The sequence below is a fragment of the Helianthus annuus genome, chromosome 5 (assembly GCF_002127325.2).
Source record: "Helianthus annuus cultivar XRQ/B chromosome 5, HanXRQr2.0-SUNRISE, whole genome shotgun sequence".
NCBI classification, from domain to species: domain Eukaryota; kingdom Viridiplantae; phylum Streptophyta; class Magnoliopsida; order Asterales; family Asteraceae; genus Helianthus; species Helianthus annuus.
The window spans coordinates 1,006,345-1,078,433 of NC_035437.2; the positions used below are offsets into that span (position 1 = coordinate 1,006,345).

At 37.0% G+C, this 72,089-nt stretch overlaps 1 long non-coding RNA gene across 1 annotated transcript; it reads left to right on the top strand.

Annotated features, from left to right (window-relative positions):
- Positions 1-31,424: 31,424 nt before the first annotated feature.
- LOC110938400 lies at positions 31,425-57,995 on the top strand. Its single transcript, XR_002591362.1, has 3 exons — positions 31,425-31,541; positions 55,988-56,052; positions 57,818-57,995. It is a non-coding gene; the product is annotated as an uncharacterized LOC110938400 (long non-coding RNA).
- Positions 57,996-72,089: the final 14,094 nt, after the last annotated feature.

Here is a 72,089-nt window from a genome sequence, read left to right on the forward strand (position 1 = left end):
TTTGGTTGTTTAATGGAACCACCATTTTACAACACACCAAACTTATTCTAACCGATATTGGACCCGTTTATTTATCTAGTGATCTTCGTCACTTCGACTAATATCAACTTCATATATTATGCTAATTTTAAAGTCTACTAACGAAATCACATAATCGAACATAACTTAACGAAACCGTAGTTACGTACCTTCAAAGCGTTCCCTTCAAACGCGTATCGCCACTAGCTCGTCCACTTGACGTTCCGATTTCCTTGCCTATAGAGTTCAACCATAGATGTTTAGAACTCTCTTATAGTATATAACGCATAGTTTACCACACTAATCAAATATGCGTTTTTAGTCCAAATTCTCAATACTTATCTTCTCTTAGGCATTATATCAAACACCTAATGAGCATGATTTCATACAATTCAAAAAATCAAGTTCTTGATTAACTATTTAACCAAGATTTAAACATTATTTCACATGTTCATGACAAATTTTCATATCAACCAAATCTGGATTTGCTCCATAGAGCTCAAATACACTAAGTTAACAAAGATAATCCTAGTGTTTAACATAATTCTACAAAACCCACTTATCACCTTCAATGGTGATTATGAATTTTACAAGAAATAGGCGAAATTTCAACAAGTAGTTGTTTAGGGTTTATCCCTAGACACTATTTCATTCCAAACAACTAACATGCAACATCAATTATGAATTTCATGAATTCACTCAGAAATTTAGATGAAGGTTTTCCATGAAAATTACATACCTTATGATCCTTTTTCAGAGGAGATCACTAATTTATGCTTGGAAATCGATTTGGAACAGATTAGAACTTTCAATTTGGAGAAAATTGCATGAACTAGGGTTTGTGAGGGAACCCTGTGTCGCCCTTGTGTTTATTTTGACCAGACACACACATCAGTGTGTGTTTGGTTTTTTTTTTTTTTTTTTATAAAAACCAAGTTTTCAACTTAACACCTTTGGCCCTCCTATTAATATCAAGTTAGATTTTCCATGTTTTCAACCAAGTTTCTTTGTTATGACTAGGTTCATGACTAACTAGGTTATTTATTCCTAGTTAGTTTATTTTTGTTTATTTTATACTTTATAATTTCAATATAAAGTTTTATATTTTCGGGGTGTTACAATCTTTGACTAAGATATTAGATATTAATATCATATTATTATTATAATATTATAAAATTTAGATTGAATCATGGTTGTAAAAGTCCCGCCTAGGCTCCTAGAATTCCCCGAGTACTCGCTACGAGGTAGGCTGCCGAGGCACGAGTACTGGTCTCCCAGGCCAATTACTCCCCGAGTAATCTCCGCCTAAGCCGAGTACTCCCTAACCCGACTAGGGAGCGCCTAGCGACTTTTGCAACCATGGATTGAATTATATTCACATGAATATATGAATATGAAAATATATCATAATATTTGATAAGGCATAACATTACTAATATATCACCTATATATATAATTTAAACATATCATAACTGTGAGTTACAGATAGGGGTAACACATATTGAGAATTCAGAACTCGTGAAATGACATAAAAATCATAATAGACATATTAAGATTTTATGTTCATAGGATAACACATAAGGTATTTATTTCCTAACAGTAACGTTTAAGGTTTAGGTATTAGAAGAACACCCAAATGGCTTAAACAAGTGGCTTAGGTATGATACCACCTTCTGTCACAACCCCGACCCCATCCTGGGAGCGGGAGCCGCGAGCCAGTCAGATGGTATCGGTGTTTATTATTTTTGCAGCGGAAAGTTTCATCAGGACTGCAATTAGGAAATATTTTTATCAGAGTTAAACACCAAGATGTTTAAAATAGATAAATGGGATAATACCCACGTTTTTCTAATAATACATTTATAATAAACAAGTGGGACAAAACCCGATTTTCGTTTGTAACATGTTTATAGGGATGAACCCTAATTATTGAAAACAATTCTCCTTTTTAATTAGGTAACTTTTATAGCCACTTTTCTAAGTCTTCAGTGCTCTTCAGCTGGCTTTTATTGGCTTCATACTAAGTTACCTGAAACACGTGTTTAAAAAATTTTATCAGCAAGAAATACTGGTGAGTGAATCCCAGTTTAATCAAAACAGTTTTAACAGTATTGAGGGCGATCTCGCAATTACATTTGTTTAATTGTTGGGATCTTGGGCCATTATGATTGTGTTTGTTTGCATAAAACGAATAAGTGCAGCGGAAATGAGTAGCAAACTTTGTAAACATAATCAAAGGAAAGTATAGATTGATAAACAATTGCTATTTCATTGAGTCAAAAGATTTACAATAGAAAGCAAATGATTACAGCAAGCTTACAATCTAAACTCCCCCTCAGCCTGATACACCAGAGTTGGTTGCACAAGATGAAAGGATGAATTGAGGAGAAGAACTCACTCAAAACGATCAAATATAACAGTACAGAATACTGTCATATTTATAGGCAAACCAAACTACTGATGAACTTCAGCTGACATCACCATGATAGTGACATCTAACGACCTAACAAACTATAAACACTGTTCTATACAAACTACTGACATGTAACATCTGATAAGTAATAAAATGTAAAGCTAAGGAAAACTACTGCTTCACGTTCCACTGTTGTAGCCTGAGCACAGATGTTGAATCTTCAGTGCATTCTTCAAAGGTGATCAGTCTTTGAGAGAGCAGTGCTTGAGTCTTCAGCAGTACTTAGGAAACAGCAGTAGATAGAGCATCAGTGTTTGTCTTCAGCAGTCTTTGTTTGGTTCATCAGTTGTTGTAGTTGAGCAGCACTTAAGATTCATCAGCTGTTAGAAAACCACTGTCAAGGGGAGAGCATAGGGAAAACTGCTGCTTATTGATGGTCCACTGTTGAGATCCGGTTTTGGCTTTACATTATCTGTTCCTCTGGTAGGGTTCAATCCCAACAATCTCCCCCTGGAACAGATAATGCCAAAACCCTTCCTTATTCAGGACCTTTATTACTCATCAAGAGTGCCTTAGCTAGTTCCTTAAATTCAGCTTCAAATTTGTCACACCCCGATTTCCACGTGTCTCACCGGTGGGCCCGGTGGGGGATTACCGTGACGTAGTTGGCAACAATATAGTCAAACCACACAATATATGAATGCACAGCGGAAGCAAAAGATAAATATATTATATTCCGAATAAAAGTAATATCCAAGTATTACAACGGAAAGTAAGGGATCCACAGGCAGATCTATAAACATTGTTCTACAGACTTTAGACGCCTAGAACTTGCAAGATTCCTTATTAATGTCCTGAGCAGCTCCCAGCCTATTACGTACTTGTACCTGTCACTTAGACTTTTGAAAATACGTCAGTTTTCACTGGTAAATACACTCAACTGACTCATTTGAAAAGAGTGTAGGAAAATTGATTTAGATGCACCAGGCACAAATTATTTTGACACTTTGATTAAAATGCACAGAGGCAAAATTAATCTTTTATAACTTGAGACAATCATATTTATGATCTTGTATACAGATTTACATGTTCGTTGTACGTTCAGGGCCCGATGTAGAAACCGAGTCATGATTAATAGACACATCACAAGTATAGGCCCACTGAGCGTGAGATACCGTTTCCCTTATGCAACTGTCAGGTGTATGCCTACACCCCGTGCATAAGACGTGACCATTTTATAATACAATGATGTCAAGGATATCCGGGACATGGTCATTAACCCCTAAAGGCTTTTATTTCAAACAATACAGATCAAACCGGGTTACCTCAATAATTTAATCACAATCCGATTAAATATTCAATACCCGACCAAGCGGTATTATTATACCGTATCCCAAGCCCGTATAGGGAAAATAAGTTAAGAGTATTTACCTGAGCTAGCTCCTGTCTTAAAATAGCAAGAAAAATAACTCAGCCGTATTCACTTAAGTAAGCGTAGGTACAATTTACCGGAAGGCTCTAGTCTGGAACGATGGTATAAATAACCAATTAGAATGCTAACGGGTCTTTAATTAAGCCTAAGCTTAGACCGGTTAGTCTTAAAGAATTGTTACGGTTTAATCGCGTGAAAGGCGAAAACCGTGAATGGAGTGTGATTTTTGACCCAACAAGTTTGAAGACTTGTTTCATATGGGTATAACAATCATACTCTGGATTTTGGGGCTAAAACAATATAGTTTGACCCGTTTCGGCTAAATTATGTAAACCAGTTACATAAGCCGAACCGTGCGCGCAATAGGCGCAACGGGTAACCGTGAGAGTCTTACGCTTATTTCCTAAGTCAATATGCCTTAAAGAGGTTGTGGTATCAGTAGGATACCTTCCGTGATGCCCGTAACGAGTTTAAGTTAATATTATGCCCCGTAGGGGTGTTTCGGTCATTTTAAAGACTTTTAAAAGGGCTTTTCGAGTTCTACAGGAAATCTGAGTTTCCCGAACAGTTTATAAAGTCTAAAATACTTTAATTATTATTTAAAATCAGTGGCAACTGGAATCGGGTCAAAAGACCTTGTAGAACTCATGTTTTGGCCGAAAAGGGCATATTCGGTATTTACCGAACCGTAGCCATAACCGCAGGTTATGAGCAAGGTAAAAATTATTAAAAATCTTTAAAATTCCCAAAATATTAATTTATAACAGTGGGTAAAAGTTTTGGTGACGAAATCTTGGTTTAGATGGGCGTTATGCTAATTGCGCCGTTTATTACAAAAGTTTATTTTAATTGCGCTAATTAGCATAACTCTCATTCTAGACCTCGGATTGACGTGAAACTTTAAGGACATGCTTATAATTTATTAAGCAAGGTTCTGGTCCGTTCACGTATCCGAAATACTCGTTTTAATTTCAAAAGGCCGTTACGGTCAACTTTTAGGCGAATGACGGGAATGCGCAAAAGACTCGGATAACTCATGAACCGATCACAGAGGTTCATTCCAATATGTGACCTGGTTCTAAGAGAGTCCTAAGGCATATCTATACCTCATTAAAACGGGTCAGGACTGAAGCCAAAACAAAAGTCAAACTTTTGCGACATTCGGCTCCGAACCGGTTCAATATAGCAAATGGTCGATTCAAACGAGCGCAAACAAGTTTATATACATATTATCATGTTTTATGATTATCAAAACAGGTTTCATATCATTTATATCATAGATTATGCAAGAATCGTTAAAATGGAATTCTGTTGACTTTTTATGCATTCGTTTGACTCGATATTTGACATAGTTAGAGTGGTGATCAGGGGGAACCCTTTTAGAGGTTTATTACCCACATAATTACCTACTCAAAACTACTTTTGATCCGTCATAAGACTGAACCATTTGCAAGTTATTGTATTGACAACCGTTAGTTACGACGGTTGTGTTTATAGGCTATAACTATGGCAATGTATGACCAAAATGGTTGTGAACGACTTACAGAAGTGTGTTCTTGCTTATAGAGTAGAGAAGGGTGCTTGGGAGCTCCTTAGAATGATCAGAGGTGTATGTTTGAGTTGTGTGAATGTTATGAGCCAAACTTGGCTATTTATAGTGAAACTAAGCCCTCAAGATCATCACAACTCAGCCTTCATTTGATCATGGATCTTGGGCAGGTGTCCCTAAGGTGTATGGGTCAAGTGTAGGGTGCCCATGCCTCATTTATTGAGGTTTGATCGTTCACAATGCTCAAAAGGCAAGAAACTACAAAGTTTCTGCATCTGGGCACTTTACGCGACCCGCATGGGAGTTCCATGCACCTTTAACGCGGGTCGCCTAGTATTCAAATATCAGGCGTGTAATTTAGGAGGCTCGCGGCCCGCCTACACTTAAGCTTAACCTTCACGCGGGTCGCGAGAGGCCTGTTTTTCAGATTTTTAAAATCTTTTGAAATGATTACGAAATTCTGGTAATTAATAACGAAATCTTTCGTAATGATTTACCTGACCTTTCGGGTTTGAAGGGGTAACTTTGCGGTTTGGCCCTCGGTTATTTACCGATAGGGGCCTCGTGTTATTTACCCGCATTATAAAGTCCCCGGTTAGTTTATTAATTATTTGGAAAGCCTTAACTTTCACTGTTGACGCTTTTAACCCTTCTCATACGAATTCGATCGTAATTTCTCGTTTTAAAGCGGAACTTCGCGGAATTTATACAGTATATTCTAGTGAGTGTATAATACTGTTACAAAGCCTCGGGAGCGTTAAAGGGTCACTCAGAGGTATAATTAAACATGTTGACACGGTTAACCCCTGTAGCTTGTAATCTCTCACTTTCTTCCGCGTTTCGCTTCCGTACGATCCATGATTTATTCGTTTGAAGGTACGAGCATCGTTTAGGGTTACTATACCATATATTTACCCTTCGTTGACATTTATAACCCTCGAATTTACATACTTTCAAGGTTTATCAACTTTAGTCCTTTATTTAATATTTAATGCCACGTGTAAACTTATGACACGTGTTAACACATTATTGGACCCAAGAATTCGAGGTGTTACATCCTCACCCCCTTAAAATAAATCTCGACCCGAGATTTACTCAAATAAATAGGGGTACTTTTCTTTCATTGTGGCTTCGACTTCCCACGTATATTCGGGACCTCTACGAGCATCCCATTTGACCTTTACAATCGGTACGTGCTTTCTTCGAAGCTTTTTCACCTGTCGGTCTTCACTCGACAAAGGTTTTTCTACAAACTTTAAGCTCTCATCTATATGCACATCTGTGTGTGGGATCACCAATGATTCATCGGCGAAGCACTTCTTGAGATTGCAGATGTGGAATACATTGTGAATTCCATTGTGCTCTTCTGGCAAGTTTAACTTATAGGCGACTGATCCGACACGTTCAATGACCTCAAAAGGTCCTATGTATCTCGGACTCAGTTTGCCCTTCTTGCCGAAACGCATCACCCCATTCCAGGGTGATTCTTTAAGCAACACTTTATCACCTACCTCGAAGTGAAAAGCTTTACGCTTTTGGGTCTACGTAATTCTCCTGCCTATTCCGGGAAAACTTTGAGACGGTCACGAATCTGAACAATCTTGTTCATTGCTTCGAACACTATCTCTGGTCCGGATAATTGGACATCTCCGACTTCCGCCCAACAGACAGGCGCTCTACACTTTCTACCGTATAATGCCTCGAAAGGCGCAGCCTTAATGCTGGTATGGTAGCTATTGTTGTAGGAGAATTCGATTAGTGGTAGGTTCTTATCTCAACCACCGCCCAAATCGATAGCACATGTACGTAGCATGTCTTCTAACGTTTGAATAGTACGCTCTCTCTGACCGTCTGCCTGAGGATGGTAAGCCGTACTAAAATTCAAACATGAGCCCAAAGATTTGTTGGAAACTCTTCCAGAAATACGACGTGTTTCTAGTGTCCCGATCAAAGATAATGGACACAGGCATGCCATGCAAGGCTACGATCTTATCAACGTATAACTGGACTAACATGTCGGAGTTATAAGTCTCCTTGATGGGTAAGAAATGAGCTGACCTAGTCAGTCTCTTGACTATAACCCATATCGTGTCATTTTCTTTCCTCGTTTTGGGTAACTTGGTAATAAAATCCATTGTTACACATTTCCACTTCCATTCAGGAAGTTTAGGCTGTTGTAGCATGCCCGACGGCTTTTGATGCTCAGCTTTGACTTGCGTACAAGTCAAGCATTTGGCTACATAAGCGGCTACAGACTTTTTCAGGCCTATCCACCAACAATTTGCCTTTAGATCCTGGGCATCTTATGGCAATTTTTAGTTGTTGTTTAATTGGGGTTGCGGTCATTAATATATAAGCAATATGAACCGTCTTTCTTATTTAATAATATAAAACCTTCAGAATATTTGGGTCAGGCTATATGAGCCTATATCTTAAAACTTACTTAATCAAGGTTTCGATTGTTCTATGGCAATATGGAGTTCTCACAATGCTCCAGCCTACAGCGTAATGTTAAAATTAATTCTACCTGCCTTCCAGGAGGTAAGCAGGGAAAACTTATGAGAAGATAATCTAGATACAGGGAGACTACCGAGATTTTTCATATCTCAGGCTCCAGTTCATTCATTATTGTTTGTGCCAAACAAGTGACACATATAAGTCCACGAATTTCCAATTCGGGAACATTTACTTGGGCAATACCATTCTGGATATCTTCTTTGAATACTACTAGTCGACATTAGGACAATATGACCATTGGGATATCTCAGGGGTTCCATGTATTAAACTTCCATACTGATCAGGCATGGAAATAATCTATGGGACACATTAGGATACGCCAATCCTCATATGGTACTTTTATCAAACATAGTTTGGCATTCGCAGGCGATAGAAAAACAATGAAGGAAGAAAAATAATTAAAATAACATATGTGGTTGCACTCTATGCGAAGGAAGAGTACTTTTAGATTTTTCGGAAGGATTTCTTGCCTATACGAAAAGAATTGGGTACTAAGGTTCCCTTGGTAAATTATACCTTGCGGATAATATAAAAGTTTGCTAAGCTTATGGTTTATGAAGATTTATGATTGCCTGTATTAAATCAGGACACTTAGCGGAAATTATCATTGGAAAAAGGATGATGAACATACTTGATGACATCGTAAACTGCCTTTTGGCGTTCATTAGGTGAGTTTAGGCATTTCTTCCTTTAGCCCTTCCCAGGCTTAGCTGCACCCTCTTGGGCAGCTTTATAGTATCTATCTCTACTACGGTCTTACTTACCACAGCCGTGATAGACTGTATTCCTCAGGTCCCTACATTCCGGGGAAATGATGACTGTTCCTTAGCAGATGTCACACTGCCTGGGTTTTGGTTCTATTCGACACTGCCCCTAATGTCTTTGCTAGCAATTCTTACATACAGGCTCTTACCGAACCTTCGTTGCTTTTTATTAAGCCTGTATTCGCTCTCTTTCTTAGATTTATGGGAGTTATCTTCCTCCTTTGGTTCGTCCTTCATATACGAAGTGTGAACCAAACTCTTTTCATGAGCAATTGGACATGGTCTTGAATGAAATTCAGAGCGAGGAGCATTCGGCCCTTGGATTGTTTCATGAATTTTCCAAGGTCCTTTCAACTGCTGCGTCAACCACAGCCAGGAGATTAACTCCATTAATATTGAGGTTTACGTTTGTAGTTTTTATTAACCTTCGTCGCATTAATAGTATTGCGACTGCCGTCTACCTCATCCGAGTTCCCCATACTCGAAACTTGGTACTAATCACCAAGATTTAACAATTATTAGTCATCATTCTGATGGCCTGACTTAGATTAGCCACGACATTCATAAGCCGTATGGGTCATTCTGTTCTGAACATTCTTAGTGAATGTCGTTTGAATGCATACCTATTATATTTAACTTAGGTCACAAAGGACTATTAATAGCACTCAAGGTTTGGAGCGTGTCCAATACCTGCTTGACAGGGGACCCTAACATCACAACTGTCTTTGCCACAAGGACGATCATGAATAGCTCAAAGGCTATCCCTACATGGCCTTGGCTATATATACGTATATACATAAATGGCACAGGAAACTGTCGCGGGGGACGTAGAAGGATATGGCAATAAGCTCCGTCTTGAAGGACATAAGTAGTCATATGGCGCGAAGGCCTTGTCATAATGACATTTAGATGCGACACAAATGGCCTTGTCTCCAGGACGTCATAGGGTATGGCACTAAGGCCTGTCACCAGTGATGTTAACATTCAGTATGGTTAACTTGTCACGAACAACAATTTATAGTACGGGGCTGGTTATGGTTGACTTGAAATACAACTTGTGGATTTGTCACAAGGACATCAATTCATAGGTTGCAACCTCATTAGATCAAGAGTCTTAAGGCTTGAACACAGTTCTTCACCTTTTGGACAGGGAGTCACAGACTACAACTGTCATCGTTTAGACAGGCGATTCTCTTGACAGGAAGGCAATACCAATTTAACATCACTCGTGGATGTCTATCTATAATTATCGTATCTACCGATATTAGTCATGATCACTTCGATCGCATGGACTATTAGGTTTAGGTATCATTCTACCATTTTGAATAGGGAATCATAAGGATCACCACTATTTTGTCTTATCGAAAATAGAGTAAAGTATAGCCCGTAGGGATTTCATCCCTAGGGATGTCAATATCATGAATTTATGATCATCATATTGATGATACTAGTCAGGATCGCATTGACCATATAGATTATTAGGCTTGAGCGCAGCTCACTACTTTTAACTGGGGATCATAGAGATCTTAATGTTTGTGTCACAAATGGACAATATGATATGGCCCGAAGACGAAACATTATAAATGGATGTTTATAATGGGTTCATCCTATTTGATGTTATAAGTCATGATTGCATTAATCATTTTGACTATTTGGTTTGAGCATGGCTCACCACCTCAGACAGGTAATCATAAAGATAACAACATCAATGTCTCAAATGGACAATATATTATAGCCTGTAGGCAAAACATCACTAAAGGACGTTTAAATAATAAGATCATCGTATTAGATGATGTTAGTCATGATCGCATTGATCATATAGACTATTATGTTTGGACATAGTCCAATATTTTAGGCAGGAGGTCAAAGACCATCACTGTTGTTGTCTTATCGGATGACAAGTTTAGCTTACAGGCATTTCATCACTAACGGATGTTTATAATATGATCATATCATAGGATGATATAAGCCATGATTTCTACATCACTAGGATAGATAAGGGAATTGGAAGAATCCAATATAAGGATGACTGTCGTGATCTTCCTGAATCACATTTGTCAAGAGTGCTAACACGTCCTTAGGTGTTTAACAAGGATCTGAATCCTTTGAGTAGGTTTCACCATCTTGGCCGTGTAGACTAGGTCTCACCTTTAAAATTCTTTTTAAACTGCATACTGGCAGAGAAGGAAGGATATTTATTTTACTCAGGATTTTTATCATAAATCCTAATTTAAAAGTTAATACTAGCACAAATGGCCTAGTTGCGTAGACAAGTTTAATTTATAAGCCATGATTTCGGAGAATCGAGGCATTAAGGTTTGAATCAAAGTTCATTACCTTTTCTTGACAGGGAGTTGTAGGCTACCACTGTCTTTAGTCTCAGAGGACATTAACTATAGCCCGTAGGTACTTCCCTTACAAGGGATGTTTGTTACGGAATTGCCCCATAGGGACATTTACTAACCATGGTAAGCAGAGACCATATTCGGTTAATTTATTAATCATATTTATTTAGGATTTCTATTATAATTTATCCTAATTATAAAACATTAGCAGTTCTATTAGTGGCACCCATTGGCCTGGTCACAAGGACAATTTTAATTTATAAGCCATGATTTCAGAGAATCAAGGCCTTTAAGTATATTAGCACAACAGGCTTAGTCACAAGGACATATATAATTTATAAGCTATGATTTCAGAGAATCACAGCATGAAGGTATTCTGGCACAATAGGCCTAGTCACTCGGACATTTATAATTTATAAGCTAGGATTTCAGAGAATCAAAGCCTTGAGGTTTGAACCTAGTTCATTACCTTCTTCTGACAGGGAGTCATAGACTACCACTGCCTTATATGACAATTAGTATGGCCCGTAGGCACTACATCACTATTGGATGTCTAATAAGTTTGGCCCGTAGGCACTACATCACTAATGAATGTTTAATAAGTTTGGCCCGTAGGCACTACATCACTAATGGATGTTTAATAAGTTTGGCCCGTAGGCACTACATCACTAATGGATGTTTAATAAGTTTGGCCCGTAGGCACTACATCACTAATGGATGTTTAATAAGTTTGGCCCGTAGGCACTACATCACTAATGGATGTTTAATAAGTTTGGCCCGTAGGCACTACATCACTAATGGATGTTTAATAAGTTTGGCCCGTAGGCACTACATCACTAATGGATGTTTAATAAGTTTGGCCCGTAGGCACTACATCACTAATGGATGTTTAATAAGTTTGGCCCGTAGGCACTACATCACTAATGGATGTTTAATAAGTTTGGCCCGTAGGCACTACATCACTAATGGATGTTTAATAAGTTTGGCCCGTAGGCACTACATCACTAATGGATGTCTAATAAGTTTGGCCCGTAGGCACTACACCACTAATGAATGTTTAATAAGTTTGGCCCGTAGGCACTACATCACTAATGGATGTTTTAAAAAAAATGATCATCTTTATTGACGATTTAACCCATGATTTATAAATCACTAATTTGGGTTTTGGAATCCATAGAAGGATTCTCTTATAGGAATGACGCGTGCGATTTTTAACGAATCACATCTGCCATGGATGTTAACATGATCACAGAGGTTAACTGGAATTCTGAATCTTTTAATCAGGTCTTACCATCTTGGCCCGGTCTTATAATTGACCCGAAGGCTAGGTTTCACACTTAAGATTCTTATTTAATAATTATCGCAGATCAATTTTAAATTGAGGTGTTAAATATGGATCTGAATCTAATTATGGAACTACCATCTTGGCCCGATCTTTACAATGACACGTGGCTAGGTCTTGCCCTTTTTAGATTTTGCCATTTTATTATAATGGTAGATCCTACAATAGGAAATATTATTTTCCATTTACTTAATATTCTTGTTTAGAATGAAAGTTTAAATTTAATCATTCCACTATATGAAAATAAAAATATAAGGTTGCCCTAAGCGGGACTCGAAAATAACAATGTTGTCCTCGAAGGGACTGAAAGGTAAATATGTTCTTATAAAGACTTATTAAGGAAACGATCTTCAGCAAGAGGAGTTTCTTCTTCATTCATTTCCTGAATGCTTTCTCCTTGGTTGCACGTTTCATCCTGGTCGCGGTACGAAGCTCAGCAGTTCAAGACTCCGGATGTGGAGACTTCCTATTACAGCTCCTTCGCTTGGCGACGTATAAAAATTTGGAAGCAAAATTTCCAGATCAGAATTTAGAACATTCCTATGTTAAGTCTAGACTCAAGTATGTGCAATTGTGTCATTGAGATTAAACACAAAAGACTAGTGTTCAATTCACTCAATGTTGGCTCTGATACCAACCTGTCACACCCCGATTTCCACGTGTCTCACCGGTGGGCCCGGTGGGGGATTACCGTGACGTAGTTGGCAACAATATAGTCAAACCACACAATATATGAATGCACAGCGGAAGCAAAAGATAAATATATTATATTCCGAATAAAAGTAATATCCAAGTATTACAACGGAAAGTAAGGGATCCACAGGCAGATCTATAAACATTGTTCTACAGACTTTAGACGCCTAGAACTTGCAAGATTCCTTATTAATGTCCTGAGCAGCTCCCAGCCTATTACGTACTTGTACCTGTCACTTAGACTTTTGAAAATACGTCAGTTTTCACTGGTAAATACACTCAACTGACTCATTTGAAAAGAGTGTAGGAAAATTGATTTAGATGCACCAGGCACAAATTATTTTGACACTTTGATTAAAATGCACAGAGGCAAAATTAATCTTTTATAACTTGAGACAATCATATTTATGATCTTGTATACAGATTTACATGTTCGTTGTACGTTCAGGGCCCGATGTAGAAACCGAGTCATGATTAATAGACACATCACAAGTATAGGCCCACTGAGCGTGAGATACCGTTTCCCTTATGCAACTGTCAGGTGTATGCCTACACCCCGTGCATAAGACGTGACCATTTTATAATACAATGATGTCAAGGATATCCGGGACATGGTCATTAACCCCTAAAGGCTTTTATTTCAAACAATACAGATCAAACCGGGTTACCTCAATAATTTAATCACAATCCGATTAAATATTCAATACCCGACCAAGCGGTATTATTATACCGTATCCCAAGCCCGTATAGGGAAAATAAGTTAAGAGTATTTACCTGAGCTAGCTCCTGTCTTAAAATAGCAAGAAAAATAACTCAGCCGTATTCACTTAAGTAAGCGTAGGTACAATTTACCGGAAGGCTCTAGTCTGGAACGATGGTATAAATAACCAATTAGAATGCTAACGGGTCTTTAATTAAGCCTAAGCTTAGACCGGTTAGTCTTAAAGAATTGTTACGGTTTAATCGCGTGAAAGGCGAAAACCGTGAATGGAGTGTGATTTTTGACCCAACAAGTTTGAAGACTTGTTTCATATGGGTATAACAATCATACTCTGGATTTTGGGGTTAAAACAATATAGTTTGACCCGTTTCGGCTAAATTATGTAAACCAGTTACATAAGTCGAACCGTGCGCGCAATAGGCGCAACGGGTAACCGTGAGAGTCTTACGCTTATTTCCTAAGTCAATATGCCTTAAAGAGGTTGTGGTATCAGTAGGATACCTTCCGTGATGCCCGTAACGAGTTTAAGTTAATATTATGCCCCGTAGGGGTGTTTCGGTCATTTTAAAGACTTTTAAAAGGGCTTTTCGAGTTCTACAGGAAATCTGAGTTTCCCGAACAGTTTATAAAGTCTAAAATACTTTAATTATTATTTAAAATCAGTGGCAACTGGAATCGGGTCAAAAGACCTTGTAGAACTCATGTTTTGGCCGAAAAGGGCATATTCGGTATTTACCGAACCGTAGCCATAACCGCAGGTTATGAGCAAGGTAAAAATTATTAAAAATCTTTAAAATTCCCAAAATATTAATTTATAACAGTGGGTAAAAGTTTTGGTGACGAAATCTTGGTTTAGATGGGCGTTATGCTAATTGCGCCGTTTATTACAAAAGTTTATTTTAATTGCGCTAATTAGCATAACTCTCATTCTAGACCTCGGATTGACGTGAAACTTTAAGGACATGCTTATAATTTATTAAGCAAGGTTCTGGTCCGTTCACGTATCCGAAATACTCGTTTTAATTTCAAAAGGCCGTTACGGTCAACTTTTAGGCGAATGACGGGAATGCGCAAAAGACTCGGATAACTCATGAACCGATCACAGAGGTTCATTCCAATATGTGACCTGGTCCTAAGAGAGTCCTAAGGCATATCTATACCTCATTAAAACGGGTCAGGATTGAAGCCAAAACAAAAGTCAAACTTTTGCGACATTCGGCTCCGAACCGGTTCAATATAGCAAATGGTCGATTCAAACGAGCGCAAACAAGTTTATATACTTATTATCATGTTTTATGATTATCAAAACAGGTTTCATATCATTTATATCATAGATTATGCAAGAATCGTTAAAATGGAATTCTGTTGACTTTTTATGCATTCGTTTGACTCGATATTTGACATAGTTAGAGTGGTGATCAGGGGGAACCCTTTTAGAGGTTTATTACCCACATAATTACCTACTCAAAACTACTTTTGATCCGTCATAAGACTGAACCATTTGCAAGTTATTGTATTGACAACCGTTAGTTACGACGGTTGTGTTTATAGGCTATAACTATGGCAATGTATGACCAAAATGGTTGTGAACGACTTACAGAAGTGTGTTCTTGCTTATAGAGTAGAGAAGGGTGCTTGGGAGCTCCTTAGAATGATCAGAGGTGTATGTTTGAGTTGTGTGAATGTTATGAGCCAAACTTGGCTATTTATAGTGAAACTAAGCCCTCAAGATCATCACAACTCAGCCTTCATTTGATCATGGATCATGGGCAGGTGTCCCTAAGGTGTATGGGTCAAGTGTAGGGTGCCCATGCCTCATTTATTGAGGTTTGATCGTTCACAATGCTCAAAAGGCAAGAAACTACAAAGTTTCTGCATCTGGGCACTTTACGCGACCCGCATGGGAGTTCCATGCACCTTTAACGCGGGTCGCCTAGTATTCAAATATCAGGCGTGTAATTTAGGAGGCTCGCGGCCCGCCTACACTTAAGCTTAACCTTCACGCGGGTCGCGAGAGGCCTGTTTTTCAGATTTTTAAAATCTTTTGAAATGATTACGAAATCCTGGTAATTAATAACGAAATCTTTCGTAATGATTTACCTGACCTTTCGGGTTTGAAGGGGTAACTTTGCGGTTTGGCCCTCGGTTATTTACCGATAGGGGCCTCGTGTTATTTACCCGCATTATAAAGTCCCCGGTTAGTTTATTAATTATTTGGAAAGCCTTAACTTTCACTGTTGACGCTTTTAACCCTTCTCATACGAATTCGATCGTAATTTATCGTTTTAAAGCGGAACTTCACGGAATTTATACAGTATATTCTAGTGAGTGTATAATACTGTTACAAAGCCTCGGGAGCGTTAAAGGGTCACTCAGAGGTATAATTAAACATGTTGACACGGTTAACCCCTATAGCTTGTAATCTCTCACTTTCTTCCGCGTTTCGCTTCCGTACGATCCATGATTTATTCGTTTGAAGGTACGAGCATCGTTTAGGGTTACTATACCGTATATTTACCCTTCGTTGACATTTATAACCCTCGAATTTACATACTTTCAAGGTTTATCAACTTTAGTCCTTTATTTAATATTTAATGCCACGTGTAAACTTATGACACGTGTTAACACATTATTGGACCCAAAAATTCGAGGTGTTACAAAATTCTTTGGCACTCTGGTCATCTTCATCCCTGCACAGTGAAAGTTCAAGGAGATCCTGCAAATCTTCAGCACTTAGGCCAAGTGCTTCTTTCCTTGATATATACTTCACCTCACCATTGGCTCTGACCAAGGTCAATACGTGGGTCTTTTGATCAGACATCCACTTTAGTATTTTTAAGCCTAATGGGTTTCTTGGGAGAGATTTATTTTCAGATGAGTTGAGGGATGATGGCCTTGAAAACACATGCAAACTTTCAGACATTCTTTTGAAAGCTTCTTCAATGACTTTGTTTGCTGCAGCTATGTCTTCTGCAGTTTCTTGTCCAGTAAGCTCTTGTTTTTCTTTTTCTATCATGCCTGTTGCAGTGTTTGGGGATGCAGGACTGTTTAATACCTTCTTAAAAAGTTTTGAATTCTTGCTGAGCTATCTTCTTTTAGACCCATTTTCATGATGGTGTCTTTGAGATACTCTGCTTCCTTTTCTTTGACCTCCTTGTCAGACAGTTGTTTACCTTCTTCTTGGTTTGTCACAAGAGTAAGGTTGTCTGCTGATTTTAGCATTGTTTTGAGGCTTTCAATTTGTTGTTCCAGCTTCACCATTTGTTCTCTCTTCTTCCTTTTCTTCAGCCTCTCATAGGCTTCATCAGTTTGCTGCCTAGACCATTTTGATATGGCTTCAGCAGTGTCCACCTTAGCATCCACTAGCTCCTTTTTCTTTCCTTTATATTCAGCGGTGAGGTCAGCAATGAGCCTTTTGTATTTACTCCAGTTTGGAGCATTCTTTTTCTTTGAAGGATCATTTTTGTTTCTTTGGATCCTTTCAGCCTCATGCTTTAAAGCTACTAAAGGCCATTCTTTAAACTGTTGTTCTTCAGCAGGATAGAACTTTTCTTTCATGATGAAGGCTAGAAGTTGTTCTCTCAACTTCTTCTTTTGATCAGCCTTTTCTTTGTCTAGCTCTTGTGCAAATTCTTCCATCTACTTAACCTTTGCAAGGTAGAACTCCAGTCTGTTAGCAATGCCTTCTTCGCTTAGCCTTTCTTTTTCACTGTCAACCTTAGCTTTAACTTTAGCTTGCCTAGTCTTTATCTTGAGATAATCAGTTATATCTTCTAGAGCTATATAGCCTATGAGTGAGGAGAATTTTCTTTTTGATGGATCTGTTTCTGTATAAAACTGCCTCATCTCATTTTTAATGGCTTCAAGCTCCAGTGGATACTTTTCAGCATTCGGATCATGTATCCCTTCATCGGCAGTGATTGGCTTTCTTTTTCTGCTAAAGAGCTTTGGTTGAGATATAGGAAAGGATAGAGCAGTGGTGGATGATTGACTAACAACTATTGAAACAACTGGTGTCTCAACTGCTGTTGTCATTACAACTGCTGATGTGTCAGCAGATGTTTTCTGCTTTTGAGCAGGGGATGGAGGATGTGATGGTGGTGGTGACTCATCATCAGGAATGAGAACCCTTCTCCTTTTTAATGGAGGGGAGGCTGGTGATGTATTGGGTGGATCAGTGGTTTGTGACTGTGACTGACTGACAGTAGTTGAGACAACTGGTGTTTCAACTACTGTTGTCATTACAACAGATGTTGTAACATCTGATGTCTTCTGCTTTATGGCAGGAGGCAGTGGTGGTGATATGATTGTAGATGATGATAGTGGTGGTTTTTGTGTTATAGACACAGATGATGATGGTGGTGGAGCAGTAGTTGTGGTGGTGTGTGTTGAAACAGTAGTTGTGTGTGTTGATGTAATGGCAGCTGTTTGGCTACTGTCATCAGTTTTTGTAACTACTGTTGTATCAGCTGTTGAAGTTTTTGAGGTTTTGGGTTTTTCTGGTTCACTGTATATCCCATCTTCTATACCTTTCTTTTTCAGCTTGGTTTTCTCCCCCTTTTTGGCATTATCTGCCAGGGGTGTATCCATGAAGAAAACGGTAGATGGACCTTTCTCACTTTGAGCATTTTGTTGTATGCTAGCCTTTATAGCTTTGATGTCTGCTTGAGTGTCTTTGAATCGAGATTCCACCATGTTGGTCAGCATTTGTACTTGATTAGCATGCTTATTAGCAGTCATTTGTTGCTGTTGTTCAAGCATGGGCTGGAGGATATTCCAAAGCTCATTTGCAGCAAATGCTTGTGGAGCAGGTGCTTGAGCAGGAGGAACAGTTGATTGGGCTTTTTGAGCTTCTAACAGCTGCTGCACCATATCTTTTATTTCGGCAACAGAAGATTCTAGATTTTCAACTCTGGCCGTCAATTCATTGTATTTTGAATCATCACCTGAATTAACAGGATCATCTGAATCCCCACCAGCAGTGGTTGTATCAATGTGTGACTTAGGAGCTGTGGCCCAAAAGTCATCCATTGATGCCCCTTTTTCTTGGTACTGGGGACTTCTTTCTTCAGCACTCGATAATCCTTTGATGTTACCAGCAGTTAAAGATAACTCACTGGTGGTTACCGATGTTGCCATGGAAGAAATTGCCTTCAAGGAAGTCTTAGTTATGTAACAACTGTCCAACTAAAGATCTGTTGATCCATTAGTTGTAGTTGTTGCTCCACTTGAACTACCACCGAGAGTTACTTGTAACTCAGGGGGTGTAACCTCCTCAGCTGTTGCTGGGTTAGCAGAGGCATGAGCATCAGACCCAGTCACTTGTGGAGGTATGCTCTCAGTAATAGGTGACAGAGAGGAACTGGTTTGTGTCTGTGCCATATCAACTGCATGCAACAGAGGTATTATTGATTGTGGCAATATGATTGGTGAGGGTATGGGTGTTGAAAGAGACATGTCCTTGGGATCAGGACTGTGGAAGATGGATCTGAGTGGATACAGAGCTTCATAATTTGGTGTCCCTGTGCTTACAACCTGATCCTTTTGTGAGGATGCAGGAGGAGTTTTAGGCTGGGGTTGAGATCTTTCTTCCATCTGCTATGAGGAAGTAGCAGCAGTGGTTTCTTGTGACTTTTGTGTTGTCACTGGCATTGACTCTGGGATCTCATCTTCAGAGTTGCCTTTGGTGTGGTTTTGGTGGGTTTTCTGGATGTTTTTCTTTTGGTCTTTTTGGTGGCAGGTGTTGGTTTCAAAGCAGTGGGTGTGCTACTTTGATCACCTGGAGCAGTGGGCTCAGCAGTGGTTGCTTGAGGATCAGTAGCAGTTTCTAAAACCTGCTCAACCTCCTTTGTTTTTAATTTTATTGGTGCCATCATTCTTGAAAATGTTTCAATTGTCAAACAATTTATCTTGAATGAGACACCTTGTTTGGGCAAGTCTGCATCTTTCTCAACAATTTTTTGTTCAAAATAATAGCTTAGAAATCTTGGAAAGAGCAGAAATGCTTTATTATCAACGTTCTTTACCAAATCATCAAATATTTCCTGGGAGTAGTTATAGTTTTTATCGTTTAAAATTTCATACCCCAGGCATTGGATTTTTGTTGGTATCTCATTAAAAGACGTTGTTTTATTAGAAACACACATGAGCAGTGTGTGGAATAAAAATCTGGGTGCAGAAGGGAAGTAACCCTTTTGTAGGGTATCCCTATTTGGTTGTTCTGCATAGCACCTGTTCATGAAATCCTTTACCAACTCGTCTTTTGTAAATGAGGTTTTTCCATTTAAATCATCGAGTTTAAAGGTTTCAGAGATGGATTTTTGGTGAGACGTTTACCTTCTTACCCTGTATCGAGGAGTTGATGGCGGCGATGATATCTCCTTGTTTTTCAAGGGTGACATTTTTCCAGAACTCTCTCTGGGTATCAAGGTAAATAGGAGCGTCTGCTGTTATCAAAGTTTTGTACTTTGATGCAGAAATGATGTCAAGGATGGAGTCGAAAGTGTGGTTATCGGTAGGTTTTGTGAGTATACCTACATAGTTGTGTGGAGCTTTGTAGCGAATCTCCGGTGTTTCAGCGGCCATTTGAGTGGCATCTGCTGTTGTGGAGGAAGATGATGGTTTTGATTTTGATTTTGATTTTGGTTTCGTCATTTTAGATGAAGAAGATCGAAGAAGTTTTTGGAGTTATGAGAGGGAAACTGCTATGAGAAGAGAACTTTTGGAATTCAATTCGACAGTAAAACCCTGTTTGGATTTAATCAGGGTTTTATTTAGGGAAAAAGTGATTGCTAATGTGGCAGCGGTTATTTTGATCTGAAGGCTAAAAACTGATCACGTGTCAAACATCTGATGGAATGGTAAATAATGGAGGACAGTTGTTTTGACAACTACTGATGGATCAAGTATCAGTAGTTACAACGGTAATAAACTAAAACAGTGGATGTAACAGTGGATGGAACAAAGATACCAATACGTTTGATGTTAAGAAAAGATCTCTTGCAGTAAGGTTGGCTAGAGTTTTTTCAGCCGACTCAAGTCCAACCCATTTGGATTTTAAACATCAGTGTTTTGGAGAAACAGAGGTTGACACTTTAGCAGTGGACAGACTTTAGTGAGCAGATGTTAAGGCACAACAGCATTTTAGATACAACAGTGGGGAAAAAATGAGAATCATTTTTAACAACTGTTTGTGCAGCAGTGTTTTGACTTTTGACAAATACTTTTAGCACCTGTTTGTTCAGATGTAGAAAATGATTTGTTCTTGTAAAAGCACAATCTCTTGTCTATCATCTGTTGAGTACCAGAAATGCTATTCTTAACAAAACACATTTTAGATGTATAATATCAAGATTAAATTGTCAGCAGTTATCTTCAGAAATTTTGTTCAAGGTTTTGCCATCTGTCTATTTTTTAGACAGTGGTTTAGCATCCCAGATGATGAAGACATTTCTACATGAGCTGCTCATTTTGTGTCTAATTACATGAACTAGATCATGAGTATCTCAGTAGTCTAAATCAATTTGCAATCAATTTATGATCTGTGAAAACCAAACTTGAGCTTAACATGATCTTGATATGTGTGTCATTTCCTTTTGACCAGATTTAAGGGTAGTAATTTCACACAAAAATAAGGAAATTACATCCTGACCAGAGATGAACTTTTACTATCGAAAATGAGTAAAAGTACAAAATATATCTTATAAAAATGAAATATATCTGGCTTTATTTAGAAAAAAAACACCTTAAGAAAAAAAATAAAGGAAGTTTTGAAAATAATCAAAAGGATCCGACAATTTTTCAGTAAATTCATGATCATATTATTCTCAAGTTATTTTGACCATTGTTTTGGGTCATTTACTTGTCAATTGATTGAAAGTTTCTTTTAAGCATAATCATTGGAGATGCCATTGTTACCAGAACAATTTCTGTATTGATGAATGCACACTGTTGCAAAATGACCACTGATGATCTAATTTGAACCTCAAGAGTTTTTATGCTTATACTCTTTTGCTTTTGATTTCAAAGGTTTTAAGATAGCTACACTTTGAGATTTGTTCGTTTTTCCTTTTCCCTTTTTACCCTTTTTATTCATATGTTCAGAAATACTCACTAGGAGATTATATTTTGAACATACTTTGTCCATAATCATTTTGAAGCAATGTTTTGAGAGATCTGACCATATTTGATCATGTTTTATTATAGATCTCACATTCACCTATGATTAGGACAGTTTTGATACCTAATTTTCTCAATGTGTTTTGGACAAAGTTGATTTGGTCCTTTTGAAGGTACTCAACTTGCCTTTGAGCACATGAGAGATTTTGCCTAAAGTTTTATTTCCCTATTTTCTCTGTCAGCAGTATTCTAGTGTTTTGGATGAACACAAGTTCTGCTGAACTGAGGTACATACTTTAGTGTTTTATTGAAAACATCACAAATATCGAAACAACAACTGAAATCAATTTTGAAAACATCGAACGATCCCATAATTTATCAGATATTTTACAGATCTGAAAACTATGAGTGACATATGCATGAAAACACTTGTTGTGTGAGATTTGTGTGCCATATGACATCTTGGTTGATTTACAGAGTTTTTGAATAACCATTTTGACCATGATTCACTCGTTACTCTGTTTTTCAACTGAATACAACCAATCCTTTAGTATCAATAACTTTTGAGCTGAACTGTTATGTCAAATTGATTGTTAGATCGAATTTGACTGTCCAAGCTCTGATACCAATTGTTGGGATCTTGGGCCATTATGATTGTGTTTGTTTGCATAAAACGAATAAGTGCAGCGGAAATGAGTAGCAAACTTTGTAAATATAATCAAAGGAAAGTATAGATTGATAAACAATTGCTATTTCATTGAGTCAAAAGATTTACAATAGAAAGCAAATGATTACAGCAAGCTTACAATCTAAACTCCCCCTCAGCCTGATACACCAGAGTTGGTTGCACAAGATGAAAGGATGAATTGAGGAGAAGAACTCACTCAAAATGATCAAATATAACAGTACAGAATACTGTCATATTTATAGGCAAACCAAACTACTGATGAACTTCAGCTGACGTCACCATGATAGTGACATCTAACGACCTAACAAACTATAAACACTGTTCTATACAAACTACTGACATGTAACATCTGATAAGTAATAAAATGTAAAGCTAAGGAAAACTACTGCTTCACGTTCCACTGTTGTAGCCTGAGCACAGATGTTGAATCTTCAGTGCATTCTTCAAAGGTGATCAGTCTTTGAGAGAGCAGTGCTTGTGTCTTCAGCAGTACTTAGGAAACAGCAGTAGATAGAGCATCAGTGTTTGTCTTCAGCAGTCTTTGTTTGGTTCATCAGTTGTTGTAGTTGAGCAGCACTTAAGATTCATCAGCTGTTAGAAAACCACTGTCAAGGGGAGAGCATAGGGTAAACTGCTGCTTATTGATGGTCCACTGTTGAGATCCGGTTTTGGCTATTCATTATATGTTCCTCTGGTAGGGTTCAATCCCAACAACTGTCAATCCATGACTGGTGGTCATGTTACTGCTCACAGTGTAGTAACAAATTTTGTATACAAAACCCCAATATACCGACGATAATTGTAGAATACAAATACTCAATCACTGTTAATTATCATGTAAAATAATTTGAGGTTTTGTAAAAATAGTTTATAAAAGAATTTACAAAAAGAGGATAAACTCACATTTGTAGGCCTAGGTATTTCTACAGGCTTTCTGCTAATATTATAGCTTCCTGATAATAATATAGTTTCCTGGTTAATTTAAATAGTGCACATGTGTTAGTAAAATAACCCAAATTGCATTAACCGTACCACTCGACACAAAACTCTAATGACTGAGTTAGGCAAGGCCTTGACATGCATTACGGAGTCCTAAATCAATCAGGTGTAACACGAGACAGAATTCCAACGACCGAGTCGGGCAGAGCCGAAATGCGTTACGGAAATCCTAAATCGATCGTGTAGGGTAATAGCAGGGTTATAGTACTTACAATGAGGCAAAGCTTAGCTATTTAGGGGGGTATTATACCCGGGAATTATTTCTACAATAGAGAAATTGAGAGAGAATTTCGAATTGTGAACGATTTGCAAATGAATGCCGATGGCCTCTATTTATAGGGCTGTTCGGCTGCTTTCTCGCGCCCCGCGACGAAGATATGGCGGGTTGTCGCACCCCGCCAAAGCCTAAAAAGGCGGCGGAAGTATTGCTGAGTCATAGGTGGTGTTGACACGTGTCGGGACACGTGGCACGATGTGGCTCCGCCACTTATCACTCGGCCGCGCCCCGCGACAGATGAGGTGGAATCTGTCGCGCCCCGCGACAGCCTCTTATTTTTGTTTTTATTTGTTATTTATTAATATAGGTGTTATTCGGGTCCGTTTTTCACATTCGGGGTGTATTTTAGGACATTTAAGGGTGTCTAAAATATTTTAAGGAAGGTTGTTATATTAGTAGGTCGTGTTCATAAATTAACAACAAACTAAACCATTTAACATGATTATCAACACAAACTAAACCATTTAACATGAGTATCAACAGGATATGAAAAATTTATGTACCATCTATCATGTATTTATTTATACTAGTCCGGTGCCCGCGCGATGCGGCGGGGGCGACACTTTGCATTGTGCCACTCGTTTCTGGTAGTTTTTTATTCGTATAATATTTATTGTAGCATCATTGTGATTGGATAGACGTAATAAGCATTACACATGTCTAGTAACTAATAAATTTAGCATTTAACCTGGCAATATTTCAAGAAACCATTGATGCAATAGAGTAACACACGGATAAGGAAAATAAGTCTTTAATATAAAAGTTATTATAAATGAGCAGGTCGTCAAGGTACTTTCGAATGCTGAATAAGACAAACATACTCATACATGCACTTCAAATGGTATAACGTAAAAAATTCGAACATATAATGAACACATCAAAGCAACTCACAGAGACATATGTGCTTCTGCATTGTGAAGTGCAACCACATTATGAAACTATACTTCGTGTTCAGACCTTTCTTCTATTGATTATTAATGTAACAAATAAGATAATGAAAAATATATAATTGATACTTCACGATGAAACTAACTCACAATCGCTAACTTAGCGACAATAAGGTAGTCAATCGAAAGCCAACAAACCTGAGAAATATAAAATATTACAGACAAATCATGAATTTGAGCACATATATCATGTTACTGACTTCAATAAATATACATTATCATAACCAGGCACGAAGATATACAAAAGTATAAATAAAAAAGGATAGAATATGTTGACCTTTTCCAAAGCTGAGATTGATGCCAGTAGTTGAGTAGACGTTACAGTGTGGTCCTTTGACTTATGTGGTGAATTACGAGATCTAGAGCTATAATAAGATGACTTTGTAGTTGTTTTCTTCTACATTTGGACCATTAAGTGGCTTATCGCCATATAATTCTTTGTTTGGAAACAAGCTTATATCATCATTTTCAGACACAAAAACTCTGTCTAGACAAAAGTTTCAGTACACTGCAATATCTTATTCATATTAGCACATGAATATCCTAATTTAACATAAAACATAAAAAAAACCTTGATTCCATCGCGAAGAACACTTCGGCGGTGACTCTGACTCTATCGTGGCAGAAACTGTGGTCTATTCACCATCTATTGCAGCAAAAGGTTAGATTTCCAACAATATTCTCTCTTCTCCTCTCTCTCGGAATCCTTTCTCCGGTGACAAAGATCATAATCGGAGTGAGAACAAAAATCGGATCCTGAAAAATGGAAAACTTATAATCCTAAAAACCCCATGTTAGGAACTAAAAGATATGAATTGGTTTAATAAAACCTTAGTTGTTCAAGAACAGAACCTCGAAAGATACGACATGCTCCAATATTAACTTGATAGTGCTTCTCTGATCCGCACTCTTTCTCTTTCTTTATATTGTGTCTTTGTGTAACTAACTAACTAACTATGGGAGGGAGGGGGGAGAATAAGCAGCAGGTCATGGAGATGGATAGTATTAGTAGTTTCTTTTGAAATATCAATAATCTTTTAAATTGAATTTTTTTTAGTTTCTATTGACATTTCACATTTGATTAATTCCTTAAAATTAGGACGTTTTGCTAAAAAATTAACTAAATTATAAAGAAATTTTTTAATCAATTATTTGGCAATAGTTTTAGTTTTTAAAATTTTAGAATGAAAATGTTATAAAACCTATTATTTAACTCCATAAATGAGTATATAGTATAGATTAGTTGCTATATTCTTCTTTAATCACGTGTACATCAAAGCATTATCGACTTGTACCTTTTAATCCGTGCGTTGATATTGAACAAGACAACTACCGAAACGTCGACAAAAATGTGTAGGTCGTCATGCTATCTTTGGAATTTTTTTAAACAGTATAGTTTATAAGAAAGGGAAATTGGTCTGTAATAATCTCACCTAGACCTTATTGGCCACTAATAATCCCACCTCAAAATATTCCCCTCACAAGTCCCACCTTTCACCTATTTTTCCTACAATGGTCCTCCGTTAAAAAAACTTAACGGAGTTAAACTTTTTTCCAAATTACAAACATATTTTTTAGGGCTTTTGATTAGAACAACGATACGAGTCCATTGATGTAAAACTTGCCTCGAAGCGGTGCTCCAAACAATGAAAACGGCGCTTCAATTCGGGTGTTTAAATTTCCAATTAACCAAAATCAAGTCACTTGGAGCACCATTTCGAAGTAAGTTTTACATCAATGGACTCGTATCATCGTTCTGATCAAAAGCCCTAAAAAATCTGTTTGTAATTTGGAAAAAAGCTTAACTCCGTTAAGTTTTTTTAACGGGGGACCATTATAGGAAAAATAGGTGAAAGGTGGGACTAGTGGGGGGGGGGGTATTCAAAGGTGGGATTATTAATGACTAATAAGGTTTAGGTGGGATTATTAAAGGCCAATTCCCCTATAAGAAATGTCAAGAATACGTAAAAAACTATAAGTTTGTTGTGAAGGAGTGAATTGTAACTAATTATCTATAATTTTGTTAAAACCTCAGGGATTTAAGTGTAATAACTTTAGGGGCTAAAAAGTAAATAATGTTTAAAAGACCAAACTACCTTCATTTTAGGGGTCTTCTATAAATTAATGCGGGGGGGGGGGGGGTTCTTATTTTTTGGGTATCTTAAAATACCCCTCCCTCATGCATTATAAGGGTACACGGTATGGTTTGGGGGAGTAAGAAATGTCAAGAATACGTAAAAAACTATAAGTTTGTTGTGAAGGAGTGAATTGTAACTAATTATCTATAATTTTGTTAAAACCTCAGGGATTTAAGTGTAATAACTTTAGGGGCTAAAAAGTAAATAATGTTTAAAAGACCAAACTACCTTTATTTTAGGGGTCTTCTATAAATTAATACGGGGGGGGGGGGGGGTGTTCTTAAGTTTTGGGTATCTTAAAATACCCCTCCCTCATGCATTATAAGGGTACACGGTATGGTTTGGGGGAGTGGTTTCAGTGACTCCTTTCACCGATCGGGGAACCACCCCCACTTGTTTGAGTCACCGATTGTTTGAATGTTTTCGGTGTATAGTCACCGATGCGGGAAGAGGAGGGAAGGAGGAGAGAGAGGGGCTTAATGGTGGGTCCCAACCCCTTTCAACCAATCACAATTTTTTTTAAATTCTTTACCACTCTCTAGGTGTTTGAACCATACGCTCTGATTGAATGCAAAATGAGGACTTGATATGGCATGCTATTATTGGGTAGAGAATAATTCAAACACCCTAGAATGATTGAACCATACCCTCCACCCTAATATAGTATAGATAAAATTATATGTGTTTCCAAAAAAAAAAAAAATCTATCACTCACTAATCAGAACCCAAAAAACTCAAAACCGTATATAACTTTTTATATGTAAAATGAATACAGAAAACCAATGTACAGATTTAACTTCGTTTGATGGGAGAATATGGGTGTAACAAACTTTCAAAATCTATACCTAATATATAGCCTAGTGGGAGAATATGGCTTTATAGCCTAGTGGCATCTTGGGGGTGGGATAAGACTTTGGGACTAATAGGTCTTGGGTTTGATTCCCATATAAAGGGTGTTTTTCCCATATTTATTGGGTTTCCTCCTGAATTGGTGTATAGGCATTAGGCCTAGTGGAGATGGATATGATCGGGTGGTTCCGCTGGTGGCACGATGATACTCCAGTGGTCCGTCAGTGATCCAAATTTGCCGTTCAATATATATATATATATATATATATATATATATATATATATATATATATATATATATATAGGATTAGGTTCAAGAGTGAACACAAGTGTAGCTTGCGAACTGAGTGAACTAATCCTGGTCATACACGTGTGTAGATCAATGGCCAGGATTTGATGTTGAAATACACTAGTGTATTTTACGATTTGATAATGAGATCCTGGCCATACACGTGTGTAGATCAATGGCCAGGATTTGTTTACTCAGTTCGCAAATACACTAGTGTTCACTCTAGAACCCACACTATATATATATATATATATATATATATATATATATATATATATATATATATATATATATATATATATGAACTTGTCACATGTTATAATTATGTGATATCAAAATTTCTTCTCTCATTTATCGTATTTCACCCCCTTCATTTTTTATATCATGGCTTTTATTACTTAAATTACTCAAATATGCATAATTTCAAGCATATTTTATCTCAAAATATCATTTTCTTATTTCTGATCTCCATCACTAACTATTTAGTATTTTATTTAATCAACTCAACTAATACACAATTTTCTAATATAGTTAATAATAAACAAAATATGTTTAAGAGCAAAAGTATTAAACCACGTGAATGAAATTTGTAATCTACCCTAGTATTCTATATCAACTTTTTGTAAAGTTAAGAATATATACTTTTTAGTGACTTTTGAACTTTGTTGATCTAATTAAATCGAAACAAAGTGAGTTTCATTAAGAAACCAAACTAGCAAAAAGCTTGATAATGTAAAACCACCCAACATACTAGCAAGTAGTGAATTGTAATTCTTAAATCAACATTTTACAATATTTTCATTTAACTTTACTGATTCCTGGGTTCAATCGTATTTTGCCGTCAATTATCGTTTTCGTTGTAGAATTACCTACAACATTGTACCCTGAACATTGTTGTGCGGTTTCGTAAACGTGGCCAAGTCGTAGTCAAATTGCCAATTCATCTAAAACTCATGTTGTTCATCTAGCAACGCTATAGTTTTTTGACCTCTTTTCGTTTGTATTTTCACCAACTTTTGGAGCATGTCTTTGATGTGCCATCAAATATACATATTTTTAGTGCATAATTACCCTAAGATTCTAAGGAAATCAGCAAGTTGCTAGATAGGCACAACCATTTAAGGCTATGGGCACGGTCGTGCACAAAACCAAGAAGCACAAAATCAACAAGTCAACCTAAGTAATGGCCGACAGAAATCCACGAGAGGTGAAGCACACCCATGCCCCCTTAGGCACACCCGTACTTAGGAAGAGACAAATGATAGAAAGTTCGAGAACCGACCAAGAATGTCACATGTTCAAGCCTTGTCGGCAATGTTTGAAAATCTGGATTTTATACCATACCAGATTGGGCTCAGAAACGGTTTAACCGGGTGTATCGAGAAGTTCAATCGGGTGTACTGGACGGTTTAACCGGTTCTACCGGACGGTTCTACTGGTACTACCGGCCGGTTTGAACCGGTTTCTAAAACATTACTTGTCGGGTCACCTGGGCAGGCACGGTTGTGCCTACCTATGCACGCCCATGCCTATAATAGAATTGCAATGAACTGGATCAGGAAAGGACAAGATGAATAAGCAGTTTCGGGAATCCTCACTAAGCACAAACGTACCCCCTAGGCACGCCCGTGCTCACCTGGTCTCATCTAGCCTATAAATAGAGAGCCTTGACTGCCCATTTTCACCCACCCCTCTTCAACGTTTCACACACTAACTCTCTAATCTTGAAAGACCAAAAGGAGTTTGGGATCACTAAAACACTTGTAATAGCTTAGTTTGAGAGAGAGGGGGGGGGGGGAGAACTTGCAATCAACAACCCTTTTTCAAGTTGTTAGATCTTATTATACTTGATCCGTCATGATTCACTCAATAATCATTGTTTGTGGACAAGTTGTGCCATTATTACCTAAACCCTTTGTGTTGCTTGGGTTGAAGATGAAGTTTGGTATGAATTAAATGTTTAACCTTTGGCAAAGAGGTGTTTTGTCTTTAATAATTCATTCTACCTTTCTTTTTTCATAATAAACTTGTGATTGTTTTGGTCTTTGATCTTGTGGAAGTTCTTGATAACCAAAGGAGGTGAAGTTTATTAGTACACTCTGATGTGTAACAATCCATATACTGATAAGGGAAATTCGATCTTGGAGAAGTGGTTGACCCATTTGTGGAAACACATCTTGTGATCAACTCTGGTTTATCAAGAATATCGTTGTTTGTTTGCAAGAGTTGGTGAACCCATGTTAGACTTGGAGCGGTGCAAGAGTTGGTGAACCCATGTTAAAATACTATACGTCTTTATATATTATTATTATAATAACGCCACCCGTTAAATATAGATAAATCACCCTAATTAATCACAAGTGTCATTAGTACCAGTGGGGAGCACTTTGATATATCCATGCTACCTTTGAAGTAAGACAAAGGCATGCAAATAAAGGATCATAAGCCATGGGAATAATATAAAAGAAAGAAGAGTGGTTGGATGTAACTAACCCAAGATTAGGAGATTGTTCCTTAAAAATATTTCTCTAAGATTTGACAATGAATTATCTTTAACTGGATCTAATTTTTTTTAACCTTAAAGTCACATCATGTAAATCTAATAAAATTCGTCGGTAACCTTAGCTAGGAGCAGGGTCTTTGAGTTAATTAACCTCACCTCTTGCCAATAAAATAACTATACTTCATCCCAAGTTGCTTCAGAATTCCAAAGCAACATTCTTCATGCTCTTGATATTCTTTACTAATCATCTATTACTTGATTTCATTTTGTGGTTTTAATATAAAATTAACAAAAGATAAATAATTAAATTAGTTGGTAATTTAAAGTTAACTATTAGAAATCGTATCCTTTTGGTTCAATACTTGGTTCTTACCTTATGCTTTACTTGTAACATCCCAAAAAACGGACTTGGTAATTGATCCAAATTAACCGGGAATGAGCGGGTAAAATATCGTTAGTGGTAAAAGATTAACCCATAAACATTAGTATTTAAATAAGCAAACCTAATGTTAAATAAAAGGCGAGTAAATGTCTTTAGAAAATAAAGTTTACAAAAGGCTTAAGTTATCACGACTTAAACTAAGTCGGGTAAACTGAATTACCATGTTCAATTGACAATTGACATGAAGTATATAACTAAGAATATTAAACTAGTTAATATATTTTTTTTATTAGTGAAGAATAAGTGAGTTATAAACAAACCAAAATACTAACCTAAACCTAAGGGACTAAAGTTGGACAAATGAGAAGTTAAAAAATTAAAAGATTAAATAAAACTTAACACACACTTACGGTGTGTGTGTGTGTGGTACGAGATGAGAGAAAGGGAACAAGAGTTCTCTCTTTGATCAAGTGTACAAATTCAGCAAGAATCAAGTTATGAAGTAATTTTATTGCATGTTGAAGAATTTAGGTCATCTAACATCAACTAATCCTAAGGTATGTTATAATTTCACTTTTGGCCGGTTTTCTTGTTTAGAGAATCCATGAAATAGAAAGGTCTAGTGGAAATTGTAGCAAGATAATGTAAATTGATGTTGTATTTGGTGTTTATAAACATCATACTAACTCGTATGTATGAACTACTTGAACAAACTAGGAATTTTGTCAAGTGTTCATAAGTGATTAGAAGTGGGTTTTACATAAGAGTTGAACCCATGATTATGATGGTCAAATTGTGTATTTGTTTGTAATAACTGACATTACATGTTAATTGATTATTACTTGAGGTATGAAATAGTTGACTTGTAATAAGGTAGTAGGATGATGGCAAATTGAGGTAATAAGAAAAGCTTAAAAATTATGCACATAAGGTGTTTGGTGAAATGCCTAAGTGAAATCTAGATGCTAACATTACATGAAAGCTTTGGGCAAGAATCCTATGAATGGTTGTTAGAAAGTATTGATAAAATAGCTTAATATGATAGCCTAAAATTGATGCCTACCAAGTATTTGATAAAATGTCTAAATGAGTCTATTGAACTTGTAAATGCATTAGTTTATGTCAATTGCCAGTTTAACTTTTTGTAGGATCGTTTTCGGCCCTGATTGAGTCGATCAGAAGAATTCCTATCCAAAACAAGAGGCGGAAACTAATGCTTTGGTGCGATTTCAGTTGGATTCACTTTTAACTGTTGTTGTATTGATCTTGATAACGTTTACAAGCTCTGACAACACTTCGGCAGCACTTCGTGGCTTACCGGAAGACAACACCTACAACTATGTGTTTGATTTCGCTCATGAAACCCTTTATATAAGGTTCTGATTCCGCTCTTACATACCATGTACATATAAGCGAAATCACATAGTTACCACATAAGCGAAATCAGCACCATAAGTACATATGGGCGAAATCAGAATGAATAGGTTTCGCTCCAAATGACATCTGGGGCGAAATCAACTCCTAATACAAGTTTCTTGATTTTCGTGCCCTGTTTTATTCTTTACAACGTAAGACTCGATATAAGACGTAGTCGACAGACGGATGCACCAACAAACTCCCCCTCGGATGTTGACGGAGTCTTCAGTGTCGAGTCTTCGGTTGTCAACCTTCAGTCTTTATCAGTCTTTGATCTTCCTCTGAAGTATTTGTCATTGCAATAATCCTCATTCTCTATCTTTATCATCAACAAACTCCTCTCTCTCGGATGTTGAATCATTTAAACTTCATCAGCATCAGCAAATCCAGAATCAGCATTGGCTTTCCCTGCTTTATCATGGTGTCTTCAGACTCCCCCTCTCTATCTGCTGGGATCGTAGTCTGGAATTCTTTCATTCACTCTAAGATCATGATCAGGCTCTTATCTGGTTCAGGATCATCACCTGGCACACATTTACCTGCACAATCTCTACCCAACACATAAGTTTCTTTTAAAGATTAAACCTTTAAACTTTTAGAAACTTTTGTAAAAAGCATTAAAAATAATTTTTCATTCAAGATCTTTTCTTGGCTCTTATCATGCAAACTTAACAATTTCACATGCTCTCTCCCAAACCTGTTCTTCATGTTTAGCACTTGGAATTTTGAAAATCAGCTTCTCAACACCAGTTGTCGAAAATCTTTTTGAATTTTTCAAAATTTATGCTAAAACACATTAAAATCTTTTTGGATTTTCTGAAAGAAAGTAAATGCAGAAACGAAATATTTACATACAATATTTTTGTGAGATCGTGCAAGAGGATCATATCAGTTTTGAGACATATCACCAACACCGGTAAGCTTGATTTCATTTTAAGCTCTAAACAATTCACCTAGATTGTCAGTATGTTTGTCCACTTAAATTTTCACACAAAGTTCAACTGTTTCGAGATATGCAATTAGTGTTTTAATTACTTAAACTTATTCGTGTGTCTCACCACTTGAATATACTCCCATATCCAGATCCCAATATTCAGTCTTACAGGTGAATATACCACAGATGATATCTGTAAAGGGGTTATGTGCGAGGGTCGTGAGAGCTCAGGTCGATACTTCCGTATACGCAAAGAGATGACGGCTTCGACTTTTGGTGTGTCCCCTTTAGTGGATCTTTTGTTACAACAGCAGCGACTATCAATTTTATTGTTTCATCAGCTTGCTGAGGGCGATGCTATGTTTCAAGCATTTGCGGAAAGCATTATCTGGGGACTAGGTCAGTATTTCTATATAGCAGAAGTCCCGGGATAATACCCCAGATATCACTGAGCATAAAGACCTAGTATCTCAGAATAAGGGACCTTTCAAACAAGATTTCAGGGGTTACCTATATATCCAAGAAGTTGTTAACCCACAGAATAAGCTTCATTCAAACTTGCTTAGGTTTATATCTCGTCACAATCTACTAAATGTGTAAAAACCTACCGACACATCCGCAGTGAGATTGTTTATCACATATGACTTTACATTTCTTTAGCGTGTTGTGATAGTCCACTGATGTACTATCATTTCCTCTTTTATGCAACAAAAACTCATTTTTCAATTTTATCATGTTTTTGCCTTTTTCGAATTTTCTAATGTTTTTGGATTTTCTGAAAATTTCTTACTCCCCCTAAAATTCAAAAACATTTAAAGAAATTGAAAACAAACTATACAGAACATGACAACTGATATCAAAATGCTTCAATTCTCCATCTTTTTGGCATAAACAATCAGAACTCCCCCTCACAACAAACTATTTTACCATTAAGATTTCAAAACACTCAAGTTTGTTTTAATCAAAATGGTTTTTCCGGAAAATAAGTTTTGTTGATTTTACCACTTGTAAAGTTTGGGGATCAAATCATCACTTTGTTTTACCAATATTTTGAATGATAGTTAATTCAAGTTCAATTTAATGACCTTGATTAACCGCTTGTAGTATCAACCTGATTCAAATTCTGAATCACTTGTACAAACAACAAATAAACATATCAAACCTGTTTTTCAACCAATTACCATCTGTTGGTTGAATTCTCAAGATGCCGATTCCTACTCCACGCTTACAAACCTGGGAGTTCCGGCAATTCCTGCTTTTCAAAAACAAATTTTATAAGCATTTTAAAGAATGATGCCGATTCATGCTCCGCGATTACCAACTTGGGAGCTCCGGCAAGTCAGGTTTTTATTCTTTGAAAAATATATCCACCCAAGCCTGACCTTCCTTGGGTGTATCATCCTCATCTTCTTCATTTTTGCTTTCAACGGACTTGTGAACACGTCTTTTAGAAGCATAAAAATCTTTGACATTTTTGGCCTTTCCATTGACCATTTGTCCAAAGATACGTTTCACATTTCCGTTGAAAGTCTTTTCAACATCAAATTTCTTCTTGTCAGAATAAAATTGATTTGAAATTTCTATTTTTCCAACTTTCTTCATAAAATTTTCAGCACGCAAAGGTGGAAAATTTTCATCGTTCATAGTTGGAACTGATTTTTCAACCTTTTTATCAACATGCGGCTCCTCTGATTTTGTGGAATCAGATTCATCACCAGAATTGTTACCTGAACCTTTCACAACCCATTTTTGATTTGTCACATTTTCTTTTCTTTTCAAAGCACTCTTTGAACATTCTCCCTTCTCAAAGGTTGAATTTTCAAAGCCAGTAATCTTTTGGGTTGACAGTTCAGTTTTCTCAACAACCATCTCCTTTAGTTTACCAGAGACTTCCTGTTTTGGTTTGAATGTCTTCGGACAAATCCTAGAAACATGACCAACAGTTTTAAACTGAAAACAAGTTCTCTTTTCAATCTTCTTTTGAATAACATTCTTCTTCAACTCGTCTTGCTTCTTGGCAAGGAATTCTTGATTCGTCTGCTTTCTGAATGCTTGTTCTTTCTCAGCCTCTTATGTTTTCCCTGAAACAAACACAGTTTTTGGTTTATAAATTTTTTCATTTTTATAATTTTTCGGTTGAATAAAACCTAATCCTTTCTTTTTGTTGTTACCATTCTGGTTTGATTTCTTTTGGAAACCCGTACCAGAATTGTAACCTTTTTTCTTGTTTAATCGTTGTTGTACTCTTGAGGTGTAAGGTTTAGGTTTTCCGATAAGATTTAAATCTTTTATTTCAGAAATATTAATTTCTGTAATTTTGAAAACCTTTTGAATCATTTCAAATCTGACACTTCTTATTGGAAAAGCTTCATCAGAATATAATTTGTCAGAATCTTTCAAAGTATATGCCACTTTGAATGATTCATCATTCAAATTAGATTTTGATAACAAAAATTGTTTGTCATAAACCCGTTTGTCCTTTTTGATTGTTGGCTTTCACACGTCAGACTCAGACTTTGACTTGGATTTGGACTCCGGTTTTAACTCCTCACAGTCATCTTTATCTAACACCTGATCGACCACACTTTTTATCAACTTTGACTCATGATCAGTGTCGGATGACGTGTACGTGACATCAATGTTTTCGGGCAGGTTATCCGACGGTCCAGACTCCCATTGTAAGTTTATTGCCTTTTCGACTCTTTCGGAATTAGGATTTCGAAGTGAATATCCATTTTCGATCGGGGGCGGGCATTTATTGTAGACCACACTTGGTTTCTTACAAGAAATATTCACTTTATCTTCGTCTTTTGTCACGGATTTCTTTTCTTCTGAAGTCTTTAATTCATCAAAAGTCTTCAAATTCTCCACAATCGGATAAATCCTGTCAACAACAAAAGTAGAACATGAGTAACTTTCTAATAACTTGTTGACTCTTTCAGTTTCGATTCTTTGTGTTTCCAGCTTTAATTCCAGCTCAACACACTTCTTTATGTGACAATTAACATTATCAAGCTGTCCTATGTAAGCTCTCTTCAGTGTATCCATTGCCACAGCTTGTTCACTGTTTGAATCAGTATACTTGTTGATTTCTCTGTTCATTGTATCATAGGATTCTTTTAATCTGTTTATATTGTGCAACAACTCATTGTTTTGCTTGATTAAAGAATCACAGTTCATGCACTTTTCAGGAACTTTGACAGGTTCTGCATCAACTTTGACTTCAAATTCAGGAACATCCTTGATTGTTCTGTTTGATCGTAAAAATTCAGCTCTTCTCTTTTTCTCGGCTTCAGCTTCAGCTTTTAATCTCTCTTCCTCTTCTTCAAGCTTTCTGTTGGAAAATTAGAATAATGTGAATGGAAATTAATTTAGTGATAATTTATGGGACTCTTCATGGTGACAAACTCTTGAGTAGAGTTTTTATGTCACTTGACTAGCTTTTATTAGAGTTTTTATTTCTCTAATTAAATACCTAATTAAGTGAAACTTTACTAGAGTTTTATGTCTCTAATAAATCACCATTTAAGAGAAACTTTTCATAACTCACATCTCTTGTAAAAATAGTAGGCTTTGTGCCTCATTTTGAGATAGAGAAAAATGCTAGAAAAATACAAGAGAAGGGATACAAGAAATATACATGAATATATGGAGAGTTCTTGGAAAGAAGAAATACTTGGAGACCCATGTGATGGGTACTTAGAGAAATATGTTTTCTCTATACGATTTCATCACCTTTGTATCATAATTTTCCACAAGTTCTAACACTACAATTACCGGATGTAACCTTGGGCCCGTGAGCCATCTCCGGCAGTACAGACTGCTTCGGCTGTTGTACCCTGGGAGACAGACGCGTCATCTTTAGTAGAGGCGCGCAATCTGTTTTAAGGGAAGCGTGTTGAACACGTGCCTCAACCAAATTCGTCAACGTTTTAGTGTGCTCTTTGTTGCAGTCAAGGAGTATTTTTCAAGACTCAAGATGATGAATACTCGAGTCTAGGATGCTATCAAGTGCGCGTGAAGGACCCACCAGAGATGCGGCTTGAATTAAGATTGGTATATATAATTATATTTATATTCTTTTATTTAGTTATTGCAACCAGTATTGTACCATGATATTTCCTAAGAATAACGAGAGTCTCGTTACGATATATTTTGTAATTATATTTTACAAAAGGTGAACCTATTTCCTACAAACTTAAAACAGATTTCATGAGATTGTTGCTACAATCTTAAAACCTTATTTAAAAGGATTTTGGGTTCACAAAAGGATTTATAATAATAAAAAAATATATATATTTTAAAGATTATGATCTTGTAAATATTTGCTTTTGGGAAATATGTATGTGGTACAACTTGTTGTGTTTGGATTTCTTGAGATTGAGATACAATCTTAAATCCTATACCGCGGTACAAAACGAATGGTTTTGGTTCAACCATTTGATTTTTAAACGATTTTGAGAATCGTTAATTTTTCTAACTTTTGTGTTAGATCGGGTTCATTAGTGTAAACCATACGTTTTTTGTAAACGTTAAATTCTCTAACATGTGTGTTAGACCGGAATTATTGGTGTTAACCATACGTTTTTGTAAACGTTAAATTCTCTAACATGTGTGTTAGACCGGAATTATTGGTGTAAACCATATGTTTTTTGTAAACGTTAAACTCTCATAAGTAGAGTTTTTTTTATTACTTTAAATAAGAGTTTTATGTTAGTTGATTAGAGTTTTATGTCTCTAATTAAGTCTCTATTTAAAGTAGACTATTCATCCACCCATGGATTGATATGAACAAATAAGTCTTATAATGATTTTTGTAATCATTTGTCTTCTAACATGTGTGTTAGAAACGTTCATGAAACGCGTTAGTTTGAAGCAATTTTTTAATTGTTTAGTTTCTAACGGTGTATTAGAAATGACTTATTTATTTGAACCATATATGTGTTTTAGCAAGTCGAATTAACATTTTGTGGAAATGTTAATATTTCTAACGTGCGCGTTAGAATTTCTTTCATTTTAACATGATTGTTGAAAATGGTTAAAATACAAATGCTTTGAAATGTTTTATGTTGACATTTTATATAAGCAATTTGTTATAGCATTGTTTTAATGCTTTGTATGATTTAGAAATAAAATGTCATACATTGAAGTTAATGGTTGATTGGCTTCAAGGAATTAAATCACCATAAAGTGATGGTGTGGTAGTTATATGAATTTAATGAAATTAAAATCATTTACTAGACTCTTCATATGGAAGATAAACTCTTAAGGAGAGTTTCAAGTCAATTTATTAGTTTTTATCAGAGTTTATTTCTCTAATAAAATCTCTAATAAAGTGAGACTTTTACTAGAGTTTTAATGATGACATTTGATGAGTTTTATTAGAGTTTAAATATATAATTATTGAGACTCTTAACTCTTCATATGTGAAACTCTTGAGTAGAGTTTTAATGGTGACATTTGATGAGTTTTATTAGAGTTTAAATATTGAGACTCCTAACTCTTCATATGTGAAACTCTTGAGTAGAGTTTTAATGGTGACATTTGATGAGTTTTATTAAAGTTTAAATATATAATTATTGAGACTCTTAACTCTTCATATGTGAAACTCTTGAGTAGAGTTTTAATGATAACATTTGATGAGTTTTATTAGAGTTTAAGTCTATAATTATTGAGACTCTTAACTCTTCATATGGTGAAACTCTTGAGTAGAGTTTTAGTGATGAAATTTGATGCTTTAATTTGGTCATGTTATATATATAATGACTTAAAGTTTTCTAACATGTGTGTTAGAAAATGTGTATCACGAATACGAGGTTAGAGATTGTTCATAATGGACATAAATGTTTTATGTAAACATTTAATTGCCTATGTGTGCATTAAAACTGATGAGAAACAGTTTATTTTATAAACTATATCTTTGGAAAACGTTTTATGTAAACGTTCGATTCTATAATGTGCTTGTTATAACATTTTTTTAACATGTGTGTTAAAAAAAATGTTATTTGGTGAAAACAACTTGGTGTTGTTGTGAACAAATTTAATTGTTCAAGTTTACTACTTACATGTAGTATTTGTAACAACTTGGTGTTGTTTTAAGCATAATTGTCCAAGTTTAAAGTTTCAAGATGAAATGGGAAACTTGTACTTACAAATGCATGGAGTCTTATTGAGGGAGTACCTCAAGACACGCCATGGGACAATATTGTTGAGAAGATTTCGGTCAGATTATAAAGTGTTGAAGATAAAAGCACTTTGCTATTTGATGTCTACATATTCCAATGTATTAATTTTATTGTTTTGTGTTCAATATCTTCGGATAACACATGCAATTTTTTACAAAGAAATAAATCACTAATGGTTGTGACGTATAAATTATTTTTGTGGAAAATAATTATATCGTCGGTTATACATTGTTTAAAAGAATATTATTTTAAACGGATAGCACATGAAAAATACTTGGACATAAACAACTTGAGAGTTGTTACATTGACTAAAAGTCAAAGATGAAACATCAAATGTATAACCACATCATGAATGAGTAATGAAAGAACGTAGTGAGTGTATTGAGATGAAATACACTAACGACATTCATGTCGCATACTTCATTAGAAGTCATTGAAAAATTCACAAGTGTGAATTCTAACATATGAAAGTAAAAGTACTATATGTTATTGTATACCTTTAATAAATCTTGCGAGATTTATAAGTAGATGCGTCTACCACTTGATTATTGTTAGATCTATATGGAGATTTTACATTCATTAGGAGAGCATCCTAAATATACATATCTCCTAATGAATAACAATAGATGTGTGCAAATCACTTATGGCAAAATTATGAATGCCATGTTGTTGAGTGTCGATCTAGTTAACTCTATCTCACACATAATAGTGATTGTAGACAAGAAACATTCATCTTGTTGGTGATGAATGTGTTCAACAAGTGACTTGGATTAAGACTTATGTTTAAGTACTTACGAGTCAATGGTAGATTGTTGGAGATCAAAGGTAATCAAGTTATGTTCCTTAAATGAATGATGAAATTTAGCTTTGTGCTATATACAATAATTTGTGAGACCTTCCTAAATATTGATGTTTTAGGATTATGAATAAGTCTCATTATTTTGTCTTAACAAGGGATGAATGTTGCAAAGTGATATTATGATATCCTTAGGGCTGTGAAGAATCAGAATGATGCATCTTCTGTTCACATGCTAAAGTATTGTAGTCTAAAGCATGCTAGACTAGTACTTGGTTAATTATGGGTCTTGACGGAGACTAATTAACTCTAAACATTCAAATGTGTATGAACACAAAAAGAATTTGTGTATGGACAAAGTTGAGAGAGAATTTTCATTCATTATAAGGAAATGACATGTAACTTTTAAAAGTTTGTTCGAAAAGCTAATGAGGAGAACTCATTGTCTAAGCTTATTCTAGATGTTAAATTAGAATTATTCTAAGTTGGTGACAAACTTATGACAATGGCATGTGTTGCTTTGGTCAGCTTGGAAGCTTGTGTAAGCTAATGCAATATGAGTTGAATTCACTGATACAATAAGGTTGGTCTTGTTCAATCATATGTGTATAAATGTCGCCATAAGTGGTGTTACGGAAATGTTTATCAAATGGCAAGAAATGTGGGGGAGGAACCATTTAAGAAACAACCCTATAAGGGTATGTAGAAATGGTTCTCATTAACACATCTAAATGTTATCCAATAACACTTAAATGTGGGGGGTGTCTTGCATTTGTTTTTAGCAATAAGGATTTTGTAATCCAATCTAACATTGCAAATAGACGACTAAGTGGAGGACACAAAGGTCGTAGTGTATAATGGAGATGTGTTTGCCTTAAATGATACACGTATCTTACGAAGACATATGTTATAACCAGATTCAGATGGCCACTGAGGTTATAGTCTTAGAAGTTGACAATAGGCAAAATTAACTTATGAGTTAAGAACACATCATGACAACTGATCTCAAATACGCAAAGTTATTTGCTAATGTTATGGATCCAACAACCTGAGGGTTTATTAGAGATCAAGTAGCCCTTAAAAATGAAGTTCATATGATGGAAACCTAACTCAGTAGACTGGAGATCCCAAGAATTGAGTTCAATAGGAAAACCTAATTGTATGAATAAGCGAGGTCACTGTGGGGGAATAACCCTACGCATTTAATAAGATAGTTTATTATAAAGATTAATAAACTTCCTAGTCCATTCCTAAAAGTGACAAGTGTGAGGCTAAGCATAATATGTGGTAAATGATTTGGATAGATCACGGTAACCACAATGCTTTTAATGATCTAAGGAGAATCACCTATGTTAGAGAGAAGTGGGGTCGCTTCGAATGGAATTGAGGGCACAATTCCTAGAGCTCTCGAAGAACCAGGAAAGTGTTCCACGACCATTATTGGACACGACTATGAGGAGATGGCCCGGCTAGGGAGAGTCTTGTGTGAAGTGTATTGTCGTCTACACAAACGGCAGACGAGTTCAAAGACATCGAGATCTACTCAGAGTTAGTGGGCTAAGTGCATTTCATGAGCGAAGGTTCAAAGGGTAACACCTACCTATCGTATGCAAAACTAAACTGTCGAGGTTCCATTGGATTTTTGTGTGTTTTGATTAATCTCCATTCATGTGGGGGATTGTTGGAAAATTAGAATAATGTGAATGGAAATTAATTTAGTGATAATTTATGGGACTCTTCATGGTGACAAACTCTTGAGTAGAGTTTTTATGTGACAACCCGAACTTTCAAGGTTAACTTTGTTTAAATATCGTGACACTTGACTGGTGTCGCTGCTATTCATGTTCTTCAACACGTCGTTATTATGTCTACGTTCCGTAAACCTGGTAACTTGTTTAACTACACTTAATTTTATGATTAATTGGTGGTGTGTTTACTATCTATTAAATGATAAATGCTTGGATTATGTGTATATATTCAGTCATATACTATGAATATATGTTTAGATTTTATGTTCCTCGTGTGTTATCTCGGCCCGAAATCCCCATCACACGTGCGTAGTATTAGCCCAATCAAAGCCCGAAGGCAGGGTTTATACATACATGCATGCCCTTATTGTTTCTTAAAAAAAAAAAAAGAAAAAGAAAACAAAACAAAAGAAACGTGATCAAACCCTAGCCCCCAACGTATTCAGTCTTCCCTACAAAACACACGATACATAACCTAGAGAGAGAGAGAGAGTCGCAGGAGGGAGAGGAGGGCCGATCACCGTGTCGGCGGCCCCTCCGACGAATAACCATGGCCATCACCATCTCTAGGGTATCTCTCCATTAACCTCCGAGACATAGGTCCCGGGTCAGCGGTTTCGACAACAGGACGACGGCGACAGCCGTGTTTGACGGTGGCAGCATCAGCCTTCGGGCCTGGAGTGAATGTTGGTGACGTTAGGCAGTACGGTGGGTGTTTTTGCGATGGTGAGGTAGACGGGCTGCAGCGGTAGCAGAACAGTGGTGGGTGATTCCCGTTTTCGCATAAACTCGACGTCGACAAGAGGTTTTGGGGAAGTAGCTTGTGATTTGTGTAATACACCAACTTCAGGTATGATCCTTCAGTGCATTATTGATAGAAATCACTGAGTTGAGACGGTTACGTAGACATGGTGAACACGTGTCTCGTGCGCGAACCCGCTTCGGTCGGTTAAGCGATGAGGTGTTTGACGTTTGGTTGCGGGTTGCGGTAGTCGGTAATGTTGGCATAGTGTAGTGGAGATCGGATGAGGTTATGGCAATGATATTCGACGATGATGATGTGCGAAGAGGTGACCGGTGATGATATTAGGGTGATGCGGCGCAGCAGACGTAGCGGAGATGGTGCCTATTGAGCCTGGTGATTGCTAAAAGCTTGCATGATGAAGATAGATGGGGTACGTTACGGCATAAATTCTGATTAACGTAAGCTTCTCCTTCTTCGTACCCTTCAACGGCAGCCTTCGGGTCTCTCAAAGATCTATCCTCTCGGTTTTAGCGTACAGACTCTCGGTTAGTATGTTACCTATGGATTTAATCTATATTCCTTGATGTCTCGTTCATGTGTATATCCTGTTTATGTGTATATCTTATTCATGTGTGCGTCTTGTTACATGAATGTGCATCGGCAATATGGGATTTAGTGGTGAAATAGATGGCTTAATTGATTGAACGACAGGATGAATGGCTAGCTTAGTTTAGTCTTAGAAATTGTACCCGATGGGTTGTGTTGACATCAGTTAGCATGGAATTAGAGATTAATTAGGATGGGTAATGGGTGCTAGAATGATGAATATGGTGGATGATGACTTGACGGATTTAACTGTATGGTTTGATCATTTGACGGTAAGCTAGGATCCCATGATTAGATGATGATGGGGCAACCGGAATGAATTGAATGTTGATATTTATGTGTAGTAAATTCTAAAATAATAATATAATGAACTGGTTACTAAGGGTGTTAAAAAGAAAATGAGTGAATTAATATTCTGATGGAATTGGGAATCACTTTGAGTATGTGCTGGGTTGGATGGATTGTTAGCAGTTAAGAAGTGGGTTGTCCACCAAGTTGGGCCAGCTTGGCCGCACACTATGTTAATAATAAATTGGGCCGTGGAACTATGGGCAGTGTTAATAATGTGATGCGATATAAATACCTAAACAAATTATGGGATGATAATTAAAATGATATATGCTAGGGAATCATGGACGTATATGTGCACCATGTGAGGAACTTAGAATATGAAACATGATTACTGTATACGAATTTGCTAGTATAGTTGTGGTAATGTGTTAACCACGTGTATGTGAATTGATCTATATTGATGATTATGTGAATTAGTGGGAACTAGTAATTTGAGAACATGAAAATGTGGGGGCTTAGGAATGCAGGTAAAACGTTCAGTTGTATATATATTTGATGGCAGGATTTTTGTAGCACTTGTATAAATATATTATTATGTGGATACTACTGTATGACGGCTTGTTAATCTGATTCACTTAAACCTTGGATTGTTTGAAAACACTAGAGTATTGCATGACCCTACACACGTGTACTTACGGTTATTATATATTAGGTCGCTTGTAACGGACTTAACATTTAACGCACAGAAGTACGTAATCATAAACCGAGCAAAACAAAGGTGAGTTCACTACATTCGAGCATGCGTCCCAGTGGTTGGGGACAGTCAGTGGGTATCCCATGGGGGGGGGATGAGTCCTTGGGTAAAAACGAGTATATTGGTTAATATTCTCACCTATCATCTTTTGTAAGTCCCTCATCGGGTATTAGTTAGTAGCGCTACTTAGGTTTGGCACCCTCACCCCGTGCCTGTAGAGGACGGAGGTGAACTAATGACCCAGTCTGGCCCAGTACTAGATAGGAGTACGTGGGAAGGGCAGTCGTGTATTTCAGGAGCCGTCATTGTTCGGAATTGAGATATTAACAATATTACTTGCATTGGTTATTGAACTGTTTTACATACAACTGGTAACAAACGTTTTCTAAAACTGTGAACTCGCCAGCTTTGTCTGATACACTTGTTACATGCTCGCAGGTCGTTAGGTACTTGGGAACAGGAACTTGCTGGCTGGAGGGCGTGAGTGGTCATGGTTGCATTGATGAGTTATTTATCAAACATTTATTTACTATGGATGTTTGGAAAGTATTTACATTATGTTACGTTAACGCTTCCGCTGAACTTGATGGTTTTTGAATTACTTATGTTTGGATTTTATTACTATTAAATGTTGAAACTTTATTTTAAACTTATAGATTCAATGTAATTAGTGGCTCATTACTAGTGGTCACATGCCTAACAGGGATACTCCCTAAGTGGTAATTTGAGGGTGTGACAGTTTGGTATCAGAGCCACTGGTTATAGTGAACTTGGTTTTAAAACATTTTTGTAAAACCAGACTATAACCGAACAATTCTGAATACGTGAAAACGACCATGACACTCAGCTCCAGATAGCAAGGTTCGTCCTTCTCACTTGTTGCATACACTACATGGCTAGTACACATTTGTTTATGACGTAGCATACAGACACACATTTGTCACCATAGTATCATTAGATGAATTGTTTGCTTACATTATGATGCAATGGTAGTATGTCATAGTCTTGGGATTTCTGCGATCTTATCGTTTTGATAACCTCAGTTTGGCACTCGAGTTTGGGGAACCATTTGACATGAGTTAGGAGGAACTGAGATGAGCATGCAAATCGCAATATTATTGTGGGTGCACACATAATAATAATGCGGGGTGCATGTGAGTCCCAGTGAGGCTTAACAAGTGAAAAAGGGGTTCCGTTCCGTTATTTGGTGGATGTAAAACACAACAATCTATAGGAGTCATAGCAGTGATTGTCTCCTATTTGAATGTGATCTTTTCACCTCCCTCTGAAACCTTTCGAACCTCGATGCTATCGAGAATTACCTGAACACCCATCTGAACGCCTAGCAAACTGGACAGAATGTTAGGTGCTTGTACGGCCATCCCTGAGTTGGATATCGCAGCGTCAACTCAATCAACTTGCAAGAACGATGACAATCGACTGTAGAATGGAATGTGTGACTGTCAGCACGATGAGTAGCGCTTTAGGACGTGGCACGGAATGTGAAAAGATGGACCCTGTTGGTGAAAGATTGTAGGGCTCCGCCTCAAGCAACGGCGTTAACGGCAATAGTCACGGCGACATCAAAGTACTCATATTCGTAGCCTACCGTATGGAAACAAAGGTGACTTCGACAAGGATTGACTGGTATTAAGTCAAATGTTAATAACCAAGGGAACGATGACAGTATTGGGAATCCACGTGACCGTAACAACACTGGTAGTGGTGCTTGTGGAAGGGCATATAGGATTGGCGTGAGCGACGCCAGACATAACAGCAACATGGTAGCTAGTATGAGTAGCGAATCGCTTCGTCTCTGTTCTGTTTAATCCTGATACTTCTTGAAACCAAACCGGATGAAGAATCGACTGATGGCAACTCAAATGAAATCTCATATGTTCGTTGGGGTGCAAACACGACCTTGTGGGACAAGTATTCGACTCCGACCTTCCTTCGACTATCCTCAATGGTTACAACGCAGTAGTTAGTGTGGGTTTGTTATCCAGAGATAGCGCATATGCACCGGTGAATAGAAAATTTTGGGTGGAGAATCATTATTTGTTCTAAAGCGTCAGAGTGGTGCAAAGGATAACGCCATTTCAGCTATGAAGGCCAGAAGCGTCTACGGAGGGACTACCCTGCTATGTTGGCAACAATTACTAATGTTTGGGATAAGGAAAGAGGATCAAGGATCCACCGATCGTTCGTGATTCCACTCAGCGTGCTACTTGAGGGCTTCCGGGTTTACTTCCACAACTGAGGGGGTAGAATCTCAGTTTGATCACACGCTAGAGGCAGCCCTGATTACTCGTACTCCTTACCGTCTTGCACCAGGAAGGTTGCAAGAACTATCTAATTCACTACAGGAACTGTTGGACAGAAGTTTTGTTGGAGCTAGCTCTTTTCGCGTTGGGGAGCCCCAGTTTTATCAGTGAAGATAAGCCTTATCGTTGGACATGTGTAATGATTATCGAGAACTCAGTAAGTGACAGTCAAGAACCGTTTGCCTCGACCATGTATTGCCAGCCTGTCGACCAGTAGCGAGGGTCAAGCTCCCAAACGAGGGTTGACTAATGAACAAACTATTATCAGATGGAAGTCCAAGGGGAGAATGTTCCTAAAACGGCATATCGAACGCGGTACGACCATTACGACCTTGTATTCCATGACCTTTGGGTTAATCAACGCACCAGCAACTTTATGGATCACATGAATCGACCGTGTTTATTGAGAACGTCTTGAATCATTTCCAGGAGAAAGGAACACCATGGGCGGGATTCGTATCCTATCTTAGAGCTCCCGAGGGAGGAGCCACTACTCGCGAAGTCTCGTTGGGTGTAACTTCTGGATTCGAGAGGTACATTTTTTTTTTCTTGGTCACGTAGCCAACGAAGTGGGAATACACGTGGATCTCGCTAATATCCATTCTGTTAGAAACTGATCGACACCAATGATCCCTTTTGGGGATACGACAAATCCTTGGTTTTTCAAAGATTACGCAATCCTAACCTCTTTAACACAGCAGTGTGTTGTGTATCTGTGGGAGACAAAATAGGAGAACGTCTCTTCAGCTTTTGAAACTCAACTCTACGATGTACTGAGTATTGTCTTTACCCGAGAGTACGGTGAACTGGTGGTATACTATGATGGTCCGAATCAGAGTCCCAGTTACACGCCGATGCAACACGAGAAAGGGATAGCTTACGTAATAGACTTACAAGGAGGATTGCACGACACACCATCTGCGGTGGAAACTGTGGTCTTTGGATGTAAGTTGGAGGCATTAATTGGACGGTACCGAATGGCTACTTAGACCGATCACAAGGGCCTCCCGTGTATCCTGGTTTCGAAAGAGCTAAATCAGTTATGGCATCGTTGGATGGAGTTTTTGGATGATTACGACAGCGAAACTTGAATGTGCACGAGCTCTGCATCTCATTATCGACTCTAACCTACCTGATCAAACTCGCTCTGTTCAAACTGGAGGATTGGAGGAAGAGGATTTTCAAGTTGAACCCATGCGGGGCATGGAGAAGTAACCCTGGCAGGTCAGACGATATTCTAGTCGTCTGGGTTTTGATGAGAGACATTAAGATTTATAAACCTTGTACTGATGATCGGGCACGAAGGCCCACCTAGCTAGGTATGGGAGTGAGGTTTGACTTATGGGAAGGTCAAGGTGAAGTATTAGCAACCAGAAACACCCATATGGAAACGAGAACAGACTGCCATGGATTTTGTCACTAGGCTACCTAGAACTCGAAACGAAAATAATATCACCTGGGTGATCGTTGATTGTCTCACGTTACTAGCACACTTTCTGGCAATCAAGGAAACTGACGAGTCTTAACAGCTGTGAATGTACCTCTGAGAGAGGCGGCTCTCAGGCACGAGGTGCCAACTCCTGCTACCCCTGATCTTGAACTATACTTGATTTATGGCAGGCGACACACAACACCCTTGGCTCACATCTAGACATGAGCATTACTTATCACTGAGGGACAACCGGACAGAGTAACGGACCATCCTGACACACGAAGACACGTTGCGAGCATGTGCGTGGTTGACTTTAGTAAACAATACGAAGGACACTTATCTTTGGGCGAGTTCTACTGCAGCCGTTAGCGTATTAGTATGCATACAACTCTGTTTGAGGCATTGCATTGATGATTATGCTAACCCCTAGTGGACTGGGGTGGATGTCAACCTAATCACGGGTCCAGGACTTGCACTCGAAACTCTTGGGAAGATTATATAGATTGGAAATCGTGTAGCGACAACGCGTGATATATTGGAAGTCTCACCCTGGGAGGGTGTCGCACGCCTTGGGAAGCGTGGCAAACCTAACATACGTTATGCTGGGACATTCAAAAATTCTGGAACGTATTGGCAAGTGGCGTACAAGCTCGAATTACCTGATGTTTTTCATGTCTCACACCTAAGGAAGTGTTTGTCTGATGAAACACTTGTTACCTTACTAGAGCCAAAGATTAACGACAAGTTGCAGTCTAGAGGAAACCATTGAAAACATGGACCGGGAGTCAAGGTTGGTAAACACAGTCAAATTTCAATCGTAAGAGTTCGTGGGAACTCAAGACGTGAACCAAAGTTCACGTGGGGGCGCGAGGACCAGATAAAGTTCAAAGATCCTCAACTATTTCCTGTTGACCAACATGATTCTGATATCACTTGTGAATTTCGGGACGAAATTCCACTTCAAGTTGGGGATGATGTGGCACCCGCGGAATATTCGCAGACATCCTAATCTATCACTTCACTTCTCTGTGCTTATTTATCAAATTTCGGGACGAAATTTCTTTCAAGTTGGGGATGATGTGACAACCCGAACTTTCAAGGTTAACTTTGTTTAAATATCGTGACACTTGACTGGTGTCGCTGCTATTCATGTTCTTCAACACGTCGTTATTATGTCTACGTTCCGTAAACCTGGTAACTTGTTTAACTACACTTAATTTTATGATTAATTGGTGGTGTGTTTACTATCTATTAAATGATAAATGCTTGGATTATGTGTATATATTCAGTCATATACTATGAATATATGTTTAGATTTTATGTTCCTCGTGTGTTATCTCGGCCCGAAATCCCCATCACACGTGCGTAGTATTAGCCCAATCAAAGCCCGAAGGCAGGGTTTATACATACATGCATGCCCTTATTGTTTCTTAAAAAAAAAAAAAAAAGACAACAAAACAAAAGAAACGTGATCAAACCCTAGCCCCCAACGTATTCAGTCTTCCCTACAAAACACACGATACATAACCTAGAGAGAGAGAGAGAGTCGCAGGAGGGAGAGGAGGGCCGATCACCGTGTCGGCGGCCCCTCCGACGAATAACCATGGCCATCACCATCTCTAGGGTATCTCTCCATTAACCTCCGAGACATAGGTCCCGGGTCAGCGGTTTCGACAACAGGACGACGGCGACAGCCGTGTTTGACGGTGGCAGCATCAGCCTTCGGGCCTGGAGTGAATGTTGGTGACGTTAGGCAGTACGGTGGGTGTTTTTGCGATGGTGAGGTAGACGGGCTGCAGCGGTAGCAGAACAGTGGTGGGTGATTCCCGTTTTCGCATAAACTCGACGTCGACAAGAGGTTTTGGGGAAGTAGCTTGTGATTTGTGTAATACACCAACTTCAGGTATGATCCTTCAGTGCATTATTGATAGAAATCACTGAGTTGAGACGGTTACGTAGACATGGTGAACACGTGTCTCGTGCGCGAACCCGCTTCGGTCGGTTAAGCGATGAGGTGTTTGACGTTTGGTTGCGGGTTGCGGTAGTCGGTAATGTTGGCATAGTGTAGTGGAGATCGGATGAGGTTATGGCAATGATATTCGACGATGATGATGTGCGAAGAGGTGACCGGTGATGATATTAGGGTGATGCGGCGCAGCAGACGTAGCGGAGATGGTGCCTATTGAGCCTGGTGATTGCTAAAAGCTTGCATGATGAAGATAGATGGGGTACGTTACGGCATAAATTCTGATTAACGTAAGCTTCTCCTTCTTCGTACCCTTCAACGGCAGCCTTCGGGTCTCTCAAAGATCTATCCTCTCGGTTTTAGCGTACAGACTCTCGGTTAGTATGTTACCTATGGATTTAATCTATATTCCTTGATGTCTTGTTCATGTGTATATCCTGTTTATGTGTATATCTTATTCATGTGTGCGTCTTGTTACATGAATGTGCATCGGCAATATGGGATTTAGTGGTGAAATAGATGGCTTAATTGATTGAACGACAGGATAAATGGCTAGCTTAGTTTAGTCTTAGAAATTGTACCCGATGGGTTGTGTTGACATCAGTTAGCATGGAATTAGAGATTAATTAGGATGGGTAATGGGTGCTAGAATGATGAATATGGTGGATGATGACTTGACGGATTTAACTGTATGGTTTGATCATTTGACGGTAAGCTAGGATCCCATGATTAGATGATGATGGGGCAACCGGAATGAATTGAATGTTGATATTTATGTGTAGTAAATTCTAAAATAATAATATAATGAACTGGTTACTAAGGGTGTTAAAAAGAAAATGAGTGAATTAATATTCTGATGGAATTGGGAATCACTTTGAGTATGTGCTGGGTTGGATGGATTGTTAGCAGTTAAGAAGTGGGTTGTCCACCAAGTTGGGCCAGCTTGGCCGCACACTATGTTAATAATAAATTGGGCCGTGGAACTATGGGCAGTGTTAATAATGTGATGCGATATAAATACCTAAACAAATTATGGGATGATAATTAAAATGATATATGCTAGGGAATCATGGACGTATATGTGCACCATGTGAGGAACTTAGAATATGAAACATGATTACTGTATACGAATTTGCTAGTATAGTTGTGGTAATGTGTTAACCACGTGTATGTGAATTGATCTATATTGATGATTATGTGAATTAGTGGGAACTAGTAATTTGAGAACATGAAAATGTGGGGGCTTAGGAATGCAGGTAAAACGTTCAGTTGTATATATATTTGATGGCAGGATTTTTGTAGCACTTGTATAAATATATTATTATGTGGATACTACTGTATGACGGCTTGTTAATCTGATTCACTTAAACCTTGGATTGTTTGAAAACACTAGAGTATTGCATGACCCTACACACGTGTACTTACGGTTATTATATATTAGGTCGCTTGTAACAGACTTAACATTTAACGCACAGAAGTACGTAATCATAAACCGAGCAAAACAAAGGTGAGTTCACTACATTCGAGCATGCGTCCCAGTGGTTGGGGACAGTCAGTGGGTATCCCATGGGGGGGGGATGAGTCCTTGGGTAAAAACAAGTATATTGGTTAATATTCTCACCTATCATCTTTTGTAAGTCCCTCATCGGGTATTAGTTAGTAGCGCTACTTAGGTTTGGCACCCTCACCCCGTGCCTGTAGAGGACGGAGGTGAACTAATGACCCAGTCTGGCCCAGTACTAGATAGGAGTACGTGGGAAGGGCAGTCGTGTATTTCAGGAGCCGTCATTGTTCGGAATTGAGATATTAACAATATTACTTGCATTGGTTATTGAACTGTTTTACATACAACTGGTAACAAACGTTTTCTAAAACTGTGAACTCGCCAGCTTTGTCTGATACACTTGTTACATGCTCGCAGGTCGTTAGGTACTTGGGAACAGGAACTTGCTGGCTGGAGGGCGTGAGTGGTCATGGTTGCATTGATGAGTTATTTATCAAACATTTATTTACTATGGATGTTTGGAAAGTATTTAAATTATGTTACGTTAACGCTTCCGCTGAACTTGATGGTTTTTGAATTACTTATGTTTGGATTTTATTACTATTAAATGTTGAAACTTTATTTTAAACTTATAGATTCAATGTAATTAGTGGCTCATTACTAGTGGTCACATGCCTAACAGGGATACTCCCTAAGTGGTAATTTGAGGGTGTGACATTTTATGTCACTTGATTAGCTTTTATTAGAGTTTTTATTTCTCTAATTAAATACCTAATTAAGTGAAACTTTACTAGAGTTTTATGTCTCTAATAAATCACCATTTAAGAGAAACTTTTTATAACCCACATCTCTTGTAAAAATAGTAGGCTTTGTGCCTCATTTTGAGATAGAGAAAAATGCTAGAAAAATACAAGAGAAGGGATACAAGAAATATACATGAATATATGGAGAGTTCTTGGAAAGAAGAAATACTTGGAGACCCATGTGATGGGTACTTAGAGAAATATGTTTTCTCTATACGATTTCATCACCTTTGTATCATAATTTTTCACAAGTTCTAACACTACAATTACCGGATGTAACCTTGGGCCCGTGAGCCATCTCCGGCAGTACAGACTGCTTCGGCTGTTGTACCCTGGGAGACAGACGCGTCATCTTTAGTAGAGGCGCGCAATCTGTTTTAAGGGAAGCGTGTTGAACACGTGCCTCAACCAAATTCGTCAACGTTTTAGTGTGCTCTTTGTTGCAGTCAAGGAGTATTTTTCAAGACTCAAGATGATGAATACTCGAGTCTAGGATGCTATCAAGTGCGCGTGAAGGACCCACCAGAGATGCGGCTTGAATTAAGATTGGTATATATAATTATATTTATATTCTTTTATTTAGTTATTGCAACCAGTATTGTACCATGATATTTCCTAAGAATAACGAGAGTCTCGTTACGATATATTTTGTAATTATATTTTACAAAAGGTGAACCTATTTCCTACACTTTCTACGTTTTTCCTCTGCAGCTTCCATGACTTTTCTGCACTTTTCTGCCCATTTCAGATCGTAGGCATTTGCAATGAAAGCTTTAACATTTGAAGTGTCTTTGGACATCTCTTTGGCCATGAGTTCTTGATCTGGGCAAAAATTGTCCCAACAGAACCCTTCAGCCAATTTTTCATCATCTTGTTCTGCCAAACACACTTTGCTGTTTGTTGGAAGATATTTATCCTAGCTAAAATTATCATATTTTCCCTAATTAACTAGACATGCTCTTTTTGAACCTTCAATCACATCTCTCCCGTGTGCAGTTTGTGCCTGATGCGATGCTTGGTGTGTGATTTGATGATAGATCGCCTTTTTGTGATAATCGTTGTTTCCGAAAGGGTTCTGAGCTCCACTTGCTTCTCGATTTGTGCACTCTCTCTTGAAATGCCCATTTTCCCTGCAACGGAAACAAGTAACTTTAGTCTTGTCAAAACCTAAAGGTGAAACATGAGCCTCACGAAAATCATCTCGGCCTGTAATTTGTTTAAACTTTTCGGCTCATCTCAAAACACTGGCCATGCACCATTTAATATCCATAAGTTCCATTTCTTCAGCATCAATTTGATCGTAATCCTCTTTCGTGAGCATTGGATTACCGATCTTTCCGGCCACAAAACTACTATAGGATTCTAACACCATTCCCAACAAAGACATTTGATTTTTAGCAACGTCTTCAGAATAATCTTGATCATTTTCAAGATTTAATACAATATTGCATTGAAGTTTTCTTCCGTTCTTTGTTGCAGAAATTTTTGGATCGAATGATGAAAATCTTGGGCTGCTTGATCCCTGAGATTTCTTTTCAGAAGAGTCTTTCACACTGAAAGCAGTTTCAATTTTTGGAGAATGATTTGTTGTTCCATTAACACCACTCTTGTAGTACAAGCTGATGTCCTGTTCTCCATCATAATTCTTCATCCTGGCGATCTTCCTCTGCTCCATCTCTTGAGCTTCCAGGTGTTTGATGAAATCTCCCAGTGTCATACTTTTATAATCTTTTCTGTTGGATCTCAGCATCATCAGAAACGTTCCCCAGACTTCATGAGGTAGCGCATCTACAAGTTTTTCAATCAATTCATCAGTATCCTTTTTAATACCAAGTTTTGACATATTTCTCACCAAGTTACAATATCTCTCGATAATTTGCTTGGTGTTCTCAGATTTCAAACCGCGAAACAGATCAAATTCTTTCTTCATGAGAGACATTTTGTTTTTGAGCATATCATCACTCCCAACAAATTTTGCTTCCAATTCTGTCCAAATTGAATAAGCAGTTCCATCATGTTGAAGCAGTATCAAGAAATCTTCTTTTATCGCTTGCTGAAGCAGACTTACCATCAATTTCTCATCCCTATATTTCTTTTTATCTTCAGTACTCATTTCTCTAATTGTTAACTGAGTATTATTTCTTGTGGGTCTAACATACGGCTCTTCAGTGTGTTCCCACGCATCCAAATGATATGCCTCAACCCAGTTTCCAAACCGTTCAGACCATGCATTATAATCATCAATATCCATGAGCTTAGGTGGTTTTTGAGACGTCCCGGTTTCATTTTCAAGCAAGGTACTCTGAGTTATGTTCATTGGACTAGCAAAGGCGTTATAGAATTCGTTGTCCATTGTTCAATTGTCCAAAGTTCACAAATTTCCAAGTTTAGGCAAAATTAGGGTTTTGAGCGAAATTCCAAAGTGACCTTAGAGCGAAATTAAGCTTGATGGTCACAAGAGCGAAATCAGGTTTGATGGTCACAAGAGTGAAATCAACAATTGGTCTTATAAGCGAAATCACCTAGTTCCTTTTGAGCGAAATTAACCCTTAACCTTGGAGCAAAATCAGACGTAGCTTGGAGCGAAATCTGATGTAAGATGACTGTATGAGCGAAAACAAGTGTGAACTCTGAGCGAAATCAGCATGATGTCACCATTTTCATGAGTCACTATGAGCGAAACCTCAAAAATACTAAGATTTAAGTCGATTTTAACTTTGAAACTTTCAAGGGTTTATTAATACATGATTACGAGTGCTGTGTGTGAAATTGAGCTGGTTTTATTGAGAAAAATTTTCAAAAATGACAAAGAAGGTGTAGAAAATCAGAATATGCAGCTGAAATGGCAAGAACTCTTCCTCCTGAGCTCTGATACAACTTGTAGGATCGTTTTCGGCCCTGATTGAGTCGATCAGAAGAATTCCTATCCAAAACAAGAGGCGGAAACTAATGCTTTGGTGAGATTTCAGCTGGATTCACTTTTAACTGTTGTTGTATTGATCTTGATAACGTTTACAAGCTCTGACAACACTTCGGCAGCACTTCGTGGCTTACCGGAAGACAACACCTACAACTATGTGTTTGATTTCGCTCATGAAACCCTTTATATAAGGTTCTGATTTCGCTCTTACATACCATGTACATATAAGCGAAATCACATAGTTACCACATAAGCGAAATCAGCACCATAAGTACATATGGGCGAAATCAGAATGAATAGGTTTCGCTCCAAATGACATCTTGTCATTTGGGGCGAAATCAACTCCTAATACAAGTTTCTTGATTTTCGTGCCCTGTTTTATTCTTTACAACGTAAGACTCGATATAAGACGTAGTTGACAGAAGGATGCACCAACACTTTTAGAAGTCAAAACTGACCTATAATAGATTAGAGTGAAAAAGATGGTAGAAAAATCCATAAGGTGATGGTCATGGTATATGATGACTAATCTAACCATCTTGCGGATATTGTATTATAGTTTAACTCTTGACAAACTAGGTGGAAGCTTGGAAATGAATGAGTCAAACGGGTCAAAGATGCGAGTAAGCATGATCAGATGCAAGGTAAGTAAAACTTACCTCTTATAACAGGATCACTATATAAGAAATGTGAAGTAATTAGAAATAAACAATGACTTGTTAAAGTCGAGACGCATTGTGTAGACTAAATAGGTCAAAAGGGATAATATTATGTTAGATCACACTGTGGTGATCAACTAAAGAATTTTAGAATTAAGACCCTAAGGTGTGAACCAAAATGGATCAAACGAATAAAAATGAGTTTTTGGTGGTAAACACTTGCTTACGCGAACCAAAATGGGTCGAGTGACTAAAAATGAGTTTTGGTAGTAATCACTTGCTGACACGAACCAAAATGGATCAAATGAGTAAAACTGAGTTTTTGGTGTAAACACTCGCTGACGCGAACCAAAATGGGTCGAGCGAGTAAAAATGAGTTTTTGGGGGTAAACACTGCTGACAGGAACCAAAATGGGTCGAATGAGTAAAAATGAGTTTTGGTGGTAAAACTACGAATTATACAAAAGAAACCATATGGTGTAAACCATAACATGTCAAATAAGTGAAATGGCAAGTAAATCACATGTTAATGATTAGACAAAGAATATGAAAATGAGACCTAACAACGTAAGCCATAACGGGTCAAATGGGTTAAAATTCGCATTGAATCACATCACGGTGATAAACAATATAAATATTAGTTTGAAATGAAAAAAGGGTAAGCCAAGAATGGGTGAATTGACAATCGGGTCAAATGGGTCGAATGGTAAGCCAAGAACGGGTGAATTGACAACCAGGTCAAACATGATATTTAATGTTTGTTTGTTATGTTCCATACTTACAGGTAAGCTACTTATAGGTAAGCTACTTACAGGTAAGCATGAAGTATGGTCATGAAATGTCATGGATGGTAATTAGAATCGCTAGGCATTGATAACGGGTCATGGTTTTGACTCGTTCCTGGTATGTATAAAAGGTTATGTTTTCGGTATGGGCTTCTAGTCCGACGAAAGATGGTTGGGCCAGATGTGACAAATAGATTAACTCAAATAAGATATATCTAGCATTTGGGAAAACAACCTTTAGAGCCAATATCATGTGAAATTACAGCTAAATGGGTTTTAAAGTACTAAACCATTGGAAACCTTTATGTCCTTAGGGACATAATAAATCTAGATGGGATAACGAGTTCAAAGTGCCACTAGTTTTAATCTAACCTTTAAAATTTCTCCGATGTGGAAAAGAGCTTAAATTTGACTAAAACACCCTCGGATAATGGGTTTTGGGTAAACTAGCTCCAAGGGTAAATTTGATAATGAATCCTTAGATCGAGTTGATCCTTCCGGTAACTAAAAATGGGAGACTTGACCTAAAAGGCTTTAAGTCTCATAACGGGTCGATTTGGGTAAAGCACCATACCGAAGAGTATAATAAAAAGTTCAAGTTTTGTCAAAAGTAACCAACCATAATTTGAGTTGTGGTTGGTAAAAACGATAAGAACATTGATAAGAAAGTAAGAGACATGAATTAAGTTCATAACGCCTCCTAACGTGTCAAACAAGTATTAAACCCATACCGAATAGTAGGAGTGAAAAACTCAAGGAATATGGACCCGGGTTGTGGGTTATAGTTTAAAAGTGTAGAGGAATAATCCTCTAAATAATTAAAAGTAAAATGGACCGAATTGGATGTCAATTGGATTGGATTGTAGAGGAATAAACATTTAAATAATAATTTTGTTTTTCTTTGTTGATTTAATCACGTTTGGCCGTTTAACTCAAACACTAATTGTTTTTAGTGTTTATGTTAGGGTTTTACAAAGGCGGGAACCGGGCGGACGACTAATTATCCGAAGAACCGAACACTATTAAACCACTATCTCTTTGGAGACGTTCACGGGAATGTTGAAGCATGATCATGCACGATAAAGTTTTTGAGTTAAAAACTTTAAAATCTCTAAACTACAAATAAAGTGTATTAATCTGTTACGTCGGTTCGTCTGGGTAACCAACCATAATTTGAGTTGTGGTTGGTAAAAACGATAAGAACATTGATAAGAAAGTAAGAGACATGAATTAAGTTCATAACGCCTCCTAACGTGTCAAACAAGTATTAAACCCATACCGAATAGTAGGAGTGAAAAACTCAAGGAATATGGACCCGGGTTGTGGGTTATAGTTTAAAAGTGTAGAGGAATAATCCTCTAAATAATTAAAAGTAAAATGGACCGAATTGGATGTCAATTGGATTGGATTGCAGAGGAATAAACATCTAAAGAATAATTTTGTTTTTCTTTGTTGATTTAATCGCGTTTGGCCGTTTAACTCAAACACTAATTGTTTTTAGTGTTTATGTTAGGGTTTTACAAAGGCGGGAACCGGGCGGACGACTAATTATCCGAAGAACCGAACACTATTAAACCACTATCTCTTTGGAGACCTTCACGGGAATGTTGAAGCATGATAATGCACGATAAAGTTTTTGAGTTTAAAACTTTAAAATCTCTAAACTACAAATAAAGTATATTAATCTGTTACGTCGGTTCGTCTGGGTTTTAAGTTAACCTATGCTCGTTAGTTATTCGTTTTATAAAAAAAAAAAATCTAGGACCAAAACAATAGAATATGTAAGATATTCGGTAATAACGAGATAAAGTGTAATACAAATGATAGGTAGGCTTGCCTATTGTGTGTGTCTAGCCTAAGAAATTGGCGTATTCAATACGCCCTGACACTTCTTGTGGATTTTCATAACCCTGCTGTGAAAAAATAAGAAATTTAAAACTAGGTGAAAGTGTCTAAAATTTATTAAGTTAACCCACCTTATACGTGCTAAGAGTTAATATATTAACTAGACCAACACATCGCAACAAGACACCCCATCAGTCTTGCTTCATAGCTCTATACGCTCCCAAATTCGCCAGCCAAGGAGCTTTTGCTTGACGACTCGGCTAGTTTTTATCTTTCCGATTTCTTCTTGTTGGTGTGTTACATTTGTTGAGATCCGGCATACTACCAGTGAAGGCGCCACCCGGTGTCGTTTTTTGGTAATTACCGGATTCCGATGGCTTTCTTCTCTTGTCGAAATGATTGCCCGACGCTTCACCCATCGTTGGAACTTTGGCCCATTTTGAATGCTTTCGAACAATCTCCCATGCATCAACCTGATCAAAACCATCCGGACGTGATTTTTTGTAATCCTTCAACGGTGTTTTCATCGCCTCAAGATCACTACATCCACTTCTCGAAGAGGATGAATTTAATAAAATAGTTGTTGCTATATATTTAACGACAAAAATAATTGTTACTATATTTAATAAAATTTAAACTTAAAAATACATATCAGTAAGGATATCACCGCTTGAACCCAATAGGCTTTCAACAAATATATTTGCGTATTCAAAGAGGTCCATTTTGAATTTAGTTGATGATTCGAACAATCGGATCCACCCAATTGTAGTTGAAATGTTTTAGCATTGATTTCCAAAAATTATTCCCCGTTTGTTGATTTGCCTTCTTCGTGTTTTCCGAGGCATAACACCATGCTTTCGCCAAAGCTACCTCTTATGTGTTTATCCATGGCTTACTCTTTGCACATCTGGCGAATCTTCCTTCTGGTTCACCTTCTTTATCTACATCTTCATTGTCATCGTCTTGAACGTGTATATCTTCAATATCATCATCCAAATTATATTGTTGATATTGTGGGGAACAATGAGTTGGGCTCCTCATCGTTCCAAAAGCATAGAAATTTATTTCCTCTTCTTGCGAATATTCGTATCAACCTGATACTCGATTAGATCGTGTAAAAGATTGTGTGGTTGAAGTGATGGTTGTGAAAAAAATAGGAGAAAATTGTGAAATCCTGTATAATGTTGGATATTGATAAAATTGGGGTTATGGTTGTTGTGTAAAATATTGTTGCGGCCTATACAAGTCATCATTTGAATCACCTCCTCTAGCCCTAGACCCACCAAGTCTCAAACTAGACCCACCTCCTCTCGAACTAGAACCCGCTCAAGTCGATTTCTTTATAGTACCCTTCGGTTTTCTTGCATCCATACTAGATGGGAGTGTTAATTGTGACTTGTGAGAGCATAAATATTTTGAGAGTGTAAATATGTAGAATGTTGTAGTAGTAGGAATTAAGTGTTGTATGGTATGTATATGTATAGTTTTTAATAAATTAGGAAAATAACTTTCTTTCCAAAAAAGGCTTTGACTGTTAAAAAAAAAGTTGTTGAAGACGTTCACTCATTTTTCTAACCATCGCCTGAGCCACCTACCCGTCTGATACTATCCGTTGGGCCAGCAACGATGTACTCGCACGGTTAGCACCTACCGGAAGCAACGATGTCTCCTTGGGCAACAAAAGTTTTATTTCAATCATGTTGAAGAGAACCATGACTATTGCTTTTCCATGCTATGACTAAAAGACTAAAAGTAAAATAAGAAGACATATAATGAACTCATTACATGTCCTATCTTTTCCCTCTTTTATTTAACAAAAGCTTGTCATATGCCAATCAAAGAAAAGGGTTATTGGTTGCCTTTTGCCAAAAATGTGGGAATATCTTGGAATCAATTAACTAGTAGTTTATGTTTAAGCGCGGCTTAAGTTATATATTTCCGTGTCATAATATCAAAATTATTATTATTTTTTTAAAAGGTGTAAATTATTCGTGAATGTCGAAAGGTCTGGCATACGTTGTCTTAACTAGGTCCGTGTTAGAGAGCCCCTCGCACAATAGATCCCAATTTAAACCCCTCAATGAGAAACCCCTATCAACCAGACTCGAACTTGAGACCTAAAGGGGAAAACTCACCCGGACCCACCATGTTGGGGCTAATCTTGTCATAACTCAAAAGTTGGAGGATGCTAAGTGTTTTAGTTTATTTAGGTTTCCTAATTCTAGTTTAAGGATGTTTTCTTGGGCATCAAGGTTTATTAGATAGGTTTATCTAGTTTGTTTATTTATTTTATTAATAGAGTTTGAGTCGGGTTAGGATTAGAATAAGTTTAGTGTAAATAGATGGTTAGGGTCATTGTAATTAGTGTGCTCTCATTGATAAACTAATAAAAGAGTCGAACAAGTTTGTTCATATTGCGTGTTTGTTTTATTCGATTAAGGGACTGATTTCCAACAATTGGTATCAGCGCTTGACGGTTTTGAGAGTCGTTTTTGAGAAAGGGGAGCACCCCTAGCGGGGTGCAACGCCGTTGCGACGGTAAAACCACGGTACATGAAGAAATAGAAAAAAATCTGTTGAGGTAGCAATGCCGAAGTCAGTCTGTAGAGTTGGAGCTTTTATCTAGGGAGAGAATATTGGGTTGTGAGGTAATTAAATTTGATTGTGAATGAGATATATTTGCAATTAATTTAACTTGGTGGCTTGGTGATTTACATCATGTGATGAAAGTGGAACTTACGTGGCAATCCAATAGTATTCAAACAATATTAATTCCTAATTACATGCAAGAAATTTCATTGCATAACCGATCAAAGGAGTGACGTCTGATCGTATTTGGCAATGATTGCCATGTCAAAAATCAAGCAATGGTTTACTTAGTAGATTAGCAGGGGCTGATCGAATAGAGGAAAAAAGAAGGTTCAAGGCTGTTCGGTTATTAGTTGCAGGTTTGAGCAACTGGTATATATCCGGTGACAACAGCAGGTTTCGCAGGTGCCTTGATCGTGTTGTTTCGTGATAAGAGGAGACCGACGTGTTGCGTAAAAAACGGGCGTAAGGGATCCGTCAAAGCAGGTGGCTTTGGATTCGGTTCGTTTAGCAGTTGAAAGAAAACGTTATAAGCGGGTGGCTTTGTTTTCTTGGTCGGTGGAGAGGCCTCTTGGAACAAGTTTGATCGGGAAAAGGTACGGGTGTCAAGATAATGGCATTGGAGTTCAAATCGGGTGACTCGGATGTGACCGGGTAGAGGTCGTTGATCCGTGATGAGTCAAGATGTGAATGAACGTTTCCAACGTGAAGCCATGTGATATGTTACAAGTGTAGTGGAGTTGATTTGGGTTGAACCGAGAAGACGTTGGACGTGACCAAGTGAAAGTCGGGTGTCCGGTAGAAGTCGAGATGGTAATGAGCGGTTCCGGGATAAAAGTCACGTGAAATGTTATAAGTGCGGAGAATATGGTCAATATAACGAGTGTCCGAAGTTGAAAGATGAAGAGGTGAACTTGACCCGATATGAGGATGATGAACCGGCTCTAATGTGAAGAAAGTTATTAACAAGATTAGGGGGGTGATTGTTGGGGCTAATCTTGTCATAACTCAAAAGTTGGAGGATGCTAAGTGTTTTAGTTTATTTAGGTTTCCTAATTCTAGTTTAGGGATGTTTTCTTGGGCATCAAGGTTTATTAGATAGGTTTATCTAGTTTGTTTATTTATTTTATTAATAGAGTTTGAGTTGGGTTAGGATTAGAATAAGTTTAGTATAAATAGATGGTTAGGGTCATTGTAATTAGTGTGCTCTCATTGACAAATTAATAAAAGAGTCGAACAAGTTTGTTCATATTGCGTGTTTGTTTTATTCGATCAAGGGACTGATTTCCAACACACCAAAGGTGGAACTTAAATATCCGTGGCCACCACTAGAGCACTAGTGATGGTCGTAATATGAAAATTATAGTTTCAGATACTTATTTTTATGTTGTACCCTTGCACACAAACGCTTTGATATAAGTAAATGTATATATAGAACTGTAAAAAGACACTTGAGTTGTTAAAAGATAAAGATATCAAGTTTAACGGGAATTTTGAAGTTAATCAGGAAAAATATAGAAAAGAAAAGGAGTTGTCATGTTTAGCAACTACAACCATAGAAAACAAATGATTTGTTCTGTAAACCAACCTTTTTAGAGTATCATTATGGTGTTGGAGGACAGTTGCAGATGCTCGAATAAAGTCATGGTTGTGGAATACGGATATAAACATATAAAACAAAAGTTAATAGCATTTTGGATAATTGTGTTTAATAATTTCTATTTTTTAATGGATAATGCTACAACTTGATTGTGGAATTAACCTAACCGAAATTTGATATGAATTTTATATAAAAAATAATTAAGTTTTATGTTGGTCAATCCAAATCGTGTAATAAACATATTTGGCTTGTAGACACCTTTAGTAAAGATATCTTGTTGGAGTTGTATCAAATTTAAAAGTGTTGACCAATTAATTTATTTAAAATAGAGGAACTATAAAATTATAATTTATAATTTTAGCTTGTCAATTCATTTACAACTTTATTATAACATGTTTACAGTCCATCAACTCATACGACACACCTCTAAAAATTACAAGGTAGATAAAATGCGCATGTATAAATTTATATGCGAGTATATTGACACACGAAAATGACATTAGGCTGATCAAATTCTGTTTTAATTTAATGTATTTGTCTAGATGTAAATTACACATTCAGAACAGAGTTTATGCTCTCTGTAATGTTTAGTTTTCATTGGTTTATATTATTTTCTTTAGCATTCTCTTCTCTGTTGGAAGTTTTAGGTGTGTAAATAAAAGTCTTAAAGTGGTAAATACTTTGTCCCACATTGGTGTGGGAACAAAGTGAAGGGTTGTTTATAAGGTAAAACCTTTTTGAATCTATTAAACTTTATGACATGTTTTACTACAAGTCCTACTTGTGCGCAAGGGGATGCAAAAAAGGTGAGTTTCGAAACTGAAATTTGGTTGAACTCGTGCGCGCCCGCACATCCTGTGGACACGAATGCAGCTCCGAAAACCTGGGCCCGCGTTAGGACACACCATAATTACTTTTCAATTTTAAACTATAAAACCAAACGAATCATTTTAGACACACCACAACGCATTCTTCACTCTCAATCTCTCTGCTGCAACATTTACTGTTTTCTTTTACTTTCTTTGTTTCTGTTTCAGATTCTCTTTCGAGTTCATATCATCAACAGATTATTAACAAACTTAAACATTTCTTTTACTTTCTTTGTTTCTGTTTCAGATTCTCTATCGAGTTCATATCATCAACAGATTATTAACAAACTTAAACAGACTATTTTACTAATTGTTCCTGCACTGTTTTTCATTTCAGAATGGAATCTCAGCCCTTGAACACTGTTGTTTCTGCAATCATGACTTCTGCTGTTGTTGTCACAACCGGTTTGGTTGCACCACTGCCTAATGCAGTCACATCGCATGCTGAGAAACCAGAAAAATTCACCGGTGTGAATTTCAAACAGTGGCAGCAAAAGATGTTCTTTTATCTGACAACATTGAACCTAGCAAGGTTCTTGACTGAAGCCATTCCCCGTGTTGATGAAGGGGAAATGGATGCTCAATCAGTGAGCGTTGTTCATGCTTGGAATCATCTTTGTTGTTCATCCATAGATGTTCTACCGGCGAAGATTAATATGTGTTTATATCACGTATTCTCTATATAATAGTCTGTTACTCTTTGTCGTTTAGTAGTAAAGTCGTTAGTTGGATGTCATCTTCATAGTGTTGACAAATCGCTTTCCGCGAGTCCTCTAATATCATATTATCTAAAATTGAACAAGTGTACATAATGTTCTTTACATTTTTTTGTCCATATTCATGCAGGTTAGGCAATGATACCCCGTCTTTTTTTTTAAAACTACGAATGCTCGTTCAACATCCCTCCTTACCAATCCTTATTTTTTCTTGAAATATATTTTTTTCCTCATATGGGCATGTATATGCTTTTATAAATGTGGCCCACTCTGGATAAAGTAACATTGGTATAAAAATTATTGTACTCGTACTCCACATCATTAACATAAAATTAAGACCTGGATGAAACTCAATTTATAATGTTGACGACATGCGATTACCCCGTATCATTTGCGCTGCCACACCAAAGAACGCATGCCAAATCCAAAGATCATACGACGCTATTGCTTGAAGCATCAAGGTTGGGCTATTATGATCACCCTAGTGATGCTAACATAGGCAACCAGTTCGACAGGTAGACTACGATCAATATGTGTAATCGATGTTGCTAAGCATCCTTGGAAAGCCTTGTATTTCTTCATGGACTTCATATATTTGGTCGATATCGCTAAACATCGGCCATCTTAAATATCTCTTGCCACATAGACCAATCACACCTTAATTAATTGTAACTATATTAGTTATAATAGCAACAAAAATAAAAAATAATAACAACAACAACAAAAACCATAATAATAACAACAACAACAACAATAACAATAATACTAATAAAATAAGAGTACAATGCAATTTGCGTCCCTGAGGTTTCCTAGCGGAGTCAGCATGAGTCCCCGCAAGATTTTTTAGATCCTTGAGTCCCTGTGGTTTTAAATTCGCTACACTTTGACCATGATCACTTATCAGTTAGTTTGATAGCTTGAGGGATGGTGAATTATCCATTTTGCCCCGCCTCTCTCTCTATAGATTTCTCTCTCTCTCTCTCTCTCTCTCTCTCACACACACACACCTGCAATTCAAATCCTTTACTCAATCCCCAATTCAGGCTTACCTGCATCACAAAGTGGCTTAACTAATATCCTATATGATACTTTTCTAGTTTAAACCCATACTTCGCTAGCATTTCGTCGAATAGTTGGGGTGCAAGATCAAACTTTTTAGAATTCATACAAGCTATAAGCATCACATTGAACGACAAAGCTAACCTTGGGGGTTTTTAACATTTCCATCTGGTTATAAGTCCTAAGAGCCAGCTCAAACATTCCGACAATACCATATGATTGATCAAGAGACAAAACATAATGCTCATCGGTGATAAAAAGGTTATTTTGGGGACACGATGAGGGTTTCTATGTCGGGGAGTGTTGCGTCTCCGGAGAAGAAGATGACGGTGGATCTTGTGAAGTTCACCGGTCGTTCAATCTAGTGAAATCAACTAGTAAAATTTGTGTTAGTATGTTTAGATTTTTTATGGTAACCGGGGGTGGGGGTAGTGTCGTGATGGTTTCACGTGCACAGAGGTAGAGGTTGGTGGTGTATGGTGATGGTAACCAAAGGTGTATCAAGTATGATGGTGGTGGTGGGTGGGTGGTTGGAAGTGATGGCCGGAGTAGATAGTGACGGTGGTGAGGAGGGTGGCGGTAAGTGGTTATGGTGGTGGGTGGATGGAGATGGTGGTGAGGAGGGTGGTGGAAGCTGGAGGGCGAAAATGCCAAAATACCCTTTGACCTAACAATAAAACTAACTGAGACTTGACAGAAGGACGCAACGTGCAGTGAATTTAAAACTACAGAAGCTCAGGCATAATAATAATAATAATAATACTTTCACAAAAATTGTGAAAACTATCTCTAACGATTTCTCCGACATATTCAATACCCATCCCATGAATCATGTGAACTGTTGTACGTTAGTTAACGAAATGTGGCCATGCACTTTTGTAAACCTGTGAAGCTTAGTTTACGTCTAGCGTCTTCCCTTTGTTGGAAAAAAATAAAACTACACTCTAAATTGCTAAGAATTCCCAAGAATAGTTGGTGACTCATGCGAAGCGGAGCCGAAAAGTATTAAGATCATATAACAGAATTTTAGAAAAATAATCATTAACCAAATGCCTATGAGCAACTTCACGGTCCTATTCAAGTGGAGCTCGTCGTATAAGTGGTAGTGAGCTTTCGGCATGTTCAACTAAAAACGGATCCCCACTCAAACTATAGAAACGACCAATGCATCTTTAAAGTCTGGATCTAATTAATAGTTGGGTGCGAAATCCATTTTTAGAAATAACTGAAAAGAATTAAAAAGTACGGAGAGAGTTATGGATAAAATAAAAAAGATTAGTGTATATCCATGCGTTTAAAATTAAAATAATTATTTTGTTAAGTAGACAAGGACTACTTTTTCCTTGGTAAACGCAATCACCAACACCTTTTTCCCCTCGCACGCCTATTTCTTTAGCCGCGCCCCCTCACACTCTGTTGAATGCCCTTTTGGAGTGGTCTAACATGAGATGTGGTGCTGAGCACCACCCCACTACACATAGTTTAACTATTTGATATTATATTATATTATATTATACTATACTATACTATACTATACTATACTATACTATACTATACTATACTATACTATACTATACTATACTATACTATACTATACTATACTATACTATACTATACTATACTATACTATACTATACTATACTATACTATACTATACTATACTATACTATACTATACTATACTATACTATACTATACTATACTATACTATACTATACTATACTATACTATACTATACTATACTATACTATACTATACTATACTATACTATACTATACAATTACAAAGTTATGATGAATAGTAACTCAAAAATTTTAGGTATTTATTTTTATGTTTAGTAATATTTTATTTACTATTTATTTGATTTTTTTGTAATAAACAGTAACTGATAATTCTTAGGTATTTGTTATTTTCTATTTTTTATTAATACATAGTATTTTATTTAGCATTCAATTTAGTTTTCAGTAATATCTTACTTTTGTTAACCTTTAAAAAAAATCTAAATTGGCATCTATGTTTATTTATATTTTTAACATTCCATGTTATTCGTCAGCCCATGGTGATGGTACGTTACCACGGGCATCGGATCGGTATCTATTCGGTATGCACTTGGTATAGAAATCATCACGTGTTTTACATTGAACGGAAACATTAAAAACGAACACATGGGACCGATACCAATGTTCTTCAAACGGTGTCAGTCGGTTCAAATTGTCTCAATAATTTTTGAAACCGGAAACCATAAAAATGAATACAAATATCAAACCGATGTTGTTTGGTGCGGTACGCTAGCGACACGATGTCAGTTTATCAAAAGTAAAAAACAATAAAAATAAATACCAACACCGAACCGATGTTGTACGTTAGGTTCACTACGGTAACGGTAGGATATATGTTATCAAACAAGAACCCAGAAAATTTAATACATACTGGTACCGATGTTCGGTTCAGTACGGTATGATAGCGATACGATCTTCGTTACCGGAAGAAAAACAATACCAGTACTGATACAAATGTTGTGCAGTCAGTTTTGGTTATGTTTGGTACGATAACAACACAATAGGTACCGTATTGACATTTGTTTTTATTGTTTTCGAACGATGTTAGGTTTTTTCTTTCGATTACTATAGTAAAGGTTGTTGGTACTGTAATAAATCGAACAGATACCGGTCGAAATCCCGCCACAAAGAGTGAAAAAATACTAGTTATTTTGTTAAAGACGTGTAATACTCGGTTTTTAACCTTAGTTACTAATAAATAACTAAGCATGTAGATTTAGGTAATCAGATTTGAATTTTCTCCAATTAGTCGAAATGAGTTTTCAAACAAGGGAAGATTCAAGATACAAATTATCGGAAAAAGAAAATTTAAATTGGCAAGATATATGTGGTATGATTTGACGTCTACAAAAACATGTGGCCACTCACCAATTTGGATGAATACTATGAATCCAACCTATTTTCTGAACTATTTTTAGCCTTTAAATAAAGTCTGAGTTGTCTCAATCTTTAATCTTCTCCTTTGTTTCTTATTGTTTACCAAGTCTTACTTCGACTCTTTTGATTTGCTGAAATTAATATTTTTAGCATAAAGTCTGAGTTGATTCGTTTTTACACCCTACACATGATGCATTACACATGAATCAGCCACTAGCTAGATAAACACAAGAGTTAACGGCTTTTAAGTCAATAGTAATTCAGTTCGTTTTAACCTATTATACAATACAGGGAATAATCATTAAAAAGCCACTTAACAATGAATGATCTAAAATGCTTCAATCCATCCGCCACAATTACGGGAATAGATCATGTATAAAACAAGCTTAGTATACAACTTCAGGTGGTATATGGGTGAAGGGAATTATGGTCTTTTCTCGTGTGACCTACTTCATCCCGAAATCGTCAAACGCCTATAACTTTTTATACAATAATATATAAATATATAAATATATATATATATATATATATATATATATATATAATATATATAGGGTAGGAGGTGGCTGCAACCAACTTTTCCTTGTGAAATGTCACAATTAGTTATTTTAATCAAAATGGTATGGTGGTAATTAGATAGTTATTTTAATTATGGAATATATTATATCCTAAACTAACTAACGAGAATTTTAAGGAAACTAAATATCTCTTTGATTTCAAATGTGACGGTTATCAGCGATTATAATACAATCACTACAACATATTCGCATTCAATTTGTATTTCATCTACTTCGTCACATTGTGTTTTATCAATAAAACACACTACTATGAACACATCTACGTTGTGTTTTAGCAGCCAGTAACTGATTCGTCACATTGTGTTTTAGCAGTCAGTAACTGTAATTGGTACATCACATTATGTTTTATCATAACAAATTCTTGACGTTGTGTTTTAGTAGTCGGTCACTAGTTCGTCACATTGTGTTTTATTACTAAAACATACTACTATGAAACATCTAGATCTGATTTATCGTTATTTTTTGTATGATTTGGTGTTTTCGAATGTGAGGGATTATAGAAAGAGAGAAAAAAATTGCGACAATTATGGAGGTGGTTTTATGATTGGCAGTTATTTGCTTATTAAAAACAAGTTAAATGACACATTTACCCCCAATCAATTAAATTAGCCTATTTTTAAGACACGTATATTACCAAAATGCCACTAAAATGATCTCAACCATCAAAAACACTCATCCAATGGTTAAGATCACTTCCTACACTTTATAGGAAAAACCCACTTTGTAGAGGAACGCTATATATATATATATAGGGTTTGGTTCTAGAGTGAACACTAGTGTATTTTCATAATCAAATCATAGCCATTGATTTACACTTTTGTATTGATAATCAAGGGCTAGGATTAGTTCACTAGTATTCATAATCAAGAGGGTTGTTCACTAAAGAACCTACTATATATATATATATATATATATATATATATATATATATATAAACGGGATCAGGAGAAAACACTCAAAAGTGTGAGAACGGTGAGAACGCTTTCTGGCCCAACACGTGTCACGCCGCTTAGAGAAGGGCGGAGGGGCTTTTTTGTCCTTTCATATTTCTTTTTTTTAACGCGTGTCACTTCATCTTTCCATTTTTTTGGCGTTTAATAAATACGCGGCGTTTTTATTGTTAGATCAGAATCATAGTAAATATTTTGGCGTTTTAAGTATTGTTTTGGCGTTTTTATTGTTTTTTAGATCAGGATACAGGCCTTTAATGTAAAAAAACATCAGTAAGTTTCTTGATTTTATTATATCAAGTGTTTTGCCATATAGGATACAGGCGTATATTGTGACAGGCAATTATGCCATTTTGAAAAGATAAATAAATTTCAATTTTCCATGTAGTGTCATTAATATAACTATAATGTTTGGCAATAATGACACCGTCTCTTTATTTTACTGTTTCTTTCAATTTTCATCTGTCAATTAGTGTTGATTTTTCCAGTAATACTTTGTTTGCGTTTTTTGGCGTTTTATATAGCAACATCGTGCTTTGCTAGCATTAGTTCTCACAGTTTTTCACACTATCAGGCGTTTTGGTGTTTGTAGTTTTTGGCGTTTTATACTCAATTTTTTTAAAATAGTAGAGAATTAGATGATAAACGACAGAGAATTAGATAACAAACAATAGAAAATGAAAAAAAAAATTAAAAATTATAATCTAATTTCTCATCCAAATCTTCACTGTCATCAACCTCTTCTACTTTAACCTTTTTGGCGTTTTGAACCTGTTTTTGAATACCTTATGTAGATCCTTATTTTCCTACATAACGGCCGTCTTTAGAAGATGCTTATTTTTTGTGGCACTCTTTATAGTGGGTGGATATATACTTGTTTGATGACATGTTGAAGACCAATGCCTACTCTAATGTATTGATCCCTTCATGCCATCAATATATCCATCAAGAATAAAGTGACATGATGTCATATCATTGACATCAGTCTCTTTATCTTGAATATTTGTCAATCTCATTCAGCAAAAGATTATAGAGATACCCAACTCAGAGAAGAATCTATTCAGTGAAACTTCATTCAGATCAATACTCAATATAGAAGAATCGAGGTTCTGCATCTGTGGCTTTTTTAACTATTATTTTTGGCGTTTTTAAAGTGAATGGTTTCTAGGAAATATGGCGTCTGTTTCTGGTTTTGTGATGAGTTGATTGTGCAGAGACGTCTCTCTTATAGGATGTTTTTAGCGCGTAGTTTAGGCGAGATTTTATTTATAATAAATGATATTAATAAAGTAGCTATCTTTTCAGTTACTGTATATTTTTACTCTTTTTTTTTGTTCAGCTTTTTATGAGTTTTTAGGGTCATAGACTTTCTATCTCCCAAGTTTGGCGTTTTTGAATGGGTTTAAGTAGTTTTTGGCGTTTTTTCCATTTTTAGTTTTTATTAATTAATATTTCTGCAAACTACTTTCATTATAGTTTGGAGTTTTTGGCCTTTTTACTCCATTTATGGCGTTTCACATGCATTATGACTGTTTGGCGTTTTATTAATATAATGTATTTTTTATTCTAAGTTGAAAAATACATAACAAACAACAGAAAAAGAAAATTAAAAAAATAAAAATAAGAACAATTCATCTTCCAAATCTTCACTGTCATCAGTCTCTTTCTTCTTTGAATCATGTTTGCTGGTGGTTTGGCTTAGCCATGCTAGTGTTTTTGTGGCCGTTTGGAAAGACAAAATGACATAAGTTTTTTGTTTGAATATGTATCTTCAAAAAACTCATCAGTGTCATTCGTCTTTCATGCCATTATAATATTCATCAAGAACAAAACACAGAAAATGACATAAGTCTGACCCCGGCATGTTTTTGTTTATGATTTGTCCATCTCATACAGCAAAATGTTATTTGAGTCACAGCACCTCAGGGAAGAATGCATTATCCGAAACTTTGGCGTAGAACAATATTTGAATATACAAGAAACGATATTTGGCATTTTTGGCGTTTTACTGAGGAAGTAGTGTATCTGAAAGAACCGTCGATTTTTTGGAATCTTTGATGTTTGAGTGTTTTGGCGTTTTCTAATATGAATGGTAT